This window comes from Pangasianodon hypophthalmus, chromosome 10 (assembly GCF_027358585.1).
Source record: "Pangasianodon hypophthalmus isolate fPanHyp1 chromosome 10, fPanHyp1.pri, whole genome shotgun sequence".
Lineage (NCBI taxonomy): Eukaryota > Metazoa > Chordata > Actinopteri > Siluriformes > Pangasiidae > Pangasianodon > Pangasianodon hypophthalmus.
In genome coordinates, this window is record NC_069719.1 from 20,099,349 (window position 1) to 20,171,437 (window position 72,089).

A 72,089-nucleotide genomic window follows, 5' to 3' on the forward strand; every position below is an offset into this window, starting at 1 on the left:
TTTCTTCCAGGTTCTCCAGTTTCCTCCCACCTCCTAAAAACTCGTTGGTAGGTGGATTAGCTACACTAAATTGCCCCTAGCTCTGAATTTCGGGGTGTCTTCATGCCCAGTGTTTCTGGCATAGGCTCCGGAGCCACCATAGCCATATCCAGGATTGAGCAGTTACTGAAGGTGAATGTAGGAATATATTAATAATATTTTTATTCTGAAATAATTAAGAACAAATAAGACATACTTGGCATACTATGATACAGGGTTGGGATATTTGGTCTTCCTTAACCAACTACAACATTTGCAATGTTGACCTTCTTGACACTTTGGACAAATTAAGCATAAAAAGAGGCCATTAAATCAATGGCTTTACTCGTAATGGGGAAAGGCTGCTTTACATTTGCATCTTAATGACTCCATTCTTTCCATTGAGGACCACTTCCACAATAACACCCTCATCTTATTGTAATTACAGATCTCGTTGCCAAACCTCTAGAGGATGAAATACTTATCTAAGTTTCTGGCTACAAAACACAGCCTACTATTGGCAAAGTCTACAAATGCCAATTTGATACATTGTTTTGAGTCGTGCTAGACTTGCACGTACTTTTGCTGCGTGACCTTTGACCTGGCAACAACTGACTTGCTGTTCAAGCCCTGTGCATTTGCCCTATTGGTTGTTAAGTCTATTGTGATTCAGGATTAGGTCCCAAACACAGGAGATGATGAAAAGAGGTGATGAAAAGAGCATTAAAATAGACTCTGGGCAATTAGTGGTTGAAAGCATGGAATAACACAAAGCTTTTTACTGCCTTTGGTATTGTGAATCAGAATGGCCATCTTTCTCTTCTTCTAAAACACCAAATGCTTTACCTAGTGACACATTTGGTCTTTGAATTATACATGAATGGGATTGATGGGAGCCATGAATTTTGTCTATTAAATGCTTTATCGTGGTCAGAGTTGCAGTGGATCTGGAGGCTATCCTGGGAACACTAGGCATGAAGCAGTGAAAGCAGTACATCACAGGGCACATTTCTGTTTTGAAGATATATTAAACCATATCTAATCCAAAATTCAACTGACTGTTTGAAACCAACAATACCCGACTTCAGTTGAAAATATAAATGGTTCACTGGATCACTGTGTAAATGGTTTTTAGATGGCTTATTGCAGTACATACGCCTACTGTAGCCTATTTTCAGAATTAGAAAGGCCTTTTTCTTGATAATTACACAGCATACAAGGACTTTCTCAGCAGATTTGATGATATGTTGTAGTTTGCCAGGAGCTGGGACAGTTTTTAATGTTTGCAGTGTCCACCACCATTCTGTACATTGCCATGTTGCTGTGCCTAATTAGACCCAAGAGAGGTGCAACATCAGGACATCTTAGGATTTTGACCGTAGAGTCAATGAAGTGCCATAAATTGGGCCGCCAGGGATAATTCCAAGACTAGACAGGGATATTGTCCAAGTCAGGGGGCCTAAAATTCCCACTGGTGCCCTTGAGTGAGAGTTGTGAACAGCGTAGGTTATAAAAAAGTGTAATAGTGGGCACACAGATCTGTGATACACATGGTGAGCCAATCCACAAGGTTCAGCTCTTTTGTATACACTGTAAGCTCACTGTTAAGTTATATCAGGAGAATAACATTACACCTAGTTTGTATCAACATTGTAAATTTGGCCCGCAGATATTCCCTTTCCCTAGCAACTAACCAATGCAAAGGTGGCAGAATAGACAGTGAAGATAATGTTTATTTCCTGAGATATGTCATTTGAATTTGGCTGGATAGTAAAAGTGATGATATTTTTTACTTATCTGAGATGTCTCATTTCAAAAACAGAAACATCTGAGCTGCAGTGGGCTCGAGTGAACTCTTAACTCTCAGGGTAACCATATGAATGACAGCTGATAGATATGGAAGAATAAACAAGCACACAGTCATTGATGCTAAGACCCACTCTTCCAGACTGCTCTGGTATTTTTATGTCTGTGCACAAACTAGCTAGAACACACAGGTCTGACTGAATACTTCTACATGATATTATTGAAGCCTGTCTTGTGGAGAAGGTTCTGTGTTTAACAGCAGTAAAGAAAGCAAAACAAGTGCATTAAAGGAAGCTGTTAAATATTTTTGCTTATATATTATTGATATCTCTCTGTGTAAGAAACTATCCTGGCTCTAAATGTTTGGTAAAGAAGTGGAGAAAATTCCTGGTGTTACTCAGATGACCAAAATGAATACAAAAGTGATTATGTAAAGAATAAAACACAGCAGGGTGCATTGTTATAGGAAAATAATCCATGACAGGGTGGTGTGATGTGGTTCTACATGAAAGAAAAGGGCCATGACCACCCAAAGTGGATTATTTTCGAACAACAGAGGCATAAAGTTTTTTATTCCCCTTATTCCTCACACAGTGATTTGCCAATGATTACAATTTAGGTAATGTTTGTTGTGGACAATTTATTTCCTGTTATGACTTACATTATAGCAGTTATAATTACTCACCGGTCTCGTTTTTTTTCCTCTCTCTTGAAGATAATCAGACGAAAAAATGCAGCTTGTCATAAAAAAGCATCTCCTTACAGAAAGTTTTACCATATCAATGATTATACATTAAATAGCTTTTTTCATAATCAATCCATTGATTATTAGCCTTTGATTATGTATATCATTCGAAAAACAAGTCCCAGGGAATGATTCAAGATTCAAGTTTGTCACATGAGCATTCATAGCAAGTGCAAAGGTACAGGGAAATGAGATGTAACAGCTCTTAAGACTGTGCATAACAAAACAATAAATAGACACTATAACACTACAATGATGGGTAAAAGCTAAGGGGGAGTGCAAGACAAAAGAACAGCAACACAAGAGCATTCAGGATAACAAAACAGGACAACAAAAAATACACATATTACAACATATATATGTATGTACAGTGGGGTCCAAAATTCTGAGACCACAGTGAAAATCTGGGATTTTTTTTCCCATTTAAAATTGGAAATAAACAGAAGGTTTTAGAATTTTGAAATATTTAAAACAAAGTAAATGTTCAACATCTTGAATATTTAATATTCAAGATTCTGCACTATTTCTAGGGCCCTATTTAAATGTAAGCCTTTTTGTGATATTGACCATGTTAACTGCTTTGTAGAAAAAGTCAGATTTTCCTCATGCCTAATCTCTTCTACTGAAGCATGTGTTCAGACGACACTCTGATGGATTTGATCTAAAATGGATCATAAGGTTTTGCACAAACTTGTGGAGTCCATGCCAGCTAGAGTGCACAGTGTCATTAAAGCAAATAGGGGACATACTAAATACTAAGAACCTCTGAATTTCATGTAAATATTTCAAAGATTCTAATATATATAAGAATATAAGCGGGCTTAGATTTTTTTTTTTTTTTTTTTTTTCTTATTATGAGAAAGGGCTTCCATCCAGCCACCCTACCTCATAGCCCAGACAATGAAGAATACAAGAGCTTGTTGCTGTAGGTCTCTTAGCAGCCTCCCTGATAAGTTTTCTTCTTGTCCTTTTGTTTATTTTGGAGAGACGTCCTGTTCTTAGTAACGTCACTGCAGTGCCTTATTTTCTCCACTTGTTCATGATGGCCTTCACAGTAATCCATGGTGCATCTAAGGTTTCGGAAATTCTATTGAACGCCTCTCCTGATTGACACCTTTTAACAATGAGATCCCATACATGCTTTGTAAGCTCTTTGCGCACCATTGCTTCAGCAGTTGGAGAACACCAAGAAGATGTCAAGAAAATCTTACAGATACGGCTGATAGTTATTTGAGGTTAATCAGAATCACTTAATTGATAACAGGTTTATGATAATTACTTCAGAACACAAGTTTGAATGTGACTGGTTAAATCTGAGTACGGTCACATGCATTTTTATAAACTGTGGGGCAACCAGATTTTTTTTTTAATTTAACCCATAAAATATTTCTATTTGTTCAATTGAATTTTGTTCGTTTGTTTTCTGCTGTATCACATTAAAGATGGAAATAGATCTGACATGATTTTATCTTGGTTTCATTTTTTACATAGCAAAAACCTGCAATTTTAACAGGGGTGTGAGACTTTTTACAGTATATCCACTGCAAAATGTATTAGAATGAGCACATAAATATAAACCTGATTTGAATTACAGCTGGTACTACTGTAGGTACATACTTTCTGGCATAAATATAAATAGCTACACAGTGTTGTCAGAAAACTGTGAACCATGGAGATAGCAGTAAAAAAAACAGTTGTATCACAGCAGGAGCAAAATTAATTGCAGATTGTGTTTGTGTTTTGGGCCTTTTATTTAATTTACATGCAATTTTGAGTGCAGTATTTATGTGCACTCATCAGATCCTGCTGGAGCAGATTTATGCCAGTTTCCTCCCTTTCAACAATAATGCACACAAAAGCTATTTGTGTAAGACCTCGCCTTGTGGAGAATCCTCAGCCTGATAAATGAGGGGTTACCAACTACATCCATGAGGTTCTTCGCATCTAAACAAGCTTCAGTAGACAGCTTCAAACACAACCAATAAACAGAAGGAACAGGAATTGGTATAAATATTCATTATTCATCATCTACAAATGTTAGCAACTAGTTCTAAGTGACCCATATGGACACAATAGAAAAACAATATTAAAGCATCTTGAAAATGAAGTAACACAAAAGAAAGAAGAAAAGCATTTACACATATACACTCACTAGCCAGTTTAATAGGAACTTCTGTACACCTGTTAATTGATGTAATTATCCAATCAGCCAATTATGTGGCAGCAGTACAATGCATAAAATCATGCAGATACAGGTCAAGATGTTTAAACATCAGAATGGGGAAAATGTGATCCTAGTGACTTTGACCGTGGCATGGAAGTTGGTGCCAAATGGGCCGAGTATTTTAGAAACTGCTGCTCTTCTGCGATATTCACACACAAGTATCCAGTTTTCACACAGAATAGTGTAAAAAAAAAAAAAAAACATGGTCCCTGTATTAAAGTGGCCAGTGAATGTACATTCTTACATAAAAATGTCTCCTTTCAGCAGTGTTAAGACATCTCCAATTTGTCCCTGTATGTACACTATATTACTAAAGGCTTGTGGACACCTGACAATCACACCTATATGTACTTGTTGAACATCCCATTTCAGATTTAGTCCCCCTTTGCTGTAATAATAATCTCCACTCTTCAGAGAAGGCTTTCCGCTAGATTTTGGAACATGGCAGTGGGGATTTGCCCGTTCAGCCACAAAAACATTAGTGAAGTCGGGCACTGATGTTGGCCAAGAAGACCTGGTATGCAGTCAGCGTTCCAGTTCATCCCAAAGGTTTTCAGTGTATTGAGCATGGTATGAAAAATACCACTAGGTTATTATTACATTATTTTTCCACTGAAAAGGAAATACAAAAAGATATTTACCCTCATACAGCCACAGAAAAGGTCAATATTTTCTTTAATTCTAAAACTGACATTTTAAACCTGACTAAGATGTAGTCTCCTCCTTTTTAACTCTCTTTACTGTCAATTTAAGGCTACACATTTTCCTGCTGTTCACACTCCTTTTCTTTCCTAATGACTAAACGATTACTCTAATGAGTATATAAGTGATTAATGGAGCAATATTTTTCAGTGGTACATTTGGTAGATTTTCTTTCTATGCCACATTCTTCATAGTCACCTGTAAAAAGTCACCATGAACACCGCTGAAAAAACTGCATGTGTTTATTAAACTACGTGGTTCTTCCAATGAGTTACCAAAGGTGTATGTCATACAGTATCAGGGTCAATATGCCCAAAAGCTGCAGTAGCTATTTATATAAAAAGTTTACATTGGATACACCATACTTCTACATAATTGCTAGTACAACATTTTCAAGATCAAGATAGTGATAGTGGTTTTATAAAAAATATATATACATGTACAAAATCACATGGATAAGTACAACTGTAGAAGTAGAATCCCGGGATGGTCAGCAGTCAAGCATCAGTATAAAGAGTATATTTGAATGAGAAGATCTCAGGTACTGATATTACCCACGTTCAATCACAGAACAGCTATCAATACTTTTTGCAAGACTTCTCAGGTTCTATTTCTTTAGGTACAACAAGAGAACTAACATAAAAACCAACACTGACTATAGAGGCTCATTTAGAGTCTAGATCATTGACATGACTGCTTGCTCTTGTCAGTCCTTTTGACTAGTGTGTGGTTCTTCTTTACTGTTTGCTTCACTGCTGGCAGCTTCCAGTCTCTGGCTGCATTTCTGGCGGTATCGCTCAGCACGCAGCTCTTCAAAGGAAAATTCAGTGACACCGCTGAACAGCAGCTCCTTGCAGTACATGCTCTTCTCTCCACTTTTGTCCTCATCTTCCTGCTGGACCTGCATGTGCTGCTGCCTCTCTTGTAGCCTCTTCAGTGGCGTTTGCTCCTCACGACACGGCTTCCTCGCTGAAAGTACAGTGTTCACTGCTGGGTTGAGCTTACATGGAGTTCTGGAGGAAGAACAGCATAATCAGATTAAAAACCATAGAACGATGCAGATGTGTAAACAAACATACTGAAAGTCTTTCACAAACACTTTAACATTACATATAAGTTTTTTTTTTTGCTTATACAGGATTCTTGCCCTTTTCCTTATTTAAAAACCAGGCCTGTTCAAGAATTATCCCGGAATGACTTTCTAAACGTTGTATGATCAGATTTGCTCTTGTATAAAGATTGTTCACAATGTCATCAAATGTGAATTGCATTAGAGAGGCTGTGTTAGCGCAGTACAATAATAAAAGATGTCTTTGACAATAAAAAATGCAAATCCATCCAACATGTATTCAAAATAAATTGAGGTTTCTACTAGGTTTGTACGGAATACAACATGGGTGTGCTGTCACAGGAAAATACTCAGCAACAGGGTAATGTCATATGGCCTGACGCAAAGCAAAATGTTGATTATTTATCTATAACAGCATGTACTGAAGTGTTTTATTACTGACATCGTGCAATTTCAGCAGCTTTTTTTTTTTTTTTTTTTTTTTTTTTTAATTACGTGTCACACTGATCTCAATAAAATCTTAGCTGAATTTTACAACTGACTGTAAAATACACATGCTTCAGGTTATATGATGAAGATCATATAATGTGATTAAAGAAAATGACTACATTCTGCGTACAACATCAATCAGTGTGATCCGGGCTCCTCCAGAAAATGGGGTCGCATAAATGGGAACATTCTTCAAAGTGAGCCAAAGGCAATAAGGATATTTCTTCTGTCTATTAGCATGTTTCATTTGTTTCACTATCCTAACTGTCACTGTCTCTTAATCCTATTCCATCCTCCTGGTTTATTTAATGATGTTCATAGCAATCAGATGTATAGTATCACTGTGATTGACAGGGGAGAAAGAGTACTCCATCCCCTCACACTCAGACAGCATGGCCAATTTCGCTCTTGGGCTCCTGGCCACAGATGGCTGTGGTATCATCAGGATACATCATGGCTACCTCAATAACTGCTATGGACATATATGTTAGAAGCTTATCTTCTGCACACTATGTCATAGTATGTTATGTTTACATGTACAGTATTCTATTATTATATTATATATTTTTGCAGAACCTGTATATCTGACACTTTATCCACAATAGAACTGTGTACTTTTACTGTGCCTATTGTCCTCTTTTAGTAATTATTGCACTGTCTTGCGCTGTTTGCACACGTGCACTTTACGTACTCCCGTGTATGTCTGTGTAATCATGTAGTTATATAGTTCTGTGTTGTTTTTACGTAGCACCACAGTCCTGGAGGAACGTTGTTTCATTTCACTGTGTACTGTACTAGGTGTATATGGTCGAAATGACAATAAAGCCACTTGAATTGACCTTGAGGATTAGACCTTCCACAACCTCCCAACAACAAAGCAAACAATCTTTAGTTGTACCACTCGGGAGCCACATAGTGCGTTCTATGATAGCTGATCTCAACTCATCCTTTTACAATGTAAAAAGAATTCTTTTACAATGTGAGGTTTCTGTCTGCAACAGCATAAACAGACCACTTAGTAAGCTGGATTTAGAATCAGAAAGGCTATACATTTTCAATCCAAATGGCTATTGTACAACAGTATCTGTTGTGGGACAAAACGAACAACCTGTACCAGAAATACAAACAGTTTATACACAGGGCATAGAATGGGTTTCTCATCCTATATAATGCATTATCTATCCAAGAGGGCGCTATCTGTGATTCAAAGCCCATTTTAACATGTCCTCTAAACATGACCGCAAGAGCATCACTGCCCTATAAAGCAATGGGGAGATAAACTAGACAGACAAATTATTGAGTGATTAGCATGCACATTAAATTCCAAAGGCTCAGGGCCTAATTGGCATGTGTTAGCATGATAAGGTGAGCAGATAGCAGTTTCTCAGAGAGCACTCACACCACAGGAGGCTGATCACTCTCCTCCACAAAGGGCTGGAAAGTTGGTTTTGGAGGCGGAGCGACGACACTGTGGCCAAACCTGGACTTCTGCGGCAACTGGTAATGAGAGAGAAGATATCAGTGTTAAAGTGTTAAGATGCAGACCAAGATAATACTAGGACTGCCACACACAGTTGTATGGAACTTGTTGATTTTTCCATAATTAAATAAGATAAAAACAAATGCCATGCCTCGTACCTTAGCATTAGTCCATTTATCAGGTCTCTGTTCATTCTCCTTGGCCTTAGCAGTTGGAGGGGCTGCCCAACTTTCTAATTTGAGTTCCTGAGGCTCAGAGTCCTCCTTATTCTCATCAAATATCACAAGTCTACTGTTGTGACTTGGCCCAACTGGTTGTTTAAACTGCAGACCCCTGGCATCTGTGCAAAAAGAAATCAATAAGCTGTCAATGTGTCACTTGCTTATAGTAATTTGCTTCTCTTCCATCTGCCTCTTTAGTAGTTCATAAATGTGCTTCTGCTAATATTTATATTCATCTTCAGCAGAAAGCCATGCTTTACATGATTCTGGTCACATCAGCCAAATAGTCAGCGTAGGGGTCATCAACTAGTGGGCCGTGATCCAGTGGCAGACCAAGCATAGTATTTCAGTGAACTGAACCAATTACCAGAACCAATCTACATATTTAAAAAAGTCCTGTTATTAGCTTATCCGGTCTTTGTAAGCAAAAACTTACATAAAAGTCCTTATGTTAGTAAATCAGTTACTCACAGCCAACAGTTCCAGTCACCCTACTGATAGGAGCAACAGCTTTTTTCTTTCCCTTGGCTTTCAGCTCTGCGAGTGAAGCCCTCTGAGGCTCTGAAAGCTCATCATCTGCTTCCTGATCATTCATTGATGTCATCATCTGCCTACACACTCGTGCCTGTAAGGCCCTGCGGGTAGATAGATCAGGATTTACTTACAGTTATGTTTGAGATGTTTGAAGGGCTCTGTGAATCATATTTAATATCGGAAATCAATCAATATAACAAAAATGAAAAGATATAAGACTCCATACTTGTGAAATTGCTGTAATCTGTCTAGAGGTTCAGCCCCACACTTTAAACCTTCTTGGAATATGCTGTCGGCCATCCGCGAGTTTCCCCTTTTTTCATACTCTTCAGACCATGCAATGTAAAAAGATGCCTGCATTGTCCCTATTCCCTGAGCTTGCATGTACCGGTAGACATCCAGCGGATCAGAACAAGTTTCTGTCTATAGTTGAAAACAACAGAGAACAAGGATATTATTACATGTTACATATTACAAGTATAAGATCAGCCGCGGGGACTGGGTGGGCGGTAAGTAATGCACTTACAAATTTGATCCAAAGGTCAACATAACGGGAATCGTTGTGATATTTTTTTTCTTCCGTAAACTTCATGACTGCTCGCTCCAGAAGAACAGTCAAACCGCTCTCCTTACCACCCTGTGGGTAAGTCTGTTCTATCCATTTTATGTACCTGCAAAGCAAAGGCTGTCAGCTTTCCTCAGTCATGTGGCAAATGGATATTAAGAATTATGTTGAAGACAATCTCACCTATCCCAGACGTCAAGAGGGTCATCTCCATCGTACATCCGAAGCTCTAACTCGTATGCTCTAGGGAAAAAAACATATATATATGTATATATGTATATATATATATATATATATATGTACTATTATATTGAGGTCACTGCCACAACATGACATCTCCCACACACAAATGAAAAACCACACTAAAACATTTAATTGAGAATAGAAATGGAGTGCTTACTGTTTTTGTTGGTTGATGGCACTAGAGGTGCCCTCTTGCTGCTGGCTGAGGGCTTGATGCAGGGCAGAGATGGCTCGGCCACGTCTCAGAGGCTGGATATTCTCTTTGCATAACTCCCACTCCACCTCTCCCTCTCCCTCTGCCATTGTTAACTGACGGCAGTGGACTGCACTATCAGTGACTGACTAGAAAAGGCACATTACACTGCTTATCTCACATGGTTCAAGTGCACTATGTACACAAAACAAGAAACAAAAAAGCATAACTAGTTCACATTTGATGTAACTACTTGTTAATAGGGCTGGGTGATATGACAAAAATATCATATCACGATACTTGAAGACAGCACTATGATACATGGTGCGTATTGTGATATATAATTTAGCTAACAAACTGTCCTCAAAACAGTAGGAAAATAAACAAACAAACAAAAAAAAACCGTTAAACTGAGTTTGACAATACTTTTCTTTAATGACTACAAAGACAAAGAAGATTACGTTTAAAAAAAGTCAAATCAAAGGGATCCATTCAGTACCATTTAACCCAATCAGCAAACATACGAGTTGTCTAAATAAATGTAAAAATAATAATAATACATAAAATAAATATACATCACTATACCAACGATATCTCAGAAAAGCATATTGCGTAATCGTTTATCACGATATTGATATTATATTGATATATTGCCCAGCCCTACTTGTGAAGACAGCAGTTTTACTCTGACAGTGTAAGCTGTTCACAAATTCTCTCTATAGATCCTAAAGATATTCGCCATATGAATCATATTGTGTCAGGAAGCCATGTTTAGCCTTAATGACTAAGCAAGTAAGTAAGTTTGTAAGTAAATTTCTAAGGAAGTACTGTGAATTCAACAGCAACCAGTGAAGAGGGTTTGCTATCTTCTGCCTGCATGCACTCCTCAATCTCCTGAATAAGCAGCAGTCAGTCTCAGGACTGCTCTCAAACAGCAAACATACGAGGTGTCTAAATAATGTCAAGCTGTGAAACGACATAACCAGGTTATAGTTACCTGTAACTACCAGCAGGCACTGAGTTAAAAGAAGCTCTCCAGTGCTAGCTGGCTAATCAGAGGACTCTTCTGCCTGCAAATGAACAATTAGTCACAGTTAGCTACAGTAGCTACATAACTTTCTTACCTGAGTGCAAACGTTTTCCTTTCATAATCAATATCTAGACAGAACAATCCACAAATAACAAATGTATTTATATATTTATTTATTTATATATTTTGTTTTTACCGTTGCAGGCTCTTCTGAACGTCTGTTCTTCTGTCTCTGTGTATATTTGAATGAAAACTGGGAGGAGACTGACAGCGCGCTGATTGGGTAAATTCTGTTCACGTGATCCAAACCCAAGCTTCCGACGTGGACTTAAAAAAAACCTCTAAATTACAGATTATTTTAGGATTAATATTGCACATTGTTAAATGCTGATTATTTTACAGATTAGTTTAACGTCCCGTTTTATATTTAAACTTCTAACTTATTTTGCGGATAAAACGAACTGCGCGTTGTAGAAAGCATTCTGGGTAATGTAGTTTACAAAATAGTTTGATTCACAAGTTTCCGGTTATGTAATGTGTTGTGGAGAAATAACAGACTTATGCTTATTTGTGTAAATACAAGGTATTGGTATTTTTAAAGAAGGAAGTTAAAATGATAATTTCAGCGCACATTACTTGTTAATAAGTTTATCTGGACTACATTTCCCGTGAGTTTACCAAACAGATTTTACTTCCTGTGTTTTCTTATTTGACAAATAGGAGTGTAGTTGAATCTGGTGTTTGTGCAGCACCAGTTTTTTCTTCATTAAACATTGAAATTGATTTTGCCAATAAATTAAGTTTTGTATTCCCAGTTATATAGATCATGCCGTAAAAAGTGTTTCAGACCTCGTTGGTCTGGAATCGTCTGTTGTGTTGAATATCGCCTATAGGATTGACTATAATTGCAGCAGTCCCAGTGGAAGGCCAACTATGGATAAGCGGTGCTATGGCTGTGCTTCAAAGTTCACTCTTTTCAAAAAAGAGGTTTGTCTATTTGTATGTAGATTAATTCAAAAAATGTTAACACAATTCATTTATATGAATTACCAGTGGGGGAAGCACAGGCATTTATGTTCTGTAAAACCAAGGGATACACTGATGTGATATTACTTTGATAAAAATTGTTTTAAAATTTCTATTTGAAATAACATATATCAGCCTTACTATTGGTCAATTTATTTTGTATGATATTTGTTTCTCTATATAAAATATATTCAGTGGATTATATTTAATGAAAAGTATAGGTGGATTGATACAGATTTTAAAGAGGTGTTGATTATGGACTTAACAAGATATTAGATAATTCAGTTCTATTCCATTTTATTTATATAGAGCTTTTAACTTTGGACATCATCACAAAGCATCTTAATAGATATCCGTATATAGATATAGATATAGATTTATTCTGTCCAGTTTTGCCATGAACTAATGAACATTCAATTTCATTACAGTTGGGCTGCAAAAACTGTGGACGCTCATTTTGTTCAGGGTGTCTAACGTTTAGTGCGTTGGTGCCGCGCTACGGTAACACTCAGCAAAAAGTCTGCAAGCAGTGCCATGGCAATCTCACAAGGTTTGCTTTCTAATACACCAATGCGTTATAATATGCTCTGTGGATGAACTGTGTAAATGAGGTATAAATGCTCTTTTGTACATGTAGTGGTGGAAAACAGAATGATGCTGCAAGATGGTCACCACCTGAAAACTACAAAAAGTAAGCGCTGAGAAACTTTTTTGCTTGCTGAAATGTTCTCCATATCGCTCGATGTCTTTAGTTAATGTTAATGTTGTCTTGGGTTGCAGGCGGGTTGCTGCCCTTGAAGCCAAACAGACTCAACCTCATCATCCTCCAAGACATGCTAGTGGAACGAATAATACATCAGCTCTCATTTCAACCAAGGGGCTTAGTAAGGAGGACCAAGCGATTGCACAACGACTCCAGAAGCTGAAAGAGGAAACAAAACCAAGTAAGAGTGTTCCACATTCCTTAACACAATTAAGATGTACTGTTCAGCACCACATACACATCTTCCTCTCTGTTATATGCAGAATCCATACCATCTGAGAAGGAGATAGAGACTCGTCTTGCTGCACTGAAAGCTCCAGATCAGACAGTGCCTTCAGCTCGAGAGATGGAAGACCGTTTGGCTGCTTTACAAGGAAGACCTTCTCCTTCCCAAGCTCCTCCATCAGTAAGCATAAGGCTAAATTGAGATGATGCACAAAATGGTTCCTTATGGGTTATTTAGGTTGTATATTGCTTAAAGGGTTCTACTTGGAATCTTTCTGAAGGGGAAACTGTCTGTTTAATAAAAGTATGGTATGAAGAGAGCCAGTGTCATGGTTTCAGTATATTACAGTATCTGCTTAAACTTTATTTTCAAGCAGGACATTGTCCATAACCCTGTGTCACACTAGCAAGTCACAGGCAACCATTCAGTTTTCATCACAGAGCTACAATTCTGATGATAAACAACAAAGTGACAGAGCAGCAAGCAAGATTTAAATAGAGATTGTCTCAATATTGTGCAAATTAGTTATGATAAACCTCTGGACAGTTTAAACCTACAAGTTATAGCAGCAGCCACTACACACCCACAGGATACAAACTTAAAGCGACGTGAGCTTGCTAGTATAAATACAGGGTAAAACAGTAGAGGCATGGAATATATTCAATCATTTTATTAAGGAAAGTGTTGTGTTTTATATATAATATTGCTCTTGGCCTTCAGTAGTTTATTGAAACCTCTTGTAACATATTTCAAGTACATGATGCATGTGGACATTCATTTCTTATAATATTGTTAAATATAATGATATTATACCATTATAGTGTATGTTTATTAGCATAAATATTTCAGATTTTCTTTTCCAGTATGCCATCATACTGTTACATCACTGCACTCTTACTCGAGACCAACTTGTTGTGTTGATAGAAATCTACTGACATTCCATGGTCACAACAATCCTGAGAACTTTTCCGATATTGTGATGTGAGCTGATGATAAATGTTTTGAAAATTGTGCTTGACCACAAAAATGTGTAGATGTATTATTTATTGATGTTTGAAACATCAGTATGGCTTTACTGTATGCAGGTTCACCAGCCACCTGATAGCAGGACTCAAACCGAACAGGCCAATGACTTAATCACGCAGATGACAGAGGAAGTTGCCATTGACAGACAACAATGTCCCGATGGTATTTATTACACAGTCTTGTTTTGATCAGCATGTTAAATATTTGTTCTGTTTATTACAGTTCAGTTTAGTGTCTACCTTTTTTTGTACCCACTTAAATTTATCTTTTGGCCTTTTTGTCCCACTTTCATGTGATCTAATATAGCTGATACCTCAGAGCATCCAGTCACATCCCTAAACGATCTCAACAAGGAAGCAGGCGGGACACTGGATGAGAATTTGGATGATGAGCAGCTGTCACTCAAGCAGATAGAGGAGGAAAAGAGCCGCTTGCTGGCTGAGGCCATGGAGGAGCTGAAACGAGAGGAAAACTGCCAGACGCAGCTTCTTCAGGTAGCCAAGAGACTGGCTGTGCTGCAGGGGCGAGACCCGGACAAAGGTAACTACATGTTCCTGGAGGTGTAGTGTGAAAGTTTTTGTTTATGCACAAATTTTAGACTGTGAAAGTTGTCTCCAGATGTGAATCCAGTACAAACTCCAGCACATTCCTTTAACACTGCTCTCAGGTCCGTACATACATTAAAAGCACCAGCGAAGGAAGATTGATTATCCGTACTATAATAATATATTTCCTATAGACATAATGATATTGCTGTTGGTATACGACTTCAGTGTGACATCATGTAACAGGCCACATTACACTTAGTCCAATGTCAAGTGGGCCAGACCAAAAAAATAGTTTAGTAGATCAATAACGCATCAATAAATCCTCTTAAATGTGTTAATTTACCCTCATTTATCAGAAAGGCACATTCTGAATGCAGAAATGGATTGAACACACAGTATATCACCTAGAAAACAGTTGAACAGTATTGTGCTGTAGGATTATGGCCTAATATTGTAGCTCAAATTGAGAAATCAGAATAGCTCAATGTATGTGGAGCAGTGGCGCAGCGGGTCAGGAGCATCACAGCTCCAGGGCACCAATCAGATCCTCAGCTCGGGTTACAGTCTATGTGGAGTTTCTGTGTATGTTCCCCCTGTGTTCATGTGGGTTTCCTCCGGGTCCTCCGGTTTCCACCCACCTCCCAAGAACATGCCAGTATGCCATGAGTGACTGATAAATTGCCCCTAGGTGTGTGTGTCTGTGTGTGTGTGTGTGTGTGTGTGTGTGTGTGTGTGTGTGGTGCGGTGCTCTGTGATGTACTCCCATCCAAAGTTTGTTCCCAGGAAAAGCTTCAGATCCACCACGACCCTGTTAAGGATAAAGCAGTTGTTGTAACTATAGCTTCAGTACATACAAATGTGCAATGCATTTCCTGGTTCAGGAATTTGAGTGTAATTTTAATGTCGTATGGCTGTGTTTGTGTGTTTCAGTCACTATGACCGACTTCCAGCAACCTGACAGTGATGAAGAGACCGAGGAGGAAGCACTCGCCAGGATTCTAAAAAGGGTCTGTAGAAATAAATATTATGCTATATACATTATATACTATATATATTATGTAGTAATATAATGTAGTAAGAACAATATAAATCTCTACAAATGTCTTTACGTTTTGTATTAGCTGTTATTGTTCCTGTCCATTGTGAATGTCATTAATACATGGCTACACTGATGATGACTAAGAGTGGACGATATGACAAAACTATATCATGCTTGGAGACATTTATACAATTCATAATATGTGTCATGATTTATAGAACAGTAGTGTTGCATTTAACATTTTTAATTATGTATCTACAAAAATAAATTTGTAGATTTAGGAAATCTAGGAAAGGAAGGGAGGAAAATTAAAAAGAATTTTGTGCAAGAATTTGGTGTATAATTTTAAAATATAATCAGCTGCTTCAGAGTTGCTTCAGTCAGAGTTTTTAATTATTGTACACATACAGATGATAGTCACGATATCTCAAAAGTATATTGTCACACATTTTATTGTCATATTGTCACATGGTCATATTGCCCAGCCCTAAAGTTAACTTACACTATGTTCTTACTATTAAAAAATGTTGCATTACAATTATTGTGAAAGTGTATTACTATAAATGAAACACAGCTCCTGTGATTGCTTTAACTAGTAACTAGTAACTAATGCAGGATTCTCATGTAGTCATTTATTCCCACAATATATATTTTTTTGGCTTCTAGCTGTCGGAAGAGACTGCTTTAGATGAAGCCAGTGGTTATAACATCCCTCCAGAGCACAGTGGCCCAGAAAATAAAGAAAAGTCCAATTCCAATAAGAAGCAGGTAACAAAATTCCTACACACTTTTTAGTTCGCTTTCAATCAGTTGAGTTTATCACACAGCAAACCAGGGCATGCGCACATTTTTTCACCTTTATACAGCATACATTTCCTGCTGATTACATCCCCTTGGAGTAGCAAATGATTGTAAAGCTGTATATTGCTTAACATATTTACATCTGATTTTAAGTATCACTGCTTCCACTCACCTAAAAATGACTTTCATAGTAAGGGTTTAGAATGCCCCAAGCAGTAATGGAAGAAGTTTTGGCTTTAGATAGTGTGTAATTCATATTTAAGCCATAGGGGGGCACTTCAGCTTCAGCTAGCACGCTTAAGCTCTTTGCGTGACGTGTAATTACTCCATCCTTATTATGTATTGTATTTATTTAAGATTCCATCCCAGTCATCTAAAACAAAGCCTCCTGCTGTCTCTGTCAACTGGAGTGCCACACGTTATGAGGAGGAAGATGATGATGAGGAAGATGAGCTGCCCTGGTGCTGTATCTGTAATCAGGATGCCACCATTCGGTGCCACACATGTGACCAGGACCTGTACTGCAGCCGCTGCTTCAGGTAAGGACCACTTCAAGCCCACTACACAAAATGAATAGTTTCCATTACCTCATTTCACGTAGTTGTGAATGTGAGCACTTTACCTCATTTCGTGTAGTTGTGAATGTGCGTACTCACTCATAGGCAATTTTTTTTTGTCTCTTGCACATGCAGTGAGAAAGAAGCTAAATATAATAGATGCCGTAATATTCAGCTATCTGGCTTTTGGTGAAAACACATAAGTGGACCATCTAGCAACTGTAGTGCCTGTGTAGAAGGTTCTAATAGCTCAATGAACTTGTTATACAGTAATCAATTTGCAAGTGGTCCTCGCTCTGCTTTTTACGCCTCCGCCAGTAGGTTTTCTGTGCGTCCGTTCATCTGCGTGTCTGTCCGAGATTCTTGTTAGCGCGATATCTCAAAAAGGAGTGGTTGAATGTTTGAAGGATTTATGTGGAATAGTCATTGTACCCAGCAGATGAACTGATTAGATTTTGGAATTGATCCAAACATGCTCAAGGTCTTCAAAAGCTTTCTTCATTTAGTAACAAGAAGGTCTAGACTTGTTAGTGGCGACATCCCTGTTTACCAGCATTATTGATCCTATGGATGTTATGGATCATTCTACAGATTCATTTCAGACTGCATGCAGGGAGGCGTACGTTGGGAAATTGTACTATGGGGATCACAATTTGTGTGCAGTTGAACCCTGAACAAATTATGTCTGAGGAGTACACCTCTGTTTATTTTTGTAGAACTTGCATATGCTCCAGTAAAAGTAAAAATATTATTTTGATTATATTTTATCTCTACTGGTTAAATTTTATAAAATTGTATCAGCTGTTTTACTTGTAGAAAATATTTTAACTGATGAACCTCTTTTTTTTATTATAGTCTAATTCCACTTATTCCTTTTTCCCCAAAGGGAAGGCCATGATGAATATGATCGAAAAGAACACCGCACGTCCAGTTACACAGCCCCTAAGAAAAGCAAGAAGAAGAAAGGATCCTCAAAGTGCAGCTAAAATGTGTCACTACCAATCCGAATGTGTCAGTACAGCTAATAAATTCATTTCAAAGTAAATACAGTTTATCAGAATTTAAGTGTCTAGAAATGGTTGTTGAAAGCGGCCTAGGTATTTTGAAGTGCACTAGCCTCTGGCATAATGAATTTTCATATAGTTTTCATCGAGGTTTCATATCTCTTGTAGTTTTTATTAAAAGTACGTATTTAAATGTAATGTTTGTTCGTCCATTCATATTCAGTAACTGTTTTCTTCTGCTCAGGGTCGCAATGCATCAGGAGCCTTTCCTGGAAGCACTGAGGCAAGCACGAGACCATCCATTTCACATAAGCATAGACAGTGAACCCTAACCACAAGCACTGGTACACTCTGCACCACCATGCTGCCCTAGTAATGTTTAGTATACACCTAAATGTAGGTTTGTGTGTTAAAGACTTTTTCCTAACTGAGCACTAAAATGAATTGAGCAAATTATTATTTAAATAAAATAAAATTATTGGAAAACAAACCCAAAAAGAAAAGTCTTCTTTCACTTCCGCTAGGGACAGTTGTGGCATCGCACAGAAAAGGTGTTTAGTAGAAACTGAACAAAGGCACAGTGATACATTGTGGTATATGTAAAATTAACACTTTGCATTCAAATACAGGAAGTGATATCTCCCTATGCTGAAAAAAAACTAATTCATGGATCAACGTATTTAAATTAAAAACAGAATTTCCAATTAAGTAAAATAAGAAAGTTCATCATAATGTAAATATGTACAGAATGGCAGGTTTATGTTAAACACATTAAATAAACTTAATTTATTGTAGTAACATGAACGTTATATCAGTATGTAAACACTACATAAGGCTAAGATCACTTTTTTAGAGTGTACATGGTGGAATTACCCCAGGTAATAAGAGAAGAGTAGTGAGTAAAGTTTTTAATTGATTTAATCATGTCTCGTGGGCTGTCTGTGTCAGTCAGTAAAGCACTATGACAGTTGCTTGAAGTCTTTGTAAAGGCTTTATTTCCAAGCACAAATTCTAGACTTTCATGTGATCAGCACCAAAGAGGTTACTGAGTTTCAGCTGTGTCTGTCTGGTGGCTTGTGGGATTCGTGCGGTTATGTTTAACAGAGACATGAGTCACTACACTATTCAACCCCCACCCCCTTCCCTCTCTCTCTCTCTCTCTCTCTCTCTCTCTTGCTAATTCTCCTATCTGATCCAGGATTGTTATACAACATCAATGTATCATATTTTTCCTATTGGATTTTTTGGATGCTTTATTAATTGTACTGTGATTGTACTGGCAGGAATTTAAATGAATTTAAAGCGAGCTGCTATGAGTAGAATGACCATCACAGATGCGGAACAAATGTAATAGGAAGAGATGAGTGCATTAGCAGGCATTACAGACCAACTCTTGGGACATATAATCAATGGTGGTCCATCATAGCAGGATGAATGTAAAAGGGGGAGATGAGTGGAGAGGAAGTGCTCCAGCGTTATAGGGCTTAACTATAGTGATCCATTAGGACACTAATCACGCACTTAAACAAAAAAAAAAAAAAAAAAAAAGGAGAACAGGCTTGTTGTCTCACTGACCAAAAAATAATTTGAAGTCTAAAATTGCTTGTTTAAAAGGCTACATTCATGTAAGAGTGCCTATTGCATGTTGTGGTTGCTATAGTGATGAGAGCAACTTCTCAAATGTCCTTGTGGCAGGCTGCTTGTGTGTAATAATATTACGTTCAGACATTTTTGATTGCTCTCTGTTGTGAAACAAAGTTGGCATTCCTTAATTCTGAGGTAAATTTTGAGGTCAGTATCTTCTCTTAGCAGGGGTGGAAAATACTTGAGTAATTGTACTATACTTAATACTTAGTATATATTATCTTGGTGTATTTTTTTCTTTATATGATTATTATTAAAATTGTATGATTGTAATCTTACTTTTTACTTATTTCTGAAAAAAAAACTTATAGTAAAAAAGGTTTTACTCCTTACATTGTATTTAGACCTTCAAAGTACTTGTTACAAGGTTTCTTCTTTCATCCAGCCAATGACTGTATGCTATATATCAATTGAATTGATTCAGTTTAGCATCCAATCAGATTCATCAATATACACTATATGGCCATGTATGTGGACACCTGAGCATCACACCCATATGTGGGTTTTCCCCAAACTGTTGCCACAAATGAGCACAAATCCCCACAGCCACGCTCCAAAATCTATTGGAAAGCTTTCCCAGAAGAGTGGAGGTTACTATAAGAGCAAAGGGAGACTAAATTTATGATAGGATGTTCAAAAAGCATGTATGGGTGTGATTGGTCAGGTGGTCACAAACCTTTCGCCATATAGCGTAGAAAAAAACTATCAAGAATTGTGCCAATTTGTGATCGGCACTCCAAAATCTCCCATAGGTGTTTCACTGAGATCTCATGATTATGAAGGTATATGTGGATGGGGGTGGGGTCATCCTGGAAGAGACCACTCTCATCAGGATAGAAATGCTTCCTCATAGGAAAGGTGATTAGTCAGAATAACTGTTTTACTGATTTGCAATGACCCTTCCCTCAAAGGGTACAAGTGGACCCAGCAAAACGACCCAGAGCATAACAGAGTCTTTGCACATAAGATTAAAGACAGTCCAGGAAGTGCTATTTTCTGTTGTCTCCCACCAAATATTGACTGAGTTAAAATGCAGAACAATAATATATAGACAACATTCAAAAGGACTTGTCAGAGAAGCAGCACTACTCTGGGATATGTACTGTATACATGTTATAGGTGTGTAACATATCATGAATTAGTGCAACTTGAGCGGTTACAAACCCCTACAACATGCTGAACCCATGGACATCACCAAATGGTGAGTTTCCTCCCTTGAGATGCTTTGCCAGGCCTTTACTGCAGCCACCTTCAGTTGCTGCTTGTTTGTGGGTTTTTCTGCCTTCAGTTTTGTCTTGAAAAACATGATCAATTGGGTTGAGGTCAGGTGACAGACTCGTCCATTTAAGAACATACCATTTGTTTGCCTTAAGAAGCTCTTTGGTTGCTTTGCAGTATGTTTTGGGTCATTATCCATCTGTACTGTGAAGCATCGTCCTATCAGTTTTGCAGCATTTGACTGAATCTACCTCCTTGAGAGTTCTTGACCTGGCTAGATGTTGTGAAGGGGTTTTTCTTCGCCAAGGAAAGAATTCTGCAATCATCCACTTTAGTTGACTTCTGTGGTCTTCCAGGCCTTTTGGTGTTGCTGACCTCACCAGTACATTCCTTCTTTGTAAGAATGTACCAAAGTGTTGATTTGGCCACTCCTAAAGTTTCTGCTGTCTCTCTGAGAGGTTTGGTTTTTTTTTCCATCCTAATGATGGTCTACTTCACTTGCATTGATGCCTCTTTGGACTGCATATTGAGAGTTCCCATGAGCAGCAACCAAATGCAAATTCAATCATTGGAATCAACTCCAGACCTTTTATCTCCTTAACTTGTCATGAAGTAATGAGGAAACAGGCCACACCTGGCCATGAAACTGCTTACCAGTCAGTTGTCCAATTACTTTTGAGCCTGTGAAAACTATATAAAAATGGCTGTAATTCCTAAACAGTTAATGCAATATTTTTTGTTCAACCCCTTGGATTAAAACAGAAAGTCTACACTTCAATCACATCTTGATTGCTTCATTTCAAATCCATTGTGGTGGTGTATAGAAGTAAAATGACAAAAATTGTGTCATTGTCTGAATACTTAAGGACCTGACTATACCTTTGCTAGAAGCATTATTGTAATAACTTATATGAAGGGATTAATATTAGATATATTGGGGAATGGAGCACAGAGTTTGTAGTGACTACTGGATTTAAGTTATATTGACTGCCTTTTTATGCTCTCATACTTGTTCTTAGCAGAAAGACAATGGAGGCCAATCAAATTCTACAATAGATTCTACCATAGTTGGTTGGTTGCAATATTAAATGGGAGGGATAAAATCTAATATCTCTCAATAGCTTGACAATGAAGCTATTACAGTTGAGCAGTGTATTATATGATAAGGTCTTGTTAATAGCACATTAAAAATGATGTGGGACAAACTATTACACACCCACACTTAAAGGCAAATAGGCAGCTGCATTAGTGGTTTAAATTTTTTTTACTGTCTGTGATACTCTATTGGGTTTATGCTGTGTTTCCTTCAAATGCCAGACACTTTGGCTATTTCATTCAGTGTGATCACCTGACAGTGAATGGATCTACAGCCTGGGCTAGACAGTATTCAGCCCCTGCCTCCCTTCTTCATACCAGTCTGTCAGTTTTTAAATGACCATTGGTGGTGCTGTTGTTGTTTTTTTATCTTTGAAAGACAGGGTGGCTTAGCCTTCCTAGCCCATTTATACCAGCCACCCCTATATATAATCGTAGCATCTCAAATGACTGACAGTAAACCGCTGTGCAGATGAGTAGTCTAGCAATGCTAGCCCTACCCTGTCTTATTTCTTCTAAAAACGTATGCATGAGTGAACAATAATGAATTGTATTTCAGCACAGAGAGACAGGAAAAAGCTATTTTGAGCAACTCTGCTTGTGAACAGAGGATTTACCTGTTATGCCTTGAAATTGCTCATAAAACAAACAAAATCAACCAGTGTGTTAGACATGAACAAGACACATACACACAGACAGATGTCTTCAGACAGCCACACACTAACCACGGTGAAACAGTCTTGACAACTGTGACAGTGCTGTCATTCTGTGACATTCTAAACACAATTAACTATTCATGAGCTTACAATAGTATGTTTCATTCATGGCATAATGGCTGCTGTGATACAGCATCGTACAGAAATGGCAATGGTTTTCAGTTCACTCTGAGACCCTCTCACGATGTTCGCAGGAAATCAGATACCAGAGAGGCACGCACAATTCACAAAGATACAGAGGCAACATTTACTGAAGGAATGTGTTCCGTTTATCTTTCAAAGCTAACTGTAATCTGATTCAAACAAAAATCTTGTGACGAGCGTAACAATTATAAAACAGGATTTTTATTCCCTTTTTATATTTAAAAATGCATTAGGTAAGATTAATCTTTTTTTTCAGGATTAGGTCTCTAACAGTTCAGCATTTGAATGATTCTCACCCATGTTCACGAAGTTCATAGAGTAGAATATTTATAAAATGACTGACAGGAAGCACATCCAAACACAAACATTCTGACATTCTGGACTGAAAGTCAGTTTTCTATACAGGTTTTCTTGCTAAGGCCATGGCTTAATGCATTGTTGTTTTTTTATCATGTTCTGCATATAGTCATGGGAAAAAGAAAGTACACCCTCCATCAACTGTATTCTTTTATTTATCTATTAAATAACAATTGTTTGCACCTCACCAACCTCTATAAACAAACAAATAACCTCAGGTGACACAAAACACAATAGACTTCAATATGTATTCATTTTTTCCTTAAAAAAAAAAATCAGAAACCAGGTGGGAGAAACTAAGTACACCCTTCCTACTTCCACAGTTATTAAGAGAGTAATTAGCAGCCAGGTGTTACTAATGAAATGCACAAGAAGAATCATCAAGAAGTGTGACTACCTCTATAAAAGCAGAACTTTTGGCAGTTTGGAGCACTCAGGTATGTGTCTACATCATGCCAAGAAGAAAGGACATCAGCCATGACCTCAGAGAAGCAATTCTTTGTGCCTAGGAATAAGTCCCTTCTGTCCAAAATGAATATGGCAGCATGACTTAGGTTTGCAAAATTGCATCTGAACAAACCACAAAAGTTCTGGAACAATATCCTTAGGACTGATGGGACCAAGGTGGAGATGTTTGCTTATCATGCACCGTGCCATGTTTGGGGAAAATCAAACACAGTGTATCACCACAAACACCTCATACCAACTGTCAAGCATGGTGGTGGAGGAGTGATGATTTGGTTTTGGCTTGTTTTGCAGCCAAAGTTCCTGGGAAACTTGCAGTCATTAACTCTTTTTACCAGAGGCCAAAAAATTGAATTTCCACCTGTTTTGGGGGTGCCTCTGTTCAGCATTGAATTTGTGATGTCACACTCCACAGAAGAGGTTAATGGCTCATATGAAAGTAGACAGTCAGGACTTTAGGAAATTGCAGTTTCTCATAATTATTTCTTTTTTTTTTTTGCCTAGCCTACTAGGTTTACATGTTATCATTTTATTGTGCCAGTTGTATATAGTGTTTTACTATCAAAAAAAAGAGCTTTAGTTGCTATCTGTTTTATTTAGTACGAGCGTTATTGTGGAGAGGTATGAATTGTTTCCCCAGCAAGGGGCTCACACCCCTCCCTTTCCCATCACCCTGCTCCCCAGCAGCTAGACACAGAGGCATGATACTTTACACACAGAAACCCAACAGTATCCTGACTAATCTTATAACAGACTCGCGCCAAAAAATTATTCATTTGTTTATACTGATCAAAAATTTCCGATAAGACGATTTACATTCTGCAGGTGGAATGGAACACCAGTGTACTGTGATAATGATGAACTCCACTTTATACCAGAATATTCTTGAGACAAATGTGAGGCCATCTGTCCAGCAGCTTAAGCTGGGCTGAAATTGGGTCATGCAACAGGACAATGATCCCAAGCACAGCAGCAAATTGACATTTGAATAGCTAAACTCAAGACATTTACATTTACATTTTAGGGTTTGGGTTTGTAAGTGCTTAAGTACTTAAGTACTTTAGGAAGAGGTAAGTCTTTAGACATCGTTTGCCAGTGACCCATCTGTTCAGACATCTAGGGGAAGTTCATTCCACCACCTTGGTGCCAGAACAGAGAAGAGTCTCAATGCATGCCTTCCTTGTTCCCTGACAGATGGTGGGACCAGTCGAGCAGTGCTAGAGGATCGGAGGGAGCGTGGTGCCGTGCGAGGTGTGATAAGTGCTTTGAGATAAGTGGGTGCTGGTCTTGTAGTACTCAGTACTACAAGACGTTGTAAGGCCAAGTCAAAGTCCAGAACTCAACCCCATTGCTGCGGCAGGATCTTAAGAGAGCTCGGCATAAACAAATGCCCTCAAACACCAATGAACTGAAGTAATGTTGTGAAGAAGAATGGGTAAAAATTTCTCCAAAACAATGTGAGAGACTGATAAACTCCTACAGAAAACATTTACTTCAAGTTATTGTTGCTAAAGATTGTTCTACATGTTACTGAATTACAGTGTGTAGTTATATTTTCCTACCTGCTGGTTTACGTTTTGGGAAAAATGACTACATATTGAAATCTGTTCTGTTTTTTTTGTTGTTGTTGTCACCTGAGGTTATTTGTTTGTTTATAGAAATTGGTGAAGACCACACAATTGTTATTTAGGCCCTGATAAATAGAAACATATAATTGAAGAGGGATGTACTTTCTTTTTCCCATGATCATATCTTCCAGGTTTTTTGTACAAGTAAAAAAACCAACAATAAAAAAAAAAAATCAGCAATTGCACCTTTAACACATTTTCAATCCATGTTGAAGCAAGATGCAAGATGTTTGGTTGGTCATTTTAAATTAACAACTAGCTTCCTTTATATGTAAATGAAACTACATCCTCACAAACTTGGTGTAGAGTTGCGTGAATGATTCATTTCATTCAGCTAAACCAAACTGTGGCATTTAACAGTTAATTACGAAACCAAGAGGAAAACATTTCACAACATAGTTAAAGATCACCAACAGTCTACACTTGAAAAGGTATTCTTTATGATCACATACAGTGCTTTTCAGAACAAAAACATATAAATAGGCAACCAAAAATTTACAAGTCACAAAAATATTGAGTAATAGACAGTACAATTTTATCTATGATGCAACCATATGTCTGCTGGAAGAAGTGTCAGAAATGTACATGAATAATATTTTTTTTTAAAAAAAATGATATTTATGGACAGCTCCCTTGAATTTTGTCAAGGGAAAATTCAGTGTTTTTACATAATTCCATTGACAGATGTTCAACTCTATACAGGTGAATATGGACATACTGTTTTTCACTTTAGCTTCCTTGTGGATTTTGACCTAGGACTATTTCTTGAGGGGCCCTGACATCTTGCGCAGGCCCTTCATCCGATAAAGTAACCCGTTGATAAAATCCTGCGAGGACAAAGAGACAGAGTATAAAGATTTCTCATGTTCCCTTCATAACTAAGACAACTATGATGACTAAGAGTATAAAGATATGCACTGTACCTCTTTTGGCTTTCCACATTCTTGCAAAAGCTCCTGGTGAGAAAAAAAGAACATTATTCTTACACCAATAAGTTGTACAACCACTTTAGCCCAGCTGCCTGAGTGATTAGCTCAGCTTACAGAACAAGCTTTTAGGATTTCCTTACTACTTTCATATATAAAACGTAACTGTGCTGCATTTTGGGGTAAAATTTCTGTTGTTGATTTAGAACTACATCATGATTTTAGTCCCACAGTACAAACTGGTGCTTCTGAATTCTCTATCCCCTTTAATGCAAAATTAATTCCTGACTATAAAAAACTTATAAAATTAGTAATTGAATGGAATTAAACACTAATATTCTACAGTAAATGAGCTGTAAAAAGAAGTTTTCTTTTACTCAGAACAGGTCTGGATAACCATCATGTGCAGTGAAAATCACCTGGGTAACTTTTGGTTATGCAGAGACCTTTCAACAGTCACAAAGTGACATATGATGCAGTATTTGCAATAAACACCGTTGTCACACAGCCATCTTTCCCTGGTGCATTCTCGTCTAGTTCTCACCAGGTCAGTGGCGGTTCTGAATTACAAGGAAACATGGCTGTTATCCAGGGTTCATGAAGCCACAGTTATATACCTAACAAGTGTTCTATTTCATTCCTCCTAACCACCCCACATGGATAACCATGGATATGCCAGAAATGTCATGGGGAATAGAAATCACCTTAGGACTAACCAGAAGGGTGATCAGAGTTGAGTACAGCACTCACAAGCTTTGTGACACCCAGGTGGCAGAAGCACCCTCAGACCGACTTTCTGGGGCCTCTCTAATTAGTGTCCATGAGGAGGAGACGCTCTTCATGCTTAGACAAAGGAGAACCTTGGATCTTTCCTCCGAGGCAGATGAACAGTTGGTCATTGGTCTGAGGATTGGATGGCCACTGTTTGGTCTACCAGACATAGCAAGAAATTCTCTGTGGGTTTTCTCTCATAAAACACTGAAATGTCACTTGACTGATTGACAAAAATGGGTGAAATGACTTCACAGATTCAGACTGCATGGATGGTCCCTTTGGCCATGCTAGTTTAAAAAATCTTTTGTTGTCCAGTGTGTTTCCATGACCTAGTGAACCAGTATTAGGCTGTATTTATTGTTAGAGACTTCAAATCACTTCAGTAAGTCGTTCTAGATAAGGGCGTCTGCCAAATGCCATAAATGTAAATGTAAATGATTCTGAAACCTGTGCTTTCCCATTCAGGGCTTCTTTGACAACAGGTCCAAAGTTCAACCCCAGTACAGAAGGTGGATTACCTAAAGTTTATTTGTGCACGTACGGGAAAGGGATTGGTGCTAACCACATCTGACGCCATGCGTAAACAAAGTTGGAGGAAAGTCACCCTAAATCATGCCCTAGGCGGTCCACTGCTAGGAGCGACATGTCAATCAGCTCCCTCCTAGAGGGATCAACTTCTGTATAGTCAAGTGATTGTTCCAATGCTGGCAGTCATACAGCTAACTTATTGCCAGTGCATGTGATGCAACTTAATAAGAACATCATCAGCACTTGGAAAGCACACATCAGAACATAGTGCTTTGTTGGGTGAGACCAGGTGATATAGACATCAGTGGACCAACCTGCTTGAATGGGCTAGAACCTGCAACACAGTGTTTGGGTACATGTGAGCTGTATGTCCAAATCCCAATAAAATCTCAATAAAATCAATAAAAGATGGCATTCAGTAGAACGTGATCATTGTCTGCTTGGAAAAAAATCTCCTGGATGTAACTGGACTCCAAGGAGTAGCAAAGACGATGACTAGTCACTGGGCTAAAAGGAGGGCTCTGTTGAAGTGCATGAGCCTCTGAGCTGCACGGTCTCAGCTCCTGAATCAACGAGTTCATCGGAACCATATCTGCTGCCAAGTCATTAACTGCTTTCTGGGCTTCTTAGTATGTTTAGCATTTAAATTTGGGCATGAGTATTTGCAAATAGTGAGCTGTCTGAGCTATGGGCTTGAGTCAGATTCAACTGATTCAAATGCCGTGCTGACATGGTGTACATGTGGTCCAACATGTACATGGGTGAGAGCAATAAAAGGAAAGGTGGATATGTGACAGCAGTGTATACACTTCATGACATGTTTGAATGAGAGGATATCCATGTGATTCACACTGCCTCTGGTGGCTAGGAGGGGGTAAACAGAACTTTAGGTTTTTGTCAGTCTGCCCCTAGGTAGTGTTTTTTTAAACATAATTTGCGGTGCATACATTTTGAATGCTTGCAAACAACACAATACTCATTTTCATTTCAAATATAGAAACTGTGCACATAGTGCTGTCAAGTCTGTTTTGGTGTTTAAAATAATGACTACGAGTTTAACTCATTGCTTAAAAACACATGTGTGTATCTGTATTCACAGAATCAGAGAGCATTCACAGTCCCCATTTCAGAGCACCAAATCTTTGACATATTCAAAAAATTCATCTGCTTTGACTTGGGTTAAAACCTTATGGCTCAATATCAACACCACAGAATTGTCACATAGAACATTCCAAGGCCTTGAAATATAATTTACGTAAATGAACCACTCTAAATACATATTTGGCCACTAACATTTTGCAGTCACTGAAGCTTGAGACCCAAATATCTCACCAGAAGCTTCTCCTTTTTAGTTCTTTTTAATTAATTTGAGTTGCAAGGTGTTTTCACCTTCAGTTGGTCTCGTAGAGTAAAATTACTAGAGTAAACTTCATCATCGTGGTCCTGATCAGGTTACTGACTTGGTCTGATTGGACGTTTGGTCTCAAAAATTTACGTCAGTTACTTCAGTGTGTTTGGACACTTTGTCAGGCTGGAAGTGAAAGACTGTCTACTGCGTGTTGAGGTGTTTGAGGCATGGTGTTTAAGAGCATTTAAGATGCTTTTTGACACCACAGTATTCATTATGCTACTGTAGTTAGCAGACACATCATTAATAAGACAACTGAGCCAGTTTCACATGGAGACATTCCAATAAATTCTTTAAATATAAAGATAGCTTAGGACTGCAATTGCTATGAACAGTTTTGCACTCAAGTCTCCATCATTGAACAGTTGATAATTTCAATAAAATAGACTTCATGTTAAAACTAAAATGGATTCTGAAATAACTCTGATGCTCATAAGTTGCTAATAAGTTCCTGGTTACACAACTGCAATTTTTGACTATATAGTATACAGTTATATAAGAGAAATTATTTATAAATGCACTATTTGTTGTCACCCAGATGAGAATGGGTTTGAGTCTTGTTCTTCTCAAAGTTTCTTCCTCATGCCATCTCAGGGAGTTTTTCCTTGCCACTGTCACTTCTGGTTTACTCATTAGGGATAAATTTATAAATGTAAAATTTACTGTATGTCCGGAATTTATATATGTCTGTACAGCTGCTTTGTGACAATGTCCATTTTTAAAAGTGCTATAAAAAAATTGAATTGAATTGAATCAAATTCTTTACCATGTTAAACCTGCTCTATATGTTCAAATTAATGTGGCTCCATGACACCACTAGCTTGTTTTACAGATGGGAATTTTTGTAGTCTTTCCTCTCATACTCTTTCGAGACTCCACTGTTCATTACAGGACATTACAGCTATACATGTATACAGTGCCTCCAGAGTATTCATCCCCTCGTGATTATTTCTCTTTTTGCTCTATTAGAGCATCAAATTTATGGATAATACAATGGGATTTGTTTCTGCTCCCTTTGAAGTGACTCTCTACAGAAATATAATTAAATAATGTCCTCAGAATTATTTTAAATGAAAAAACTGCATATTTGATAAAGTAAAAACTGCATAACTGATAAAGTATTGAAAGTATTCACTCCCCTTTCTTTTAACAGACTAAATTAGCACTAATGTGTTCATTTCAAATCTATCTGTGACCAATTGTATGGTTGTTCAATAAATATCTCTGACTTTGGGAGGTCTCACAGTGAAAACAGCAGATCAGATCAGTCCTGCTGATATGAAGTCCAAAGAACTGTCCGTGAACCTTCAAGATGAACTTGTTGGGAGGGGAAAAAAAACTGGAGAAGGTTTTTAAAACATAGATAAAGCTTTGAAATTTCCTAGGAGCACTGTTAAATCCATTACAACAATGTGCAAGAAATATGGCAAACCCAGACACTACCAAGTTCAGGCCACCATTCCTGAAAAAAATTAAGCACATGGGCAAAAAGGGCAATTGTCAGAGAAGTGTCCAAGAAGCCAGTTATGACACTGAAGGAGTTACAGAGCTCACTAGCGGAAATAGGGGAAGTTGTTCAGACATCATCAATATCATCAGCTCATCAGGCTAACATAAAGGCAAGTTTGCTAGAAGGCATGTGGCAAAATCTGAGATTTCAGGACATCTTCCTGTTGGAACACACCGATCATTATCCATAGCAGGTGCTGATAAACAGAAATAGTGACAACATTATAGTTTGGGTCTCAAGAGGATGCACATTAATCTGGTTTCAAGACATTGTCATGTCATATGTGCCGTCCAGTGGAAGTCTGTTGGGTTTTGTTCCCCATATCATTTTTTTTTCCTGGCATAGTTAGTTCTGCGGCTAACCAAGCCTACTGTTGTGGGCTGTAATTATGTGGTTGCCAATAAAAGTGCACTGCTTCCTGTTTAAGCTGACACGACAATATAAAATAAAAATAAATGGGAATGTAAGTATGGGAACTTTTGCTCTCAGTCACTGGTGTGACCGCCTTGAGCAGCAATAACTTCAAACAAACATTTCCATTGACTGGTGATCAATCGTGTACAATGGGTTGGAGGAATTCTGGCCTTACAAAACTGCTTCAACTCAGTGATGTTGGTGGGCTTCCTTCCATGAACTGCTATTTTTAGGTTCTACTGGGTTAAGGTCTGGACTTTGACTTGGCCATTCCGAAATGTTAAATTTCTACTGCTTTAACCATTTATTTGTAGGCTTACGTACTTGTGTGCTTAGGGTGGTTGTCTTGCTGCATGACCAACTTACGCTTGGTTAAGCTTCAGTTCACAGACAGATACCCTGACATTCTCTTGTAGAATTTGCTAGTACAATTCACAATTCATAGGTCCATCAATAATGGCAAGCCGTCTTGGACCCAAAGCAGCAAAGCGGCCCCAGACCATGATACCGCCACCCCCATGCTTCACGGTTGGGATGAGGTTCTTATGTTGGAATGGAGTGTTTGGTTTTCGCAAACCTGGTGTTTTACCATGGAGTTCTTTGTAACTTCCTGTAATATAATTCGCCACGCCCTTGGAGTGATTTTTGATGGATGACCACTCCTTGGGAGAGTAACAGTAGTGCTGAATTTCCTCTATTTGTATATCATCTTCCTCAAAGTGGATTGGTGGAGGCCAACTCTTTAGAAATGTTTTTTTTTTAACCTTTTCTAGCCTGTTGAGCATCGATAACTCTTTTTCAGAGGTCCTCAGGAATCTCCTTTGATCTAGGCCAGACCAGACTTTGATAGTGAAGACTCAAGTTTATGTGCTTGAAACATGGGAGGGCCTGCTAAACTCACGCCTGATTGCCATCCCCTTGATTTGAAACACCTGACTTCAATTACCCCTTTAGATTTACTCATACTCCAAGAGGTTCACATACTTTTTCAAACAAAGATATTTAATGTTGAATAATTATGCTCAATAAATAAATGTAAAAAGTATAATGTTTTGTGTCATTTTTTAATTGGGTTCTCTTTATCTAGTTTTAGGATGTAGAGGAAGATCTGATCACGTTTCAGGTCAAATTTATGCAGAAATACAGAAAATTTTAAAGGGTTCACAAACCTTCTAGCGGCCCTGTATCTAATATGTACATGTAGCCAACACAGAAAATATGACCTACATATTGTTGTAAGTAGAGTTGTGCATAGAGGTGCATTTTGAAGTGATAAAGAACAGTTTAGGACTTACATGTAGTCTGGTTCTCTGTTCTTCATCTGAGAGCTCCAGAAGTTCATCAATGTCAATCTCTAGCTCAGGAATCTCTTCCTCCTGGGGAGAGCAAAGAAGTGAGAAGCTTTGATACAAGAACCATATTTAATTTCTGCAAACAATAACTTTGGAATTTGCTTTGGAAAATAAACAGTAGCCCCCTTATTATTTTGAACGTAATTTGAAATGCAATTCTATGCAGATTAAATCAGAATTAAAGACAGATTCATTTTAATTCTGATAATATAGAGACACTATGATTGGTCTTGAAGGTAGAGGGATGTAATTGGATTTAAAAGAAGAAGGATATTGTGAATAATCTTGAGAGATAATGTTAATATAGAAGACACAAGAATTATCTGATTCTACATTTTTCACTTTCTCAAGTGAAATCTCCCTTTTTCTGATCAAATTCTTTTTTTCCCCACATCTTGAAAGGCATGTCTTTATATGTTGCCATGTCTATATATGTTTCCATGTCTCTATATGTTCTAATTCAACCTGCTGCTCTTGGGTAGATGGAACACCTGGAAATGAAATTTCCATTTTTGTGGAAAGTATTGCTTTAGTTACTGTATGTGTGGAGTTTTGAGTTTTGGATAGTGCGATTATAAATAAATCCCTTCTATTATTGTGTACTATATGGAGAAATAGTGCAGTTGTGCAACCAATAAATTCATCAAGAATTCTGCAAGAAGTCCGGTTGGTTAAAATCTATCCCCTGTCCACTGATGGAGTCCTGAGTACAAAGGTGCTCGTGGCAACTGCAGCCCCAAAGCCACTACAGCAATCGCAGTCCCAAGCCATTACAGTACAGCTCTCCATATGTGATCCCCAAGCCATCTCCACAGCCCCCAGGTGGGACTATCCCCAGCAAACCAAATGGTTCTTCAGGCCGTACATTCATGAATGAATGAAGTAGTATTTGTCTTCCAGTCATAATACATGTGTGACTCAAATCAGCACAAATCAGTTTTCAAACAAATAGCAAAGACTGTACATCACCCAATATATAAACGTTTAGGAAATTAAAAACAAATTATACCAGGATACTTCATGGCCTTTACTACAGACATCCAAAATCCCAGACAGCCATTCTGGTCAAAAAATCCCCTTTTAACAAATGCTGCAATTGTAGAAATCTCCAAAAATGAGTATGTTAGTATGTTCTACTACCCACACTCACTTCTTAAAGAGAATGAGAGGAGCTGATCTGATTGGATATTGCAGTGGCATGCCTAGAATTACCTCTTGATAATGTATCTATATGCTATAAGTACACATCACCACAATCTCATTCTACTTGTTACCACATTAATAACCAAGCCTTTAATCTGGGTTTACGTCAAGAAAACGATTGGGTACCAAATGCAAAAGAAGAAATTGTGTTTTTAAAGTTGATATTTTTTGGCTCATGGACCATTTCATGAGAATTTCTTATAGTTCTTATAAAATGGATTCTAAAATAACATTTAAATGATACTGTGTACACTAATGCCAATTTTCTAACTTTTATTTGAGCCCTCCCATATAGTCAATAAAAGTAAGAAGAGCAGAATTTGTACTCAGTGTTAGAAATGAGCTCTCAGAGAAAATCTGACACTGCAGCTTCTCTGCTTCAGTGAAGAGGGACTGAGAAGCTTCATTGAGTCCTGTAATGCTCAGTTTGTCCTAGCTGATAAATGAACCATGCTGGACAGTTCATTTTCTCACAGGGGAGCAGTCACTGATGGATCTGGGCTTTAGGCTCACTGGGAGAGCTCTTCTATATGTTATATGTATAGATATCATGGCTATAGTATTATAAGGTTCCATCTGGGTAAAGAATGAATGCCAAGGTCACAATATGTTAACTGGTTATCTTTATTAAATTTTCACGCTTAAAAATATCACAAGATTATGACCAGAAATTTGTGATGGCACCCAAAATAACATCTAAAGACACTGGCTTTAGTACAACTGTCATGTAAGAGAAGGTTGAGAGGGATGCAATTGCAGATATTAGAAGCATTTTATTAGAAGTGCAGACAAACAAATCCAAACATGAATTGAAATCAGGAACAATACTCAGGCAGAGGTCAGGTAATCAACAACAGCAAAGCCCAGGATAATCCAAAATACACAAACTAGGAGACAGAACTATCGCAGCACAGAACAAAATGGCTCGGTAAAGTCAGGCAGGCTAACACTGAACAATACTTCGCCACGAACAAAGAAACACAAAGGTTTAAATACACAAACTAATCAAAGGGCAAACTGAAAACAGGTGAGAGTATTCAGGAAACATGAGGGAGACAACCAATGACAAGACATGAATCAAAACAAAACACACGTGGCAACGTAAACAAACACATAACAACACGGAAGAATGTGCTATAGCACTGCAAGCTGCTGTGCATGCTGATCCCTCCCCAAAGGCGCTGCTCCCAACGCACCTTCTAACCGTGCATATGGGTAAAATGTCCACAAGATTCCTGGGGTCCCGAGGCAGGAACTGTCCAGCATGGTCATTTTTCCCAGAAGAGCCAAGGAGCAGACATAGGGCATACTGGCAGAGAGCCGGTGGTGGGGTGACGACGTACACACCAGCATCTGGTGGTGGAGCTGCAACATCTTCACCAGAGTCTGGCGGCAGAGCTGCAACTTCCTAGCCAGAGTCAGGTGGCATAGCTGTGACGAATTTGCCGGGGTCAGGTGGAGGAGCTGCGATGTCCTCGCTGGAGACTGGTGGCGGAGCTGAGATGAATTTGCCTGGGTCAGGTGGCGGAGCTGCGACAAAATCGTCCGGATCAGGTGGTGGAGCTACGACGTCCACTTCGGGGTCAGGTGGCGGAGCTGTGACGTCCTTGCCGGGGTCAGGTGGTTGGCGGCTGTTCAGCCTCAGACATGAGCAGGGCGTGGAAGGCCCCGCTGTCGGCCTGAGGCATGAGCAGGATGTGGGAGACTGTGCCGTCGACCTCAGGCATGAGCAGGGCGTGGGAGACCACACCATCGGCCTCAGGCATGAGCAGGGCATGGGAGGCTGGGTCATTGGCCTCAGGCATTAGCAGGATGTGGGAGGCCACACCATCGGCCTCAGGAATGAGCAGAACATGGGAGGCCACGCTTTTGGCCTCAGGAATGAGCAGGGCATGGGAGGCTGCACTGTCGTTAGCTCAGCTGGGGAGGCCGGCTCATCAGCTTCCAGAGGGAGCTCAACTGGGGTGGCCACCTCGTTTGACTCCGGAGTAAGCTCGACTGGGTAAAAAAAACGGCTAGATAAACACTGAACAATACTTCACCCAGAACAAAGAAATATGAGGGTTTAAACACAAACCCAAGGGGCAAACTGAAAACAGGTGAGAGTAATCAGGAAACACGAGGGAGACGACCAATGACAAGACACGAGAGAAGACAAGACTCAAAACAAAACACGTGTCAACGCAAACAAACACATGACAACACAGAAGAATGCACCGTAGCACCGTCTCTGCATGCAGCACTTGGTGCACAGGGGAAAATATGTGACAACAATGCTAAAAAGGAAATGCAACTCCACGTCCACTCCTATGGGAGAAAACAAGATTAGTATAACAATTGCTATGTTAACTATGCTGACTAACATATTTTAGTGCTTTTCCTCATCTTGTATGAAGGGGTTAAAAAGATGTAACATTGCACTGTTTTGAGAATGTGGACATTTACTGATGTTAAAAGGAATTCTTCACTGACATATACCAAGAAAGTTTTATATTACAACTCTTAAGTAATATAATACTCATCTGTAGTGGGACCTGCTGAAATTGCATTTTGATATAGATCTTATAAGGCTCTGAGGGCATTTGAAGATTTGAAACGTTCTATCCATCTATCATCATCACTCTACCCTGGGGACAAAAATTATTATGTGGTGAAGCTCCAGTGGCTGAATAATTTATTTCAAGGCAAGCCTTTTTTGGGCATAGTGTCACAACCTAACATTTCTCTTCTTTGAAACACAGTGCTTGCAAGGCAGACAAGTATGCTTTACTAAAGTGCTAATGTCTACTACTAATCCTTCCTGCCAGAGAATCATAGGAAGTTCCTACTAAAAACATGTCATGACAAAGAAGTTGTAAAGGTTACATCCTATGTGAAAATCTCTGTTATGAGTTTTTGCGATAAAACCTTTTGTGCACCAATTGCACAGCTAAACACAAACAATAATCCTGTTTCTAATACTGAACATTTCCTATTTCTCTGTTCAGCAGTTCATCAAAATTTTTGAATTGATGGCCCCATGATAGCTTTCATATAGCTAAAGTGCTTTTCAGCTGAGCTTCCATGCATTCACCTTGGCATCTTTTCAAACAACTTTGCCAGGAGGAAGTCATCACAGCTTATATGATTTATTTATTTATTTGTAATACATGAAAATGCAGTCAGAAATGCACAGAGCCTCTGTGGCTTCCAGTGAGTGGTTGAATGCATTAGAGATGAGCATGAATAATTAATTCAGTGACACAGGGACTGACAGTAAACGCTTCCACATGAAGACTCGGCATACCCAGAGCGTAACCTTTCAGCCAAGCCATGCAAAATTCAGCCTCTTTATCGACCATGTGGACAAATACATTGCCACTCATGTATTGTGACTTAGCACCTAGCTAAGTGCTTTCTAAGTAGAAAACTGGATGAGTTTAATAGCTAATTGCTATTACAAAAAAAAAACAGTAGTTACAGTAGCTGTTGTTCGTGTGGCAGGTAAGCTTCTAAAAAAAAAATTCAAGACATGACATTGTCATAGTGAGATCATGGACATAGAAAGATTTTTTTTTATCAACGCACTGAAAGAAACAGAGTAAGGAACTGCTCAGTAATATTAAAACCACCTGAATAAGCACTTTAGAGGTCATGGCCTCCATAAAGCCTTGAAGGAAGGTGAAGATTTGAAATATTGTGTACATCAGCTACACCACAGGAGGACATCAGCCTCAACAATCGGCCTAATATCTTGTGGAAAGTATTCTACATACATCACCTAAACGCACCAGAGGGAATGAAGGTTTGCCTTAGGAAACCTTTCAGGTTCTGCATTTATATTGCCTGCTTTTGGAAGTATGTAGGATACAATCACAGTCTCAATTTAATCAGCAGAAAGGATGAAAAACAAATACTTCTATGTATGTGTGTTTATTAGAAATCATCCAGGTCGGTCTCAGACGTGTGAAGCAGAGGGAGCAAAGATCAGCCAGTGCTGGGGAAGTGCTGTCTGTCTGTCATTTCCACAGCTGAGTAGTCCATACTGCTAAAACCCATTATTCTGTCTAAAGAAACTGACCACTACAAAGTCAAGTGTGTGGTTGAACAGCCTGCAGAGAAATAGGATGATGTATACCGCAGACAGCATAATGAATGTTTGCATATAACATAATGAATTAGTGTATCAGTTTATTGGCTTCCAATCTCATAATAATGTCATAAAATATTATATGCAGCCTGCAACACCATAAAAATGTTGTGTCTGTTCAGGCCTCTTTGTATGCAAACATTCCCAAACTTTGGCTATCCAAAGCTAAATTTTTATACTTGATCTCATGAATGATTGGATATTGTTGTAAGAATAAGGGAGGTGACACTGTGGTACAGTGGGTAGCGCTGCCATCTCACGGCTCCCCGGTTAGACCCGGCGCTCAGGTTATTGTCTGTGAGGAGCTTCTGTGCATGTTCTTCTGTGCATGGGTTTCCTCAGGGTTCCAAAAACAAGGTAGATTGGCTACTCTAATTTGCAGTTAAGTGTGAATTAGCGAGTGAATGTGTGTGCGCATCCCATGGAGGGTGTGTTCCCACCTCACGCCCCGTGTTTCTGGGATAGGCTTCAGATCCAACGCAACCCTGACCAGGATAAAGCAGTTACTGTAGATGAATGAATGAACGTGAGAAAAAGCGTGAGACCATGTTGTGATTTTCATTAGCTTTAAGCTTGCCATAAAGATTTATGAAAACACAACAGAAACATGAATCAATTTAATGGAGACTGAACAGAATGATAGCAGCACTAGACTTCCTCCATTGTAAAAATGTAACTTCTGGTCAGTTAGAATGTCTTTGTAATAGTAATTTGGAAATTATTTGATAGGAATTAGTTAGATATAATATTATCGAAGAGTTCTGTAATTTTATATTAATAAGGACTTATTATTGTTTTTTGTTTTTTATTTGTTTGTTCATTTATTATTTATTTAGATTTTGAACATATGTGTTTGGATAGTCGGTTTTAGACACTTTACAATAAACAAACTATCTATAGACTGTTACGAACCTGTCAGGTGATGACCTTGTTCCAGCTTATCAACAAATTCCTAAAAACATGTCAACAGTTGTTGAAATTTAGTAGATAATCTGCCACTAGTCCACTATCACAATTTCACAACCACTTCTTGTTTAAATGTATGACATGCTGTTGAAGGAGTTTTTGACATAACGTTGAGAATCAGTTGATGACAGTCGATGGTTCGTGACAGTCTGTAGATGGTTTGTAGACTATGTGTAGGAAGCAGAGATTTTTTATTTTTTTTTGCATTATTAAATGTCCATATTCTCTATACAGTGCAATACAATTTCTTGTCATTTCAACAGAAACTTACTAGCCACAAATGATCAACAAACACAAGCTAGCTTACACAAAGTGAATCAAGCTGCAAATCTCCTGTACACGCTAAAACAGTTCCTCTCTCTTGTTCATCTGTGAGCTGAATCTCATACAGATCCTGGCAATCTACAGTAGGCAGGCAGGTGCGTGATTTTGGCTGCAACCCGCCTACTGACACTGTCACGAGGCGAACAGACAGGAATCTTTACAACTCAATAACAAGTAGGAATGCCAGACTCAGCATTGGTCCTAGCTTTAAAATGGTCATACAAATCACTTTAAAATTATACTCAAACTCTACCACTAAAGACAGCAAACATCATATAGTGTGTTTAGAATTGAGTGGCATAATTGACATTTCTTGTCCTTCTCATGTTTTTTTGTTGTAGGTAGGAGAGGAAATATTTGACTGTTTTCATCCTCTCGTCATCATCATCATAAGCATCATCCTGATTATTTGTATCAGCACTCATCATTTCTTTCATTGAGTCTCATTGTGCATCTGTTTTGCCTATCGCACATGGCAGCCGGAGCCTTGTTGCCATGGTATCCCCAGAGAAAGCTGAGCGCATTTCATAAAACCCTCACAATTACAATGTTTCCCCCACTGCCTCAAGTAGAAACATGGGCAATCCAGTGTCCAGGAGCTCAAGGATGATGTAACTTTGTGAGTGGAACTTTGCGATCAAGGCTTAGGGCTACTAATTGGAAGGTTCAAATCCCAACCCCACCAGGCTGCTACACCTGGGTCCTTGACCAAGACCCTTAACTCTCAACTGTTCTGTTGTATTTTGTCTCAGTTGTGAATTGCCTTGGATAAAAGCATTACTCAGATGAGTGACTGAAAATATCACCCAGTATATAAGTTTATAGTATGTCAAACCCAGGGACAGCTGTAGATATTTAGCAGAGAGAATGGACTCTTTTTATTGGCCTATACAGAGACTTATTATGACTTGTTATGGCTTGTGGACAGGCACTTTTCTGGCCACATCACTGCCTCAGCAGTGAGGCATATAAAGATACCTAACGTCAGATAGTATGACTCAAGTGACAAACATGAAGTGTCATTTGAAGTACTGTTGTGAGACAGCAGAACTGATCTCACTGATCACTTATCCATTGCAACATCAGGATCAGTACTACAGTGCAGAATTAGTCCTCTAGTATTTCAGAATTCAGTGTGGTAGCTAAACTGGTTAAAACACGCAATTAATCAATCATTCATAAAGACTGAACTGAGTAGCCATGTCTTTCTAGGTGTGCACTACACACTTTATCCTGCTGGATGATTTACAAAACTGGTTTATACCAGAATAAACAAACACTCTTAGGACTTACAGTGAGCAGTCTAATATAAAGTACCTCCGACCCCTCCGTCTCTCACCTCACAGTCATAAAGCAGGTGCAGCTGCCCGTCGATCCACTCCTCAATGTCCAATCTCCTCTGGAGGTCTTTACGGTCGTATTTCACTGTTAGTTTGCCCAGCTTGCGATGGGGGGGCTCCTCCTCTTTGGTCTGAAACATCACCCTGGACTGGGTGCCTGGTTCCGACGCCATGGCTTCCATTGCTGCACACAAACCAGGGAGAGCAATCGGCAAGCCGTCTCTCTCTTTCTCTCTCTCCCTCTCTCTTTCTCTGTCTCTCTCTCCCACCCCCTCTCTCTCAGTCTCCCTCCTTTTTGCTTGGATCTCTCAGAATCTCTCCTCACGCTCTGTCCAGCAGCCCCTCTAGCTGGCTTTCTATTACAGCTCTTCTTCTCTCTGTCTTTCTCTCACTGTCTTTCAGTTACTTGCACGCTCGCCGCCTGTTCTTTTGGAGGCTTGTAATGGAAGACACCTTTTTTGTGTGTGTGTGTGTGTGTGAGAGAGAGAGAGAGAGACAGAGAGCATGTGTGTGTGTGTGTGTGTGTGTGTGTGTGTGTGTGTGTGTGTGTGTGTGTGTGTGTGTGTGTGTGTTGTTTCCTGGAGTGTTTTATGTCCCTGAGCACAGGTCACGGAGAGACTGATAAGCTGAGGAGTATAAGATGAGTGACAGAGAGCAGGAAGTTTACTGACAAACACCCAATTTTAGGTTACCTCCACAGTTCACACAGCTTACACTGTGAAGGGCTTAATGGAGGGGGAAATATTGCATGTTGCTGCAATATATCCGCTTACCCTGTATACCCACAAAGCTCTGGGAATTCAATATTAGCTTGGCAGCTTAGAATCCAATTTTCAGTGCTAATAGTGTTTTATGTAGGTTTGATATCCTGTGCCCGGAAACATTGGGGAGTAATGGATTCGGCTTTGCCGTGTTTTCATTAAACATGGGAGAGAGACATGGTCATATGCTTACTGTGCATCAAAACATGTCCCACTCAAAGGAGGTGATTAGCTCATGTGTCAGTTATAATTTACATAAACTGCCCACTAAACTGCTGACGAAAAAAATCTAGGTTAACAAATACTGTCTAGTGAGGCACTGAGGTTGACGATTTGTACAGAACAGTACTTTAGAAATGCTAAAGATCATGAATATTCGCAACACATATACAGTGAGTGGCCACAATATCAATATCACTGTGGATAATCACATGTTGTACCATGTAAGGAATTAAACACCACGGGCATGCTATTATAGGAAAATAATCAACAACAGGTTGGTATGATGCCACCCCAAAGTGGATTATTTTTCTATAACAGCAATTCCTAAGGTTTTTCATTCCTCTTATACCATAGGTATTTGGCAACGATTAAAATTTTTTATTTATTGATGAATGACATCATATTTTTATTTGTTTATAGTTACATTTAATGTTGTGGAAACATGCACAACCCAAATTAGTTCCTGGTATCACTTATGTTATAACAGCTATAAACAGTCACTCCTTCATAAGCCTTTCCATTTTTTGTCTCTCTCTTGAAGTGAACGAGACATAAAAACCCAACTTGTCATGTTACCAAGAAACCGAAAGGTGCCGAGTTCTCTGTCCTGAAAACTTTCCTGTTGTGGAAAACTTACTGGCTGTTGTCAAGCACTGACACTGGAGACTCCTTCCATATATGTTAAATAAACAATTCCTTACAGAAAGCTTGACCATATCAAGGATTATGTTTTACTTTGCTACAACACATTTTTTAACCATTTAACCATTTATTACCCTGAGATTATGTATGTCCCTGTAAATGAGGTGTTACTATAGAAGTAGCTGGCACTACTGTCAGAGCTGCTGTTATAGAAAATTTATCAACACCTTCTGACCAATCAGACTCAAGAATTCAACATCACTGTGGTATAAATTCATTTATGTTTATTCTCTGTCAGATTCTTTATCAATTCTTTTTAGGCAAAGAAACAAAGAAATATAACAAATGCAATATCCAGAACAGAGAATTGTTCAGATTGTTATTAAGAAAATACAATATCCAGCTTTATCTATCCAACCACATCCTAGAAGCAACACAGATATACAGTAATGAGGGGAAATATAAAGCTTGGCTTTTTTGTTTTATTTTCTTAATCTTTCTCATAATCTGTTTGTTTGTTGAGGAACTGTTCAGGACCAAAACAGAGTCCCATACTGAGAAGCAGGACTATGATAAGAAGCATGGTCATGTCCGTGACCATTTGTGTAAGGGCTCCATTTCCCCTTAATGTGTATTCAAATTAATGTTCATTTATAGTTATAATTTATTTATAACCAATGTGATAAGAAAAAAATATATAGTACCTTGTGAACACAGCTATAAATAATGCACAAGAAAAATGTGATATCTAAAATATGGTAATAATAATATAATTATTACCATATTTTAGATAATTTTAGGTAATAACATTATTTGTTAAAACTCAGAGTGTACCAGAGTGTCAACAGAGCTCAAACTTGTGTTGTGTTCACATGCCAATAGGTTACAATAAAGAACACAGAGCTCAACAAGGGCAAGAGCACCACTGTGGATCTTCCACAGGTCTGATTACAATAACAACAATGCCTGCGTTATTTTTCTTTTGTTTTGGCAGGGTATATCAGTCGGCTGTTTCACCCTGCTGATGCGCCGTCTGTTACACGCGCTGAATTATTGAGTGCCACTGCATCTCGGCTTTCACAGCCAACAACATTCATTCATTCCAGCTCTAGTGGCAGGTATTTCCCCTTCGGGTCCACTTCTGGATGAAAGGGTACAGCTTCAGGATCAATTCACCTTAACTTTATCCTGAACACACAGAAGTCCAGATCCTATTCTCGCCTGCCAGTTTCTCGCTCTTTGTTTACCCTTCTTTGTCACACCTGAGTCAGCCATTGCGTCAGCTCATGAATTGATGTGCATAGCTTAAAGGAAAATTCCAGCTTTTGTAGAAAGCTTTGCTAAGTATTTGTCAATTAAGCTCTTAAACTAGTTTCTCAAAGGTAGGAATTTGTGGTTATGAATTACTAACATTGACACATATACCCAGACGTGCCTCAGTTTCAGCCTGATCGTGCATATGGTGCCACAACTCCTCAGGGAAAGACTAAATTACTTTCTACTGTTTACCTCTAGCTTTTAAAAGTAAAATACTTCAGCTTTGGCAAAACATTCTCCCACGTCTTTCTCATCTAATAGCTATGACTTTATTATTCAAGTATAATGCTTGTAGTTTTGATTTTAATTTAATTTGCTTTATATTGTGACAATATAAATGTTTACTGGAGAAATACATCAGCTGTTTTTAGGTTTACACAAGTTAATCTGGGGGTTTTCTGCTCTTTTCTTAGTATAGGCAAATATGTTCAAACTTCCATCAATGACAATAGCACATGGTTTCTTTATATTTACGCATTCAACAATGCTTTTATGAATCACTGTGTGTAACAGCCCCCAACAAATCACAGGACCGGGCTTGTGCGTCGCACTGCAGCTTATCCAAGTCAGCAGACATAGTGGAAATCACGCATCTAATTTCAGCTGTTATGTTAAACCTAGATCGCAATTTTGATTTGGTACACACAAGGGCACCGAATCCATAAATAAGTGCAAGCAAATGGTTGGAAACGTCATTTTAGTCGGTCATGTATTGCATGTCACGTTATATTCTCATGAGCATAAAGCTGATTTTACACCAAAAGTAATTCAGCCTGCTCACTTCAGAACACGGAGCATTCATTCCTGTACTTCTTTTTGCACTAGTTTAGTAAATAAATAGTAAATATAATATTAAAATTATATTCTAAACATGCATTTCCATTGTATAAAGTTTGTTAATCAAATGAGATTTTCACTTCTATGGTCTGTGGAGAAGTTTACTAATGACTAATGTTATCGACCTATCTAATTTTTTTGTCTATTTGTTGTAATTTTTACACAATGTAGTGGTTAGATTAATGTAAATATAATACTTACCCTAATGTTAGTTAGCCTGCTAATTACACACTAAAATCCTTAGCTGAGTTAGTTGTTCATTAGCTTGGTTTAAGAATTTAGTTTATTTCCACAATTAAATATTTACCCCATTACTAGGTCTCTTTTAACAGCCCTGGCTACTGGTTTTACACTAAATCATGCTTAGCTAACACACTAAACTAAATAGTGATTGGTCAGCTAGCGCACAAACGAACTTTCTTACAGATGTATGTTATCCAACTAGCGAACTTAGCTAATCATTTTAGTTACACAATATCATAGCGAGTATAAAGGTAGTTAGCTTGCTGAACTCGGTTAAAGGTTTTAATAATTCCACAGTATAATATTTATATAGATTTGGGTGAGGAACAGGGACAAGAGGTTTTAGAGAGTTGGATCATATCACCTGTACAGGGAATTTACACAAGCTGACTACTAATGCTACAGTTTGCCTGCTTCTTTTTCTACGAGAAATTAGCTAGCTATCAAACTTACTTTACTTCTCTCTCTTGTTCAGATGTGTGTTCATTTAAGATTAGTAAATAAAATGTGTTTTTAATTAGAAAAAACTCTACTTGCCAACACCAAAGTATCATCTCTGTGTGTGGGGAAACACTGGTCTAACATTAGCTACACTGCTAACAAACCTGACCTCTTAGCTTGGTAGCTAACCTTAAGATAAATTTTATATTGAGCAAAGCTAAACATTAAAATGAGTAGCTGGTAAAATATTCTCCTTTCTTTTTAATGCTTGGACATGAATTATACAATTTAATAGTTAGCTGAATACTAGTGCACTTGGATACCTGCACAGTTTAATAATTACTGTTACACTAGTTAGCTTGTTACCAAGCAAGGTCTACTCATTTTAATGTCTTACTTGACAGAGTACTAAATTTATCCTTATGTAACCTACTAAATAATAAAATTGGCTATTGGTTTTAAATATAGGATAGAAAATATTAGTTGTAATTGAAATTGTAATTCTGAGTCACATAAAACTAATTTATTGCAGAGCCTGTGGATGTGCTGGAAGAATCATTAGATACACCCTCTGTCCTCCAGGTATGTGTCAGGAAAACGTAATATTTTATCAACATCTGAAACATGTAGGCCGCTTCTGTTTCTCTGTGTGTGTGTGTGTGTGTGTGTGTGTGTGTGTGTGTGTGTGTGTTAAGGTCATTGAGCCAGATCTGCAGCTGCTGCCCACCGAACCTCACCATGAACCTTCAGCTGTCGTTCTGGTAACCAAACCTTCCATTTATTTACTGAAGTTAATCACTGGATTTTCCAAACGACAGAACGTTAGCTGTGTTAATATGAAACTGCTATGACATTGTTGTTATGACCTTCATGCTCTACTTTTCACAGCCTCTAGGTGCTGGTGAGCTGAACAGCGCATGGTGCAATGATCACTTCCTCTCTGCAGCTCCCAGTATGGGGTATTCTACAGTGCTGCAGCTCAGATACAAACACACCCTCTTCTTTACAAGTTCTAATGTTTAGTTTTGCTTGTCTATTTCTAATCAGTGGACATTAGGAGAGACTTCCTTGAATGATAAGGGGTGCAGAGAGTCAGCTCTGCTGGTTTGAAACCACAATGAGACACTGCTGGAATCATAAGGTAATCACAGTCTTTATTACTCTGATGAAGAAAATGGACATTAATGATTTTTAGATGAGCACTGTTGTGAAATAGATCTTGAGTTTCAGCGAATTGTTATTTGCAGGGATTCCCTTATTATACCAACACTGAGGACTGTTTCACTGGCAGACAGGTAAGGGATTATTTGTTGTAGCATCACAAAAATTTTGTTAATTGCAGTGCCTAATTTTGTTCACTTTAAATTGTTCTCTTAAGGGTGTATCTGGGAGGGATAGAGAATTCATTTCCTGTAACCGCATGGAAACGCCTGTCAACATGCCACTTGAGGGTTATGTGGTAAATTTTTTACTCTGTCATGATGTGTTTATTGTAGACAGTAACTTCTGGAATTTTGTCCTTTGTACATTTATTTGTCTGCAGTATTAATATTTGATTTTCATTTTTAATTAACAGCAAACCATTAAAAAGGTGACCTGCACTTCCCTGCATGTGGGTGCAGATGGTCAGGTGGACACTTCCACTTGGATGCAGGAACACAGTCATTACTCTCCCCACAGTGATTCAGAGAGTCAACCTAATGTGTATCTTCATATGCTGGTATTCCCCTGAATGGGAGGCTATAAAATTTACTGTGGGAGTTTTAATGATTCATTGCTAATTTGGCTTGCAGGAGAGTGAGGAGAGCCTTGACCCAGAGGAGATGGAGGTCCCCTTTATTAGGAAAGATCCTCTTCCCTGTCCAGTTTGGGTGAGCCTGTGCCCATGATAGTCTTAGATTCTTGTTCTTGGCTGACAGGAGTGGAACCTTTTGTGGTCTACTGCTGTTGTAGCTTATCCACCTCAAGGTTTGATGTGTTGTCCCTTCTAAGATGCTTTTCTGCTCACCATGGATGTAAAGAGTGATTATTTTTGTTACTGTAGACTTCCTGTAAGCTTGTCATTCTCCTCTGATCTCTCTCATCAGCAAGGTGTTTCAGCCTGCAGACCCTCCGCTCACAGGATGTTTTTTGTTTTTCGCACCATTCTATGTAAACTCTAGAGACTGTTATGAAATACTCAAACCAGCCCATCTGACACCAACAACCATGCCATGGTTAAAGTCACATAAATCACACTTTTTCTTCATTCTGTTGTTTGATGTGAACATTAACTGAAGCTCTTGACCTGTATCTGCATGATTTTATGCATTTTGCTGCTGCCACATAATTGGCTGATTGGATAACTGCATAAATGAGCAGCTGTACAGGTTTTTCTTTTAATGTGGATGGTGAGTGTAAGTTAGTTCCCTTTTCATCCTGTGTTACATTTCATATTTGTTCTTTTTCATCACTCCACAGATAAATATATATTAATTTTGTTATATTTCTATTAACACAATATCAAAAATCTCTCTTCTTGTCTTCATTAACAGGTCTGCACAAAGAACCCAGGATTTAAGGACCAGAATTGCATAATCAGTTGTAGCCTGTGTAGCATTTTCTTTTTTTTTCAAATTTCCATCATAATTGAAAGGATTGCTTTCTATTGGATTTCCAGGTTTAGTGTAAATGATGTGTCTGTGTTCGCCTTTCATCCAGTATAATCGCTATCATTATCATCCCTGAAAATTCATCCCTCTATGGAGAGCCTGTGGATATTATACTGAATAGAGCACAGCTGTAATTAGGAATAAGATTTTGTAGATATTTATACCCGTGGAAAATTTGCTGAGAGACCCAAACTGTAGAAAAGTCTAAATATAGTCTGAAATTCTAATTGTAGGACCAAAAATCTGTGATATGGCACCATTTTACATGTATTGGTGAATTAGTTTACACTAAGTATACTTTTAGTACTGACAAATGCAGAAATTAAATCATTATAGTATAGCATCTATATCAGGCCATCACCCTATTACTTTTTAAGAAGAAATATTTTTTAATCAGCAGTCTTTAAGATGTTTTCCAAAACAGCTTTTGATGTAAAAACAACACCAAAAATCATGGTTACAAAAATGCTTCATGTGCATTCACCTCATAATTATGATATTTTCAACAGGACATGAAATCACTTTATGTGAGTGTGATCAACAGCAAACAGGAAGTTGACCCTAAAAATCTTGAGCTAGGAAAAATTACGTATGCTTTGACTAGGTTTTTTCATGAGGTTATAAATTTGTTATGACAAATATACTGTACACCCCAAATTGTTAAAAATGTTAAAAAAAAAAATAATAAACAGTATCACGTGCTAAAATTATATGTACACCTAGCAAAAATCACATAATTGCTGCAGATTTGTCAGCGGCACAGTCATGCTGAGAATCTCCCATTCTGCCACATCCCAAAGATGCTCTTTTTTCAGATCTGGTGACTGCAGAGGCCATTGTAGTACACTGAACACATTGTCATGTTCATGGAACAAGTTTGAGACGACTTTCTGGCACATTATCATAGAGGTAGCCGTCATATAACGGGGAAATTGTGGCCATAAAGGGTTGCATGTAGTCAGCAGTAATATTCAGGCTGACAGGAGTGGAACTTGATGTAGTCTTCTGCTGTTGTAGGCATCTGCCTCAAATTCTCCAGCTTTGTGCTCAGGGATAGGCTCTGGATCCACCATGACCCTGATCAAGATAAAGTGGTTACTGAGGATGAATGAATGAATGAATGATCATATCATGATGATATTGTGATAGCTAAATTAAGCACCTTGGGAGATTTCAGTAGTGAGTACAATTGCTTATAGTGACAGTCTGCCATCCAAGTAAAGACCTTCTTTCTCCTCTATTTGAATAAAAAATGATACAGTCTCTGTGTTTTTAACACCAGATTGCTTCTTTATTGAGTTTGTTTTTATAGGCTACATAAATGAGGCTATAGATTATTAAAAAAAACCTTTGCTAAATTGCCTACGTATTTAAGAAAAGCATACACATGATTTGTTTTTCCTGGTCTTCCTATTCGCAGTATGACTCCTTAGGCATAAAAAGCGTTATATTTAAATAAAGACTAAAATTACAGAATTTAATTTTTGCCACATTGTAGTATTGAAAACAGTATGCAATGTAATCATACTTCTGTTACGTCACCACTATCATTGTCTAATCCAGTCAAAGAGCTTCAATACCTGACCCATAGATTAAGCTATGTAGAGACTGTCGCAAACTGTTGTGAAATCACATCTGTGATCATCCTTGTAACATCTTGACTGAAAATGATTTGTTTGTATATTGTGTGGCTCAACATATTTTCCTGTACGTAAAGCTTCCCCCTGCCCTTCCTGATGAAATACTCATGAAGAACACGCGTATGTGTACATGCCTCAGACTTGTGCAGACTTGTTTGATTGCGGACTGGAACTTGCGGACTGTAACCATGAGTATTTGTCTTAACATAAACCTACTATAAGCTGTCGTCACAGTTTGATATTGACACTCCTAAGAAGTGTGTTCAGTTAGTTTGATGTGTTAATAAACATGTCTCAAATGCAGATGTGTTCTGTTAGCAGATATTATTTTTAGAAATAGATTGATATGAACATGTTATCAACCTGAAAATGGAAATTCTTTCCCAAGATTTCCTATTACACACAAAGCTGTCACTGTCTACCTTTAGTCAAATCAATATTCAAAATGAATATTCATGTCAACAATTTTGTCAACTCAGTAACAAGTATTTTGAATGAAGAGAACCAATGAAATAATGTAACTGGTTTTTAATAACAAATTAAAAAGACCGTCAATGTGTCAGCTGAATGCAATTCATTTGTCCTAATCGCTTGCTTTGGCTTGGTTTCTTTGGAGAGGACTCTTTTTGGTTTTAGACACAGGCTAATGCTGAGCAAGATGTTTTGAGGGAATCGAATGAAATTGATATTTAATGGTACATGTTGAAGAGAACCTAGGTGCTGCTATAGTGTTATGTGTTTTGTGACAGGTCTTGACTGATTTATTGGCTAGTGTTTGGAAGTTCTGTAAGTGTTTTTAAATTACAACTGAGCCTAAAAAACACTGGAAAAATAACTCATTTAAGTAATTTATGAAAAAGATGTCAGCTAGGTAATGCAAAATCCCTAGATCTTGTCCATGTATAAGAGAAGAACTGGCCATTTTTGCGTAATGGTGAATTGTTGCATTATTAAATTGTACACTGATGTTTTTGTTTTTTCTAAAAATCTGTGGTCATGTTTTTATGTGTTGCTTGTTTAATGTGTCCCTTTTGTTGGCTGGTTTGTTGGTTGTACTTTGTAATCGCCACTAAGTTTTAGTTTCCTATACACAAATGACTTGATATTTCACCCTTAAACACAAACTTCATGCAAAAAAAAAGTACAGGAGATTTTCTTCCATGAATTCCTGTAACCGCATGGAAACGTCTGTCAACATTCTTCAAAAAAAAAAAAAAAAAATACAATTGTAGTACAAAACCTAAACATTATGATCAAATTTTACAAAGTAAAAATATATCAAGGGTCTTCAGTCCTAGAGAAGTAAAAAGAGTCAGAAGCAAACAGAAACGAGTCTCTGTTTGCGATATGCTTTCGTCTTTGAGGCAGTGAAACTAGTCGAGCTGGTTTTCTGATTGAGTTTCACAAGCAGTAAAAGAGAAGCCAGTCATGTATCTTTTCGTCTTTTTGCATGAGATTCAGTGAATAATCTTTGATGAGTTAGCTTGTCTTCATGCAAATTATCGTCACTCACATTTTTGTGGTGAGTCATTTTGATGACAAGCATGAAAGGCTGTTTACTGCTGGTTTGATGAAGACTTTTCGTTTGGTTTTCAGCTGTTTATCTGCTTTATTTGTACAATAGATTACACTTTCATGATACACTAACATACTGAACACAATGTAATGGAGTTTGAATGAAGCTGTGGGTCTTTCCAAAAGAAATAATTTAGGGGTTTCCCAGTGAAAGGTGCAAACTGTATTGATCCTCCCCCTTCTCTTCAATATTTGGGCTCTTTTGTATAGATTCATGATGTATGATTCCAATTCAGGTGGGGGGGTTAATACTTATGCAGGCCACTAAGTACATATGCTAAAACCATAATTTGTACATTTGGGGCTCTTTTTTTTTAATAAATTGCAGTCTATTCGTCCGTTTGTATGTGATATATTCGTTTTTTGTATTCAGAATGTACCAATAAATTTTGATGAATTAACACATATAAGACGTGTTGAAGTGTTATTGGCCAGTAACCTGTTTTTTTTTTTTTTTTTTTGGTCTGGCCCACATACACTCACATCCACTTTATCAGGAACACCTATCATGGAGTAGCAGTGCAGTACATAAAATCATGCAGATACAGGTCAAGAGCTTCAATTAATGTGTTCAATTAATGTTCATATCAAACATCAGAATGGGAAAAAAATGTGATCATAGTGACAATTTTTTAAATTAGTATTTCAACGAAATTTAAAATGCATTTGTGAATGAGGACTTTATGAAGATTAACATTTGTTGAACAGCTGATATATAGTGTGGGGCTCTGCCACACCTGGCCCTATGGACAAGCTGCCACTAGTCCTAACTACTTCTAACTGGAGCTAGATAAGCAGAAGAGCCATGAACCCACACTAAGTGTGGTTCCTTCCCTCGCTGACACTACAATGCGTTGTCAGAGCAGTGTGAGAAGTTTGTCTTTGATGGCTGCAATCCAAACCGCAATAACTATCTGTCTGAGCAGGAATGTATTAAAGCTTTTGATCAAGTTCCAGGTAGCAGTTTTCTGTCATATTTGTTAAAATGATCAAATCAGATGAGAAAAATATTAATGTTTTTTGGTAATGTGACCAATTTATAATTCATCTGTATTAGTAGACATCCCAAACAAGATCATAAGCTGCCAGGGTTAAAAAGCAGAAGCTTAAATTGAGCTTGTCCTTGTCTGCTACTTCTGATATTTGCTGCTAATGCATTGTTCTCCTCTCTGTAGCAGTTCTTAAGTTTCCTTCGTCAGCAAGACATGGTCCAACTGAAGGTCCGAGTAAGTCCATAAAGCTGTTCTGCCTGATCTTGAGCTTTTTGAATTACATGATAGGCAAAAAAGTAATCCTATACATAACCATAACACACTGATGACACTTTGGTACTATAAAGCTCCCCTTTCGTATTACAGGCCACCAGTAAGCATTTATTTTAATATTTAAAAAACTGATTTCAACTTTTTTGAAAGTTGAGCAGGACTAAAAAGCTTGAACACAGCAAGTTTAGGCTCAGATAGATAGAAACTTTATTGATCAAAATGGAAATTACAGCATTACATTAGTAGTAAAAGACAAACGATGACGGAGAAACATAAATATAATAAGGTAGCACAGTACAGAGAGAGAGAGAGAGAGAGAGAGAAAGAAAGAATGTATTTGAAATCTATTAGGGACAGGAGAGAGCTTGTCTCTATACAAAAATTAAGTGTAAACAAGGCACTTAGTATTGTGTTGTATAGACATATTATATATTATGCTTGTGTCAGTCTACTATCCTTTCAGTTCACAGAACTCACAAACACTGGGCCTCATTTATGTATTTTTAGTAAAGCTATGTGTAAATGTTTTCGTAGGCCAAACTGAACAAAAGGTTAGTGGCTAACTAGCTAGCTAGCTAGTATCTAGAGTAATAAGTGTTAGGCTAAATAGGCTAAACAGAGTTTGTTGACTTTAATCACTGCTCAGGTGGCCCAAATATCAATTATCTACAGTTCTTTTCAGAACTACAGTACTATGCACAAGTCTTCAGCACAAATTTTGTATTGATTTTTTGGTCCTGTGCATTGTTGCATCAGTAAAAAGAGCAATTTTTACATTTACAAACATTATTGTTTCCAAAAACATTTACAGAAAAAATTGTATGTCAGCAAGAAACATATTACATAATAGACCACTTTTCAGACAAAAAATAATAATAATGAAGGCTGTCAGGGATTACCTGCAAAAACAGAAGCAAGTGTGCCAGACAAAATCTTTCAGAAGAGCTGTGGGAGATTCTCCAAGATGCTTAAAAAAATATATAAAAAAATATACCAAATATTGACTTTGTTTAGTTTATTGATGTTTACTGCTCTTTATGGAAGCTTTAAAATGTAGAAAATGTTTAATTTCATTATTTCTGAAGGCATCTATGCTTTATAACATTTCTTTACGCGTGCCCTTCTATACCCCTGTTATAGGTAATGGTGACATGCCACCAGAGGCACAGATACCTAACTCATAAGGTAAGATTTTTAACATCCAACAACCTCTTCTACTGATTTAAATATTTTTATCTACAGAAATGAATTTTTTCAGAGCCAGGTGTCTCAGTGACTGACAGGAGGCAGAGGTCTTTCACGCCCCCGTGCTCTTCGCCATCTAGCACACCACTGCAACCTCCGCAGCATTCACCAAGAGTCCTTACCAATGCCGAAAAGCAGGACCCTATGCTCAGAGAGGTAGAGGACATTGCAGCAACTCTAAGAAACAGAAGTTCAAGCTTAAAGCACATGTGCCAATCACTGCAAAATGTGAAAAACTAAAAAAAAAAGCTATGCTGAAGAATAAGAGAATCATGCATTCTCACTAGGCAACCATATTAACAATCTTACACTAAGCATCACAAAGTTGCATAATAACAGTAGTAAAGTTTGCTGTGTAAGTAAACAAATTTGTCACTTGATGGATCTCTAACTCCCATGATGTGTATGGATGGCACAAACAAAGCAGATACTGAAGATGAATGAATAATGAATGAATTGCAAAAATTGCATACTACATCTTATGTAGAATCTCTCAAATTATAGAGATTTGAAATATGATTTAAGACAAAGTTTCTTGAGAAGTCACCTTACTTAATAGTCCTCTGTCTGTTTGTACTCCAAAACTGGATTTGTGTATTACATAATATTATACAGTATTATATAATATTATATTTTTATTGTTATAAATTAAACTACATGCATTACAATGATAAACAGTTAATTAAATATCAAGTTAAATGTCAAATAGTGGAAATAAGTGGAATTTCATGGAGGTTTTCTGATATAAGAGTAGAGCTGTGCTTAATCTGAACTTCAGTAGCAAGTTGACACGGTGGCTATGTTTTCATGCAGTTCTGAATTTAACAGTAATGATATCTTGCCTTAGGCACAAACTGTTTTGTTCATTTATAGAGATCCAAGATAGATTTTGGCAGTAAAGAATGCAGCTGGTCCTCATTCAGCATCTAAGGTCTTGACGAACCAGTAATTTTGGGCAGAATATTGAGAAGTTCTGTCTGATTTTTTTGGCAAAAATCTTAGCAGCAAACGGACACACCAAAACTGGACAGTTGAAGAATGAAAATAAAACAGGTGATTTTTTTTTCACACAACCTCAAGGTTCAGTGTTTTGTGCATGCTGAGATGCTTTTCTGCTCACCACAGTCGTAAAGAGTAATTATGTGAGTTACTATATCCTTCCTGGCAGCTCGAACCAATCTGGCCATTTTCCTCTGACCTCTCTTACCAACAAGGCATTTACACCCACAGAACTATTGCTCACTCAATGTTTTTTGTGTTTTGCACCATTCTGTGTAAACTCTAGAGCCTGTTGTGTGTGAAAATCCCAGGAGATCAGCAGTTTATTAAATACTCAAGCCAGCCAATCTGGTATCAACAACCATGCCACAGTGAAAGTCGCAGCGATCACACTTTTTCCCCATTCTGATGTTTGAACATGAACTGAAGCTCTTGCCCTTTATCTGTGAATATGTGAAGGTAAACAAAATCTAATTTAACCCTAGATGTGTAGGGTTATTTTTTATATATATATTTTTTTTTTTTTTTTACTGTTAGCTCCAGGTTTATGTATGACTGCCCCCTTGTGGCCGTTTGCCTATATCTATAACAAAAGGCTAATCTTAGATCAGGCTCATGACTATGCTGTTTCTTAGAGGTTATAAATTAAAGAAAAGTCATGATCCTATAAAAGCATAGATATTAAAGGTTCAGTGGAAGTCATTAACCAGAAATACCCATAAAGTAGGCTACATCTTAAAAAAAATTTAAAAATTAAAAAATAAATTAAAAAAAGTTGTACATTTTAAATAAAAATTGTAAATAATTAACAAAGAGTCATAGTTCAGTGTTGATGAAAGAGGGTGAGGATGAGAAGCAGAGAAGAAGTGTTATATTCTGATAAGTCTTTTTTTTTATAATAATAATGTTAATTACTTTAATAATCATTTGTTGAGTAGTGAAACATCTGAAGCACATTTGTGTACATGTGAGTTGTTGTACGCAAGGTGCTCAGGTGATTTTCCAGTTGTTAAACTGCGGTGCGCGTCAGAGAGGCGTGGTCCAGATCACGTAACAGTGGTTGCATACTACTGTACTAAGCAGTATGCTGCACTAACAGGCTGCAGTGTCCAGCAGCGTACTGTTTAGTACTCTAGCATGCGCTCGCGCTCTGTCGGATCGAATTTCACTTCCTGTTCCGCAGGTATCGGGCGCACCTGCTGTGAGAGGAGGACGTCATTCGCCTTCTTCAAGGTTTTACGAAAATTTCTTTTTTTTCAGTTCAGTTTTCAGTTTTTTGTCATTTCCGTTGGAGGAATTTTGTGGAGAGAGAGTTCTTGAAGTGAAGAAATACTTCAGGAGAGAAGTCTGAAGCTGAATTGAACCGGTAAGACGCCTTCACTTTTCGGTTTCGCTCAAAGGCCTACAGGAATTAAATACCTCCAGAGGCTTTAACCCTTCTATGCTGGAGTAATGGTGTAATCTGATTTTTCAATATTAATTAATTAATTAATTGATATACATCCTGTTCAGAGGTGTGGAATATGAGATTATGTGCTGACCATTGTGATAGGTCAGTCTGTTCAGTGTAATAATAAGAAGCTTTGTGTGTGTGTGTGTGTGTGTGTGTGTGTGTGTGTGTGTGTGTTGATTTGCTTTCAGAGTACTCAAAGTGGAGAAGAGAGATTATTTCACAAGATGATGATGAAGAAGTTGATGATGATGCCTCCCTATCGGATCTCTTTGTTAGTTCTCACCATATCGCTGCTGCAAACTCTTCTGCTGGCCCAGATCCCCTCAGAACAATGCTTAAACAAGTTTACGAAAGGAAAGGATGACTTCATTTTAGACACAGATGAATCAGTGAATGATGGCGCTCAGTTCCTCGGATCTCCACAGGTCACTGGAGTCAAAGAGTGTGTGGCTGCATGCTGTAAAGAGTCCAACTGTAACCTGGCCTTAATGGAAAATGGAGCTCAGGAGGGGACCATCAAGTCCTGCTTCCTCTTCAACTGTCTGTATAAGCAGAAGAAAGTGTGCCGCTTTGTCAGAAAGAAGGGTTTCAGCAACTTTGTCCTGAGTTCTGTTTTTGGCAGCTACCTGGAAGAGTATGATCCAGGTACGTTTGGAGGGAAAAAATGAATAAAATAAATATTTTTTTTAAAAATGAAGAATAATGTATTGTATTAATAATAATAATAATAATAATAATAATAACATATAAAGTATGAAGAATAAAAGTGTTTTATTATTATTATTATTATTATTATTATTATTATTATTATTTAGCTAGTGGAGAAAGAAGCTCATAACTGGGACGGCAGGCTGTCACTGGACGCAGCTGTGTTCAGTATCGGTGCTTGTAGTCATAATGCCCAGTACCAAAAATACACTATGACAACCAAACAAATAAATAAATCAGAGTGTAAAATGAAATAACTACATTAATAATTAAATAAATTGAACCAAAAATTAAATACATATAAATACATGTAAAATTGAAAATAAAAATAAATACATTTAAATAAATAAATAAATAAACAAACAAGTAAATGAACATCATAGAATTTTGTATATGTTTTTACAATCTTCATACATTAATTTATAGTCTACTATTTGTGATTACTATAGGCACAGTTTCACTCTAAAGGCATATTACAGCATCAAAATATTTAACTAAATACCTGAGTGTTTTGTAAACTTATGTAATATGCTTCAAGCGATACTACGTCTCTTATATAACCTCTTTCTGTTAAAATAATCTAATATCCAATCCTGTTTTGTCAAAAGTGCTCCTCACTGTAGGATTTGATTGTGTAATCACATCAGTGATTATCCTTGTAACGTCTTCATTTTAGATGTTTTGGTTTGTTTGTATCCTGCGCTTATACGTTTACTGGAAAAACAGTTCCTGTAATTCAAGATTCCCCCTGCCCTTCCTGGTGAAATACTCGTGAGGAGCACACGTATACATACATGCCTCAGACCTGTGACGACTTGTTTGATTGTGGACCATAACAACCTCCTCTCACTGCTATCATGTAAAACGTGATTATGTTTACCATTCGCTTTCTTGTGTCGGGCAGATAAGAAGGATCACCCTCCTAGAGCAATAGCCGGACAGGACAGAGTGGTGCAGCCTCATGACGTTGTGATGCTCAATGGCATTGAGAGCAAGGATGACCATGAAATTGTTCAGTACCAGTGGGTGCAGATGTCTGGAAGCCCCACAGCTGTCATGGAGGTGTGTGAACTTTCTCATCATGCTTCAGGTTCAACTGTTGAATTACTAGAAAGACAGGAACTCTTTATGGTTTTCAAAAGGCTGTTGACTTGGTAATAGCATGCCACATTTTGTAAACTCATTAAGATTTATGTAATATCATTGAGATATTACATAATCCGTGCATCTGATTCTTCCACATGTTAATCCTATCTCACACATTTCGAGCACAGTTGTAGATAAAGACCTTTGCATTCTGAAATGCAGTTCAGTGTGTCCGTTTCCTTTCAGAAAACCACTTTTAAAGATGAAGTGAGGGTGTCCGGCCTGTCTCCTGGAGTATATAAGTTCAGGCTGACTGTCACAGACAACGCTGGCCAGTCTGACTCAGCAGAGGTCACTGTCTTGGTCCTCACACCTGAGCAGTCACACCGTGAGTATTTGTCTTAACATAAACTTACTATAAGCTGTCGCCACAGTTTGATATTGATACTCCTAAGACATGAGTTCAGTCAGTTTATGCTGTGTTGATTAACATGGCTCAAATGCAGATGTGTTCTGTTAGCAAATATTATTTTTAGAAATGGATTGATATGAACATGTGATGTTGGGTTCTCTGGTTTCCTCCCGCCACACAAAAACATGACTGTAGGCAGACTGGCTACACGAAATTTCATCTCGGTGTGAATGTGTGTATGCATGGTGCCCTGGGATGGGCTGGTGTCCCGTCTGGGGTGAATTCTCCCACCTTGCACTGAGTGTTCCTGGGATTGGCTCTGGATCTACCACAACCCTGTCTGATCGTTACTGAAAATGAGTAAAAACCTGAAAATGGCAATTCTTTTCCAATCTTTGACCATGTAGCTCTTGCTGTTTTGTTCCTTTAGTTAAATCAATATTTAAAATCAACAGTTTAGTCAAATCAGTAATGAGTATTTTGAATAAAGGGGACAAAGAACATAATGTAACTGCTTTTTATTAACAGATCAAAAAGGCTGCCGGTGTGTTAAGTGCTTTTATGTATAATTGAAAGCGGTTCATTTAGTTATGTCCTAATCGTGTGATTCAGCTTGGTTTCTTGGGAGAAGAATCTTTTTAGTTTTACACATTGGCTAATGCAGGGCAAAGGTTTTTTTTTTTTTTTTTTTTTTTTTTTTTTTTTTTTTGGGAATTTGAATGAAATGGATATGTAATGGCACATGTTGAAGAGAACCTAGGTGTTGTATAGTTTTATGTCTCCTAGCCTATTGACTTGCATTTGTAAATGTATTTAAATTACAAATGAGCCTAAAAACACATAAAAATTGGCTTAACCTTTTTTTTAAATTGGTCATCCTTATCGGCTAGATATTGCAAAATTCTTAGATGTTGTCCATATATAATAGAAGAACTGGTGATTTTTGTGTGATGGTGAATTGTTGGATTACTAGTTTCTATAATGATGGCTATATAGATGAACAACTTTTGTTTTCCTAAGAATCTGTGGTCATGTTTACATGTGTTGCTTAATGTGTAATGTGTCCCTTTATTTTAGGAATTGCCTTGGTTAAATTCTTCCATTACAATACATTTATGGCATTTGGTATACGCCCTTATCCAGAGCGACTTACATTTATCTCATTTATAGATACATTTATCCCACTTTATGGTTAAGGCCTTGCTCAGGGATTTGCCCTAGGATTTGAACTCACGACCTTCCGATCAGAAGTCAAATGTCTTAACCACTGAGCTACTACTGCCTGAGTTTTAGATTCCTGTATACAAATAACTGAATCTAAATCTTACAACTTTAAGATTTAAGGTGCTATTCCACCCTAAAATGACACCAGACTCAAAAACTAGACAAACTAACTAAAGATACTTGATGGTGATTTGGTGATCACTTTTAAATAAAATTATAGATCCTAAATACAATAAAATCAGAACCTAAATACCACAGTCAAATTTTACCTAGTAAAAACATACCAAGGGACTTCAGATCTAGAAATGTAAAAAGTGGTCTAGTGTGTCAGAGGGAAGCGGAAATGAGTCTTGGTTTGCAATATGCTTTCGTCTTTGAGGCAGTGAAACTAGTTGAGCTGGTTTTCTGATTTTCACAAGCAGTAAAAGAGAAGCCAGACACTCATCTTTTCGTCTACTTGCATGAGATTCAGTGAATAATCTTTGATGAGTTAGCTTCACCTCATTTATGAGGTGACTCACTTTAATGAGGAAGCATGAAATTCTGTTTATTGCTGGTCTGTTGAAGCCATTTCAGTTGGTCTGCTGCTGTTTATCTGTGGGTATTTTTTTTGTTTTTGTTTTGTTTTGTTTTTTCTTCTTCACTCATATTACTGTAGCAGCAGCAAAAGAATAGTGTATGCAGTAAGAAATAATCAAGAAATAATCAATATGCAATAAGAAATAATCAATCATTTCTCCACAAACATATTCAGTAAAATCATAATTAGTATCAAAAATAAAGTAAATATAACTGTAAACACCAGTCCTCTGAGTAAATGTGACAGTGCAAGTAGTGACAACAGACATGCAGCAAAGTAGATATGATCAGCAGAGCATCCACAATAAGTTGTATTGTGCAATTACATAGTGAGTTAGCAGCAATACGGTAAACAGAATGCCACCAAGTGCAGAAATGCAAACAGATGTCTGATGAGCTTATTCTAGGAATAGGCTCTAATGCACAATAATGTCCTGTACAGGGTGAACACTGTTGGTAGAAAAGACCTCCTGCACCATTCCTCCGCTACAGCGGAACTGAACGAGTCTGTTGCTGAATGTGCTCCATTTATGTGTTTGACCAATAAATCATGGAGGGGATGTAATACATTGTCCAGGATGGACACTAGTTTGTTTAGTGTCCTACTTTCCACGACTACATCAAAACTGTCCTGGGAGTATCTCAGGACAGAGTCAGCTTTCTTTATCAGTTTGTTGAGCTTCCGTGCTTCTCCAGCTCTAATGCTGTAAACAGCATACTATCCTGTAAACAGCCCACGTGTTGACCTTCCAGTCCAGCCTGTTGTCAAGGTGGACACCAAGGTATTTGTAGGTGTCAACCAGCTCAACATCCTGTCCCATGATGTTTTCTGGTCTGGTTACAGTCCTTTTTCTTCCTGAAACTCGCATGTTGGTCTTGGCCACGTTGAGGAGTAGATGGTTCTTTCCACAGCACTCAACAAATTTGTCTACCAGGTCCCTATACTCCTTTTCCTGTCTATCCCTGATGCACCCGACCACTGCAAAGTTTCTGCAGGTGACAGAGGTCTGACTTGTACTGGAAGTCTGTGGTGTACAGAAGGGGAAGTCTGGTGTACAGTTCCCTGTGCTATTTTGTTCCCTGCACGAACTGAGGTCTGTCTGAGGGGTAGTCTGTGACTCAGGAGCTCATGGAGGTGTCAACCTACTTTCTACCCGTCTTCTCACTTAGCAGGAGAGGTTGGATGGTGTTGAATGCACTTGAGAAATCAAAGAAAAGAAATCTAAAAAATAATGCAATTAGGTATTGAACACTGTTTAATGGAGTTTAAATGGTGGCCATACGTGACAAATTTCTAGACAGTCAGAATATGTAGAATTTCATTTATATTATGCTTCACATCCAAATTGTAGCCTACTATCTTTGTCTATTCTGTCCTCATATCTTTTTCTTCCTGTCTTGTTGCTGATTGTATTGTGTTTTGCTCTCGGGGGTTGCTTGTTTTTACATCGCAGAACAGGTGACTTAACGCTATTGTCAGGGTTGGTTGTCAGATGGCATACGATTATGCGAATATTAGTGCTTTAACATACAGTGAGAAGTATTTGTTTTGTTTGTCACCCATTATTGGTTAATCATAATAGCCTTTTTATTTTTAATCATTTGACCAGTGTTCTTAAGAAATATATATATATATATATATATATATATATATATATATATATATATATATATATATATATATATATATATATATATATAAAAGGCTGGTGCAGTTTCTGATGTGTGATCTGATCTCAGCAGCTCTATTCTTCCTTTCTCATGACATTAAGTAAAGAGCCATGACTCAAACGTCACATGCTTGGCATATTTTTGTATAACTGCTCATGAATGAGTTGAGTGGAATGAGAGGTGTGGAGTAGCGTGACCTCCCATTGGTTTTAAGTTACATTTGCTGGCATATATATGGGATGTGAATAACTGATTATCTTGTTACGTTGGCACCTGTCAAGTCGTGGGATATATTAGCCCGCAAGTGAACAGTCAGTTCTCAACATTGATGTGTTGGAAGCAGGAAAAATGGGCAAGCGTAAGGATCTGAGCGACTTTGTCAAGGGCCAATTTGTCATGGCTAGACGACTGGGTCAGAGCATCTCCAAAATGGCAGGTCTTGTGGGGTGTTCCCGGTATGCAGTGGTTAGTACCTACTAAAAGTGGTCCAAGGAAGGACAACAGGTGAACAGACAACAGGGTCATGGACGCCCAAATCTCATTGATGTGCGTGGGGAGCGAAGGCTAGCCTATCTGGTCTGATCCCACAGAAGAGCTACTGTAACACAAATTGCTGAAACAGTTAATGCTGGCTATGATAGAAAGGTGTTAGAACACACAGTCCATTGCAGCTCATCAGTTCATCAGGGTAATGGTTGTGGGGAAGAAGCTGGCTCTGAACCTGCTGGTTCTTGTGGCTGTTCAGAGGAGTCTCTGGAGGAGTCTGATGTTGCATGCTCCTCAATGGATGTTGTGTTGTGGAAGTTTGTAAGAATGTCATGTAAACACACAGTTCATGTAAACATGGTCCAGTGTATTGTCCTTTCTGAAGAGCAGGAGACATTCTGATGGAATTTTGGAAGTAGAGTTCTCATATTGACATGATTGAAAAGCTCCATCCTGATGTGCAGGCTGTTGCTTGCTGATAGCTGTGTGCAGTTTATCCATAGCTAATTTAGCATTAGCATCTGGAGGAATGTAAGATGCAGTCACAACAATGGCTGAAAAGTCTCTGGGTAAATAGAAGAGTCTGCACTTAATCATCAAATACTCTAAATTAGCAGAGCAATGACTTTCAGTTACAGTTATAGAGTCTGTGCACCATGATTTGTTAACATAAATGTACAGAGCTCCTCCTTTGGTCTTTACCAGAGTCCATTGCCGGAAGAGCTTGCTCAGAAGTCCACAGTGTCCTAACTCCTAGATCATAAGGTTTTACACAAACTTGTGGAGCTAGCTCAAATGCACACTGTCATTAAAGCAAAAAGGGGACATACCAAATACTAAGAAATTCCAAAAAATCATGTAAATATTTCTAAGATTCTACATTTAACTCAAGTTATTGCTGTTATAATTTGTGATGAAAACCTTTGTGTTAAATTGAAAAAGAATGCCAAACAGAAGCATTTTAACTTGTGGTCTCGGACAGCAATGTGGTCGCATAAACAAGCTGACTTCCTAACCATAAAGGTCAGGTGCAATTTTAAAAAGTAATTACCCAGAACCGCCACTCCCTCCCTATAGCAGCCTCCGTTATTCTAGGAAGGCTTTCCACTAGAATTTGGAACTTGGCTCATTCAGTCAAGTTTCATTTATGCTCATTCAGTCACTACAGCATTAGTGAGGTCAGGCAGTGACGATAAGTGATAAAGCCTGGTGCACAGTTGTGCACAGGGGCACTGCCATGATGAAACAGATTTGGGCTCCTTAGTTTGACTGAAAGGAAATTGTGAGGCTACAGCATACAAAGACATTCTATACAATTGTGAGCTTCCAACTTTGTGGCAACAGATTAGGAAAGGCCCACATATGGGTGTGATGGACAGTGTCTACATGTCTGGCCATATCGTGTATATGGCTATAATTTCCCTGCAATAAGGAGGGGAATTACTTTCTGTTTACCAGGAATTTAGGTTAATGATTTAGCTAGCTAACACATACCTGTTAATGTAAAGATGCAGTGGCAGTGGAAACAAGACAACAGAATTAAGAACATCAAAATCCTCACGTGTTGGGAAATTAAGATAATGCTCAGAATTAATATTTTAGTGTAAATACATTTCGCATCATCCAATAAGTCAACTCCCACTGAGTCTGCCATACTGACACACATTAACAGCTTGTGAAGTCTGAGCTATCAGAAGATATCGAACTCCAAATCTGTATTGAAACATAGTGAACTTTCTGTGAAGACAATGTATAACATTTCACAATGTTTCTTCGGTTGTGAGCTATTTCTTGTGAAAGCCATACCCATGATCAGGTAAAAGGAAAACCATAAACAAGTGAGAGACTGTCAAGGTTTCACTTGCTGTTTTTGGAGTGTGCGTGTGTGTGTGTAAAAATATGTATACTGTGTGTAAGTATCTGATGTGTGCGTAATGTCTGTTTTTTTTTTTTAGTACTGCAGCACCCATATTTCACATTTGATATCAATAAAATCTATCTAGCTAAATATTACTTTATCTATCTGTTGATTATTGCTGTCTACCTACAAAGCTCTAAGGGAGATAGCAGCCTTGTGGTAGACCCCATTTCACAAAAGTCTAGAGTGGGAGATTAACTTAAGATAATGTTCCAGGTCAGACATTTTAAATATATTCAGCCATCCAGTACTGGTTTTGGGCATCATGATATAGAAAATTAGATGAAAACCCAGCTTGTGACCATAGATTTTAGTGGGACGGCACAACGGCATAACTGACCTCATAATGGCATAACCTCAAACAAAATTAAGTTGGGAGGCTATCACACCTGACTCATGCTAAAGAGTAATTTTAAGAGTAAGCCCATAAAAGGCAGTTGAGAGTCGACTGTCATCCACAGTCATCCAGCATATAGTCTAGTAGCTCATTTTGAGCAGTTTTAGACATACCTTTGTTTAGCTGTGCTTGATGTAATAACATTAACCAGGGTTTACAGGTTTCAGCAAAGTTTCCAATCCAACTATATCTCAAAAACCACACAAAAGCCTTGGCATGCACCCAAAAAATTTGGCCATTGTTCTACTCAGCCTTTGCTTGGGACACCTATTTCTGATGTATGAACATTTTCTACCAAATAGTCCCCCTTTCCCTCTCCCAATCTTTGCCTCTATTATATGGGCCTCTATTAGCGCCGATTCCCATTTGACATTTTGAAATAATGTTACAGTGATGGTAAATTCCAGTAGTTGTAAAAAATTGCTGGTCACTCAAAAGAGGCATAGTATTTCAACTGAATTTAAAATGTATGAAGCTGTAAAGGAGGACTTTATGAAGATCAACACTGGCTGAAAGGCTGATATAAATGGTGGGGTTCTGCCACACCTGGCCCTGTGGATAATTTGCCACTGTGAAAACCTTACAACATTGGGTTGGAATTGTAACAACATATATCACTTGCCTATGCACGTTTACGCATGTTTTGTCTATGTTTTGCCTATGCATGTTTTCTGTTTCATTTGATCCTTTTCTAGACCACTGTCTGGTGCCTAAGAAGGTAGGACCATGCCGTGGTTCCTTCCCTCGCTGGCACTACAATGCGTTGTCGGAGCAGTGTGAGAAATTCACCTTTGGTGGCTGCAGTCCAAACCGCAATAACTATCTGTCTGAGCAGGAATGTATTGAAGCCTGTGATCAAGTTTCAGGTAGCATACAGTTCAACATTTCCAATTAAATCATTGTTAATATGATCAAATTAAACATCTGTAATTTTAATGTTTTTGGTAATGTGACCAATTTATCATTCAGTTGTATTAGCAGGCATTCCAAACTACCAGGGTTAAAAGCAGAAGCATGTATTGATCTTGGTCTTGTCTGGAAGTCTACTACTGCTTATATTTGCTACTAATGCACAGTTCTCCTCTCTGTTGCAGTAAAAACATTTCCCTCACCAGGAAGACATGGTCCAATTGAACTTCCAAGTAAGTCCATAAAGCTGTTCTCTTACAAGTCTGCCTTATCTGGAGCTTATTGAATGAGAACAGTAAGACTATATATAAAACCATAACTCACCTGTGACACTTTGGGACTGAAAAAGTCCCGTGAAACCATTACAGGCCACCAGTAAGCATTGAGTTTAACATTAAAAAACTGATTTCAACTTTTTGACACAGTGAGTTTAGGTTTATGTTGTATAGACATATTATTTATTATACTTATATCAATCTATTAAATCCTTTTAGTATAAAGAACTGACAAACATTGTCTCTCTTTCAGAAGAGGAATGTGGCATGTCATGTGGACCAGAGAAGTTTACCTGTGCTAATGGATGTTGCATAGATAAAGTGCTCGAATGTGATCAGATGAAGCAATGTAGCGATGGCTCAGATGAAGATCAGTGTGCCAATAGTAGGTACCAAGGTTCAAGTTGTCCTGCAGAAAGTGCATTCTGACTTCCTTATATCTTAGGCATTTAGTCATACAGTCTTGCAGCAGACATGCTATGTTGCTAGTCATGCAGAAGCACGATATGTTGTCTAAATTTATTAGCTCACATTCAGAGCTGTGTTTGAATATTTGGTGTGCCAAATAAACAGAAACTATATACTCAAGGAATTAAATCTCTAAACAAGTAAAGATAGAAAGAAAGTTGGATGGATGGATGGATAGATAGATGGATAGATAGATGTCCGTCCTTCCTTCCTTCCATCCTGACAGTTAGGCTGCTTAGCATGATGACAGGTTTGAAACCAAAATAATTTCTTCATTGGTTGTGATCATCTGAGTTGCTGTAGTTCTAGAAACAACTGTAGGTGATTGATGTTTGGATCACCTAAGCAGTGTTTATCATTAACGTCAACAGACTATTGTCATAGCCAGCAATAACGAGCTAGCAACTTAGTCTAACACTTCTTACTCTAGATACTAGCTAGTCAGCAACTAACATTCTTCATTTCTTGCTTCTTCAAGTGGAAGCAAGAAAACGGACAAATTGACTAATGTCCAGTTAATTAGCATTAATTTCCTACTGGTGTTTTCTGTCTGTTTCTCTTCTTCTGCCTTTTTTGCATTCATCTGGCTCAGATAGAGATGAATGCTTAATGATAATTGATTTTCCTCGTTGTCCCTCTGGATCTTTTACAAAAAGGTTTGTTTGAATGAAAATTGTATGGGAAGATGGAAGCATATCCTCCTTTATTATATTAATGAATTATTTTTCTCTTCCTGCACAGTGGACTCAAACTTTCACAGATTGCTTGACATAGATGAAGATGAGGACAAAGGTTTGCATCAACAGCTATGATTTTTATTATTTAGAAATAACCCACTGATGCATTCCGGAGAATGGTGTCTGTTTTTTTTTCTTACTCTGATTCTTTCTTCCACTCTCGACATTAAGGCATGGCAGCCAGCCATTGCACACAACCTCCTGTCACAGGACCCTGCCGGGACAGCAGTACCAAGTGGTATTACAATCCATATGATCAGAAATGCATTCGCTTCAACTATGGTGGCTGCCAGGGCAACGATAACCAATTTAATTCTGAGCAGGACTGCATGAAATTGTGCAGTAAAGTGACTGGTGAGTTTTGGCTAGAGGCCTTTCACTTACTAATAAAACCTAACTAATCTTATGCATACACACACAAATTGAAATTATATTTTAGCAAGTAAAAATATGTTGATTTGTCTGTTGTTTTTAATTTTGAGATTGTTATAAAAGAAATTTGCGATTATTAACCTTATTTCTAGACATTCTTACTAATTTCAAGCCTGAGATTTTCTAGAACGAAACAAAATAATCTGACAGTAGGTAAGGAGTAACATGTGACAGAGCATGCAGCTACACAAAAATAGTCCGTGCCAGGGTGGTATGATACCACCCCAAAGTGGATTATTTTCACGTAATCACATGGTCTGGAAGTGTTATTCCGCTTATTGCCAGCTATTGCAATGTTTCATTTATTAATAAACTACACATCACACTTTTTATAGTTAGATTAAATGTCGTCCACAATTTAAGTCAGTTTATGTTATCACTTACGTTATAGCAACAATAAACGGTCATTCCCTTACCAGCATCTCACTTTCTCTCTCTCTCTTAAAAAACACAGCTTGTCATTTTACAGAGTAACCAGAAAGCATAAACTCTTCTGTCTGAAGACTTTACTGTGCTGGGAAACTTTGCAAAGCACTGTGACTGTTGCCTAGCGCTGATATTTAACACTCCTTCCAGAAATGTTATATAAACACGTCCACATCACATCGATGATTATACGTTTTATTTTATTGAACATGTTTTTTAATAATCAGTTTTTAATTTTAAATAGTCTTAAATTATGTGGAGTGGCCATCATGCCTGCGTATGGACTCCTACTATAGAAAAAATAGCACACTAGAAACAGCATATTAATATAAATGATAGGTTCTTAGTACAGCTGCAACTACTTTCCAAGCCGTGCAGTTATACAAAAATAATGCACACCTTCTGACCAATCAGATTCAGGAGTTCAACCATGTTGTGGCATAAAATAGATCATTTCAAACATGGAATTAGGAAAAGCATTTCCTTTTATCGTGACTTAATAAGAAGCAATATTAAATGTATTTGTCTGTATTCAAGATTTTCACTTGTTAAGATATCATGGTTTGCAGTATTGGTGTTTTTGTGAGTGGATTTTTTGTAAGGAGTGTATGTGCATCATTATTAATGTCTTACACTGCTTGTGCAGAAAAAGATGCTTTCGCCAAACGGGCAGTCTTTGAGAAGCAGACACAAGACAGTCAATCAGGTAATTGTTCATTACACTGCTGTCCAACTTCCTGAGGAAAAATTATGCTTACATTTAGAGGCTACAGTACATGTTCCGATGGACACAGATCATTAATATTTCATTTTGTTCCATTGTTATTGTATATTATTATGTATGAATTTATGCTTAGTCAAGCATACTTTGTGTTGACCGATGACAAGCATACTCACAACACTACTGCAGAGTGTGTGTACATATATTACCTTCAGTACTCTGTGAACATCTCTAACAGGTTCTCTTGGCCTATCACACCACCATTCATTGCTTTTCTTCCCTGGTCCCTCCTTTTTTCAGTTGCCATTGCCATTGCTGTCGCACTGGGCTTGGCCATCCTGATCTTGCTGGCTGTGATTGGTTACTGGATCCTGAAGGAGAAGAAGAAGAAGCAGCAGCCAAGGCGCCAGCACATTTCTGCTAACGGTGCACACCTACTCACTATAGAGGACACAGAGAAACTTGTCTACAATAGCACCACCAAACCCATCTGATTCCCACCTTCTTTGTCCGTCTATAGCAGTCCTTCTGTATTCCAACACAGTATGCTTTTTCTGCTGTAAAACACCCAAATCTGCTCAATCAGAGTTTGATGATTAGCTGATGATATAGGTAACATTTAGAATGCTACATTTAGAATGCCCAAAATATGGGAATTGCTGTATATATCAACTTGAAAAGATTTTCTGGTAGACCTCTGTATAGGAATTATGTTGGAATTTTTGAAGCTTCCTGACAGCTCCAATGTCTTTAACCAAACAACTGCAACTGCCTACATAAGCATGCTAAGTCTCCTTAAAAATAGGTTTTTAAAAGGTTTTAAATAAGAGTTTGACTTGAGAAGGGATTATAGTGGATTACCACCCACTTCAGGTTTACTGAAGATTAGAAAGAAATGCAGTAATATTTTACATAAACACAGAAAAAAGCTAATGGTAGCTAATATTAGATAAGAACTACCACTGCCATATTTATCTAGTAAATGAAATAGCAATGTGTAAACACTTTCAAGTCAGGATAACAGGAAGTTTTCCGATCCCCCTGATTTTTCTCACATGAAGTGAATGCTGGGAAAATTACAAAACTGTGCAAAACATGGTGACCCCGAGACTGGAATTAAGAACCACTGCTCTTCCCCATTACTGGAAACGCATTGTTTAGTGTTGTCCCTACCCTAACACAGCAGATTCGGATTGTCCGCTAATCGCCGAGACCTTCAGCAAATGAATCAGACAAACTAGGGAAGACGTGAGCACGTGCAGGCAGGACTGAGACTGGGACCACTCCTCTGAACTTGTACACCAGTAACAAACTCTTGCGAAAGCTTGTGGATGCTTTTAAATGACGATTTTTTTTTTTTAAATAGTTTATTTTATTTGGCAGTCCGCTTGGTTTGAACAAGGTGTGTCTTGAGGAGGTAAGGTGATTGTTACAACCTTCATTATTAATTTTTTTTTGTTTGCTAACTATATTCTGTACATTAAAATTGTGTTGATTTATTATATGTACTGCATTATACTGTTTTTTAATATTGTTTTTTTAATCAGTATCTCTGTACTCAGGGTTTAACGTTATAATTTAAATGTTCAGATCTGCTTTGACATGAGAATCGGTTTGTCAGTCCTAGACTAAAACTATTCCAAAAAGTTTATATTCCACAAGATTTGGCCTTGCAAACTGTTCCACTGTGTTTTTGAGGTGGATGCACAATTTAATCATGTAGTTGATTCTGACTACGTGGTAACATTTTATTGTTATTTTTGCGAGTTTTAGATTCAGTTTTTCATGGTGGCTTGTACATACCACTGTAGTTCTAAGTTAAAGGAAAATGATTTAAGGAAAATTTAAATCATTTCCATAAACCAGATTTTAATAGTTTAAGCTAAAACAATCATATGTGAACTTCTTGCTCACTTCTTTTTGTAAATATATATATACATAACATTTTGAACAAGTTTGTCCATCTGGTTTTAAAGATTCAATAAAATATACTATAATGTATATTGTGACTTTGTGATTGATTGGTAGGGAATGATTACTCAGGAGGCAGGCTGAAGAGTGAGAGATGCAGATTTCATCCTCAAACTGTGTTTTTCAGCCCAACTCTTACCACCAGTGGATATTCCATTTTCAGCTTGGCCAACAGCTTGGGGTGGAACTACATTAATAACATGTAACAATTAAAATAATAATAGCTAATATGACAATAATAGCCTCAAACAAAACTAAGTCCAGAGGCTATCGTGCTTGACTTATGCTATAGGCTATTACCTAGTGAATTTTAGAGTAATCCCGCTATAGGCACTTAAGAGTCAACAACATAGTCATCCGGCATACAGTCTAGCAGCTCATTTTGAGTGGTAGATTAGGTTTAGATATACCTTTGTTCAACTGTATTCAAAAAACTCTCCATCAGCTAATAGCATTAAGAAGGGTTGCCTGGTCTCATCAAAATTTCCAGCCCAACTGCATCTCAAAAACCACATAAAAGACGTGAAATTAGCCCAGAAAATTGGGCATTGGAAAAGTGAGATATTTTTCTTCTTTTTCTCAGCCTTTGCATGCGAAATAAGGTCATTCTGATGTACAAACATTATCCACTGCATTATCCCCCTTTCCCAATCTTTGCAAAATATTTTACAATAAAAATATTTTACACTTTGCCTTTATTTGTGGTCATTTATTAGATTGAATTCTGCTCATTGCTGTAAAATAAGATGGTGAATGCTGAGGTTTTTTTTTTTTTTTTTTTTTTTTAATAGGCCATCTTGGTAACCCCGTAGGTAACTGTCTTGTCTGCTTCTCCTCCCCTGAGCATGGGGCTGCATGATTCTTGCCCCAGTGAGTCTCTATTGGCCTCTAATCAATGCATTGGTGTCTTTCTTTATTGTGCCATACTAGCTCTTCCTACAAAATGAATCGGACATGTGGAGGCCATATTATTTGTAAATGTCAACATGTTTTTGATAATCATTGAGCTTCACACTCTGCTGAGTAGTTAGACACCAAATTAGTGAAGATTGACCAAAATCCTAGGACTAGATTGCAAAGGTGGGTTTTGCATATTATGCAAATTAGCAAAATAAAAAAATCTAAGTGGGTGGAGCTAAATGGTTCTTGCAGCTTTTTTGTTTGAGAGGAACAAAGGATCAGTGGAAAAAAGAATTTTGTAGGAATCACTTCATGAGATGGTGGCCAAAATGTAAATGTTTGCGTTCTTACGCCACCATGTGGCCGATTGGGGCCCACCTCACTTGCCTGAGTAGCAGGAGGCAGTACTATCGTTTGACAAAGTTTCATGTCTCTACCTGATCTGCACAATTTGTTTTGAAGAAGAAGAAGAAAGAAAGAAAGAAAGAAAGAAAGAAATATTCTAACAACAGTACAGTAGGGTTCCAGTACCTTTGGTGCTTGGAACAATAATAATAATAATTAGGGGGCCAAGCACCGAGGGTGCATAGGCACCCTATTGTTATTTTATGTTTTTATGGGACCAAGCACCAAAGGTGTATAGGCACCCCTTTGTTATTCTATGTTTTCTTCTTCTTCTTCCTCTTCTGGCTATTGTGTCTACAGCAGCCCATAGAACCATCAGGCACACTGACTGGGGAGGGTCTAAGGAACATTCTGACCAAATTTGGGCCAAGTGTTGCCAACGCACTAACACCACTGGTCAAAAGTAACAATAAAATGCTAAAAAATGCTTACATCTAACTGCCATTTTTGCTACTCCTCTTCCAAATTTTGTCCAATCTTCACCACATTTGGCACACATCATCTTGAGACATGTCTGAACAAAAGTTATGTAAGGAATTTTGACATTCATTGTTCTCCTGTAACGTGCTGGCAAATGCAAAAAACAGGATGTGAGGGTGTATCTCAGCATGTATCATCTATGT

General features: G+C 37.9%; 4 protein-coding genes across 6 annotated transcripts; 2 read left to right on the top strand and 2 right to left on the bottom strand.

Moving 5' to 3' along the window:
* Window positions 1–5,719: 5,719 nt before the first annotated feature.
* bub1bb (BUB1 mitotic checkpoint serine/threonine kinase Bb) lies at window positions 5,720–11,636 on the bottom strand. Its single transcript, XM_026933817.3, has 10 exons — window positions 11,516–11,636; window positions 11,287–11,359; window positions 10,254–10,438; window positions 10,037–10,096; window positions 9,815–9,959; window positions 9,515–9,711; window positions 9,226–9,389; window positions 8,692–8,873; window positions 8,453–8,550; window positions 5,720–6,508 (listed from the first exon to the last, which is right to left on the bottom strand). Exons 3-10 carry the CDS (start codon window positions 10,397–10,399, stop codon window positions 6,202–6,204), a joined length of 1,299 nt encoding a protein of 432 aa, XP_026789618.3. The 5' UTR covers window positions 10,400–10,438; window positions 11,287–11,359; window positions 11,516–11,636; the 3' UTR covers window positions 5,720–6,201.
* A 375-nt stretch (window positions 11,637–12,011) lies between these two features.
* zfyve19 (zinc finger, FYVE domain containing 19) lies at window positions 12,012–20,226 on the top strand. 2 transcript variants are annotated; one of them, XR_004578946.2, is made up of 12 exons: window positions 12,012–12,306; window positions 12,774–12,895; window positions 12,983–13,036; window positions 13,126–13,289; window positions 13,372–13,514; window positions 14,420–14,522; window positions 14,667–14,900; window positions 15,839–15,915; window positions 16,614–16,715; window positions 17,106–17,287; window positions 18,192–18,345; window positions 18,554–20,226. XR_004578946.2 is itself a non-coding variant. In XM_026933703.3 (12 exons), the coding sequence occupies exons 1-11, from the start codon at window positions 12,253–12,255 to the stop codon at window positions 18,289–18,291; spliced, it is 1,335 nt and encodes a 444-aa protein (XP_026789504.3). In that variant the 5' UTR covers window positions 12,013–12,252; the 3' UTR covers window positions 18,292–18,316; window positions 18,554–20,226. The 2 variants fall into 2 exon arrangements, 1 of the variants encoding a protein (XP_026789504.3); XM_026933703.3 differs by having other exon boundaries at window positions 12,013–12,306; window positions 18,192–18,316.
* A 3,201-nt stretch (window positions 20,227–23,427) lies between these two features.
* Window positions 23,428–40,973, bottom strand: ppp1r14d (protein phosphatase 1 regulatory inhibitor subunit 14D). 2 transcript variants are annotated; one of them, XM_026934191.3, is made up of 4 exons: window positions 40,450–40,973; window positions 32,432–32,512; window positions 26,500–26,532; window positions 23,428–26,403 (listed from the first exon to the last, which is right to left on the bottom strand). In XM_026934191.3, exons 1-4 carry the CDS (start codon window positions 40,630–40,632, stop codon window positions 26,335–26,337), a joined length of 366 nt encoding a protein of 121 aa, XP_026789992.1. In that variant the 5' UTR covers window positions 40,633–40,973; the 3' UTR covers window positions 23,428–26,334. The 2 variants fall into 2 exon arrangements, with proteins under 2 accessions (XP_026789992.1, XP_034163844.1); XM_034307953.2 differs by lacking the exons at window positions 23,428–26,403; window positions 26,500–26,532; window positions 32,432–32,512 and adding an exon at window positions 34,256–35,689 and having other exon boundaries at window positions 40,450–40,566.
* A 14,462-nt stretch (window positions 40,974–55,435) lies between these two features.
* Window positions 55,436–70,853, top strand: spint1a (serine peptidase inhibitor, Kunitz type 1 a). The gene is made up of 11 exons (XM_026933891.3): window positions 55,436–55,654; window positions 55,930–56,386; window positions 57,354–57,511; window positions 57,782–57,923; window positions 64,918–65,088; window positions 65,317–65,364; window positions 65,660–65,791; window positions 66,616–66,666; window positions 66,783–66,965; window positions 68,116–68,175; window positions 68,491–70,853. The coding sequence occupies exons 2-11, from the start codon at window positions 55,966–55,968 to the stop codon at window positions 68,682–68,684; spliced, it is 1,560 nt and encodes a 519-aa protein (XP_026789692.1). The 5' UTR covers window positions 55,436–55,654; window positions 55,930–55,965; the 3' UTR covers window positions 68,685–70,853.
* Window positions 70,854–72,089: the final 1,236 nt, after the last annotated feature.

Coding starts and splice junctions, on each gene's coding strand:
- spint1a (XM_026933891.3), top strand. CDS start 55,966: ATGATGATGAAGAAGTTGATGATGATGCCTCCCTATCGGATCTCTTTG. Junction 57,512..57,781: donor GCCCCACAGCTGTCATGGAG/GTGTGTGAACTT, acceptor GTTTCCTTTCAG/AAAACCACTTTTAAAGATGA. Junction 65,089..65,316: donor AGCCTGTGATCAAGTTTCAG/GTAGCATACAGT, acceptor TCTCTGTTGCAG/TAAAAACATTTCCCTCACCA.
- ppp1r14d (XM_034307953.2), bottom strand. CDS start 35,483: ATGACCCAGCCTCCCATGCCCTGCTCATGCCTGAGGCCGATGGTGTGG.
- bub1bb (XM_026933817.3), bottom strand. CDS start 10,399: ATGGCAGAGGGAGAGGGAGAGGTGGAGTGGGAGTTATGCAAAGAGAAT. Junction 9,960..10,036: donor CCTCTTGACGTCTGGGATAG/GTGAGATTGTCT, acceptor TTTGCTTTGCAG/GTACATAAAATGGATAGAAC. Junction 9,712..9,814: donor TTGACCTTTGGATCAAATTT/GTAAGTGCATTA, acceptor TTTCAACTATAG/ACAGAAACTTGTTCTGATCC.
- zfyve19 (XM_026933703.3), top strand. CDS start 12,253: ATGGATAAGCGGTGCTATGGCTGTGCTTCAAAGTTCACTCTTTTCAAA. Junction 13,037..13,125: donor CCACCTGAAAACTACAAAAA/GTAAGCGCTGAG, acceptor CTTGGGTTGCAG/GCGGGTTGCTGCCCTTGAAG. Junction 13,290..13,371: donor GAAAGAGGAAACAAAACCAA/GTAAGAGTGTTC, acceptor TGTTATATGCAG/AATCCATACCATCTGAGAAG.